At 39.0% G+C, this 72,089-nt stretch overlaps 2 protein-coding genes across 2 annotated transcripts in view; both read left to right on the top strand.

Moving 5' to 3' along the window:
• LOC104092617 (serpin-ZX-like) overlaps positions 1 to 14,133 on the top strand; it is a 15,715-nt gene extending 1,582 nt beyond the window's left edge. The window contains exons 2-3 of the mRNA XM_009598261.3: positions 6,417 to 6,477; positions 13,870 to 14,133. Coding sequence (XP_009596556.3) covers positions 6,417 to 6,477; positions 13,870 to 13,904 — 96 coding nt within the window. The 3' untranslated portion in view covers positions 13,905 to 14,133. The remainder of the gene's footprint in view (positions 1 to 6,416; positions 6,478 to 13,869) is intronic.
• A 35,338-nt stretch (positions 14,134 to 49,471) lies between these two features.
• LOC104108258 (glycine cleavage system H protein, mitochondrial-like) lies at positions 49,472 to 51,294 on the top strand. Its single transcript, XM_009617246.4, has 4 exons — positions 49,472 to 49,713; positions 49,823 to 49,911; positions 50,781 to 50,951; positions 51,062 to 51,294. Exons 1-4 carry the CDS (start codon positions 49,611 to 49,613, stop codon positions 51,185 to 51,187), a joined length of 489 nt encoding a protein of 162 aa, XP_009615541.1. The 5' UTR covers positions 49,472 to 49,610; the 3' UTR covers positions 51,188 to 51,294.
• Positions 51,295 to 72,089: the final 20,795 nt, after the last annotated feature.

Here is a 72,089-nt window from a genome sequence, read left to right as displayed (position 1 = left end):
GGCATATAATATAGAAGGTGTTGCATGAGTGGGAGGATTATAATGTTAAGGGCATAATAGATTTTTTAGGTGAAAGATTTATAAAATTTGTTCAAAGTGATTATTGTGATAACTAGAGCATAGTAAAATAATTTCTGTGTAGCAAAAGAAAGAAAAATGACTTTTGAGTAATGAAAATAAAATTGAATTATTTTACGTAACAAAAGAAGAAAAAATAACTTCTGGGTAATGAACACAAAATTAAATGACCACACATAAAATTTAATCAACTTTAATGTACAGGGAATACCAACTAGTAATTTTTAAAAAAAATTACAATAGGTACTATGTCTGGGCAGGGATCAATGTGATAATTTGAACACCTAAAAATCATATCTTTTTAGGATTGGAATGAACGTGCAATAAATGGATTAGGACCGAGGATTCTTGAATTTCGAACCCGACTAATTTGGGATTGGTTCCTAGTTGATTGATTTAATTATGAGGTTGTTTTATGGCATCATTCTCGTGTAAGGAAATCTACTGTCATAATTGAGCTCCTAATTCGTTACTAACAAAATTCGGATGCCATACAGTTCCAAAGTGTTTTTCCTTTTTGTTTCTTTGTCCTTCCTGGTTTCCTAGAATACTTAAATCTTAAATCATGGTTTTGTCATACTTTCTACCTACTATGCTTTATTTTGCAGCCAATAATCAGCTAGGAAGTGTATGCACCTTAAATTGAAATAATATAAAGTGCTAAGTTGGGTAGCAGTGCTGATTTTTTCATCTTTGTGAAATATTAAGTTAGCTGGGTCAGGTAATGTGGTGATTGGATTATGAAATAGGATACCAGAAGTATTAATTTCTTTATAAAACCCAACAAGCACCATGCGAATACGACTAAATATGCAAGAAGAAACACATAAGAGAACTATCAAATAAGCCTGTCAGGCACCACTCCCTATCAGTATCATACTACAAATCAATTTCAATGGGAGAATCAAAACATATGAACTATTCGCAAGGATCTCATCCTGATATAACTCCACCGTGGCACGCTGCCTGGTTCAAACACATCGAATCACATGAAACCGCGAGGGTCTCACCCTCAACTCTGAATCACAAGTAGAGTACACATCATACCAACCGAAACCTTCCTCTAATTCAATTCCACCAACAAAATCACAACACATACTGAACTCCCACACCGGTAGAGCATCTAATTCGCAAGTCGTAACCCATCACTCAGAAATCACATCAAAACTACCGAAATGAGTAACAAGAAGGCCACCTCTAGTCTCATAGCTCTCAATAATGAATAAAAACAAAATAATAAACACGGGCTACCACTATAGAATCTCTCAACATGGGCAAACACATAAGCAATGTACCAAATCACTAAACTCACCTGTATGTGAAGCAAACATTTTGTTATGGTGGAGAGTGGAGAGTGAAAAGACCAATGCAGTAGAGAACGACTACATGAATCTTCCTAAAGCTAAAGTAAGGGCAAGGCCCCGGTCGGTTCCCCCTTTCTTTCCTGGTTATCTGTGGATGCGCCTTGATTTCCTCCAACTCCTTACTTAATGTCGCAATGGAGTCCTCACCCCTGCCTTTAGAAGAGAAAGTCTTCATAACTCTTTCTGTGCTTCAGGGACGGAGGTTCTACGGTAGGTAACAGGAGGCATAAGCAAGTTGACCAATATGAGGACTCACCCCGATAAGCAGAACCGAAATAAAATACGAACGATGCTCCTCTATAACAATTCGAACCCATACCTGTACGATATCATCTGCTGCAGCGGCCTCAGCCCTACTGTAGAAAATAGAGCAACGGGTCAGGCCTCCCCCTCTTGGGCGCCCTCTACTCGCCTGACCTACACCCCAAGCTGGCGGTGTAGGGATATCAGTAACTGGAGCACAACTCATAGCTTGAATACCCCACTGCGACACACATATCTGGAGTCTAGGACAATCTCTCACCATATGGCTGGTATCTCCGCAGTCAAGCAACCTCTCTGCTAATGTGGTTGTGAAAGATGTTCGATACGGGTACCCTCAGACCCATGGGTACCTGAAACACCGTGCGAAGCCTGAAGTACAAACTGAACTGGCTGACCCACAAAACCTCTACAATGTCGTACCATGCCACCAAAATAGGGACCAGTAGATCTTTCCGGTCTACGAGGCCTCTTAGCCTCCCTGTCTTCTCTCTCCAGACCCCGCAAGACCTCTCCCTCTTGGTCCTGTATGCCCTCTAATCGGCGAGCGATCTCTACCACCTACTAAAACTGAACATCCGACTCCAACTCCCGAGCCATGTTGAACCGGATATCATGACTGAGACCCTCAATGAACCCGCGGTAGACCTGGAATAGCCAACGTCACCATCTTGGAGTGACAATCAATGAAGCGTGATAGCGCGACAACCAGCCAATGCACAAAATAACATCAAAATCCACTATACTGAGCAATAATAAATCGGCTCTGGTCTCAAAACCATTAAGAATAATCAAACACGACCAATACACATGGTCAACAACAATAGAATCACCCACGGGTGTAGACACATAGACAGGTGAACTTAGAGAATTACGGGATACACCCAAATACGAAGCAAAATAAAATGACACATAGGAATAAGTGGAGCCTAGATCAAATAAGACTGATGCATCTCTATGATAGACCGGAACAATACCTATGATGACAGAATCTGATGCAACTGCCTCCATCCTAGCAGGAAGGGCATAATATTTGGCCTTGCCTCCACCCCTAGGGAGACCTCTACCTGCTCGACCTCCACCTCTAGCAGGCGGTGCAGGTGGAGCGGTAGCTGGTGCTGTAATCATAGCCTGAGGACCCTGTGGAGCACGTGGTGCCTGAGAAATCTGTGGAGGTATACCCCTCCTAAATCTGAGGCAATCCTTCACCATATGGTGAGTGTCACCACACTCAAAACAAGCTCTCAGAAGACGTGGCTGCTGCGACTGGATCGGTCCTGATCGGCTGGACTGACCACTGAAAGCACCTCATACAGGAGGTACACTAGACACTGGCGGAGCATAATAGCGATCTTGGGACCTAGGAGTGGCCGGAGCACCACTAGTGGCTGGAAGTGCTGAATGAACAGGGCGACCCATATAACCCCTGCCCTGAAAAGTTGTAGTTAGGGCACGAGTATCACTATAAGTTCCAAACTCTCGAGATCTCTTCACTTCTCTCTCCTCTCTATCCCGAGTTAGCATACCCTCCAACCTCCTAGCAATCCCCACTACCCGCTGGTATGCAATATTCATCTCTAACTGTCGGGCCATGGTAAATCTGATACTGGGGTTGAGCCCCTCAATAAACTGATGCACCCGCTCTCGAACAGTAGCAACTAAGGCTGGTACATGCCTAGCCAAATCACTGAATCAGACCGTATACTTTGACACGGTCATAGGACCCTGGCGCAACTACTCAAACTCTGCGCGCCATGCATCTCTGAGACTCTGGGGAACATACTCCCTCAAGAACATGTCTGAGAATTGAGTCCAAGTGAGTGAAGCTGCCTCAGTCGGACTACCCAACTCGTATGCGCGCCACCACTGATAAGATGCTCCTCTAAGCTAGAACGTAGTGAAGGAAGCCCCACTAGACTTTGCAACACCCATAGTACAGAGGATATGCTGACACTCCTCAAGAAACCCCTGGGCATCCTCTGACGCTAAGCCACTGAAAGTAGGAGGATAGTACTTCTTGTACCTCTCGATCCTGAGTTGTTCCGCCTCGGAAACTGCTTCCCTAACCTCAAGTTAAACTAGAGCTACTGGCTGCATTGGTATGATCTCTGGAACCTGGTCGACTTGAACCCGCTACTCTAGGGTACAGGCGGCAGGAGTCTGTGCTCCTTCCCAGGCCTGAGATGCTAGAACTCACACTTCAAAAACTTTGCATACAACTTCTTTTCTCTCAAGGTTTGAAGCACAGTCCTTAGGTGTTGCTCATGATCCTCCCGACTCTGGGAGTACACCAGAATGTCGTCAATACACACAATGACGAAAGAGTCAAGATATGGCTGAAATACACTGTTCATCAAGTGCATGAATGTTGTTGGGGCATTGGTCAGACCAAATGACATCACAAGGAACTCGTAATGACCATACCGAGTTCTAAAAGCAATCTTCAGGATATCTGGCTCCCGAATCTTCAACTAATGATACACTAGCACGTTTAAGTCGTAGGATTTTATTGTAGTTTGAACTATGTGAAGACGACCGTGGAATGGCATTTTGACGGTTCCAAGAGCTCCGTAGGGTGATTTTGGTCTTAGAAGCATGTTCAGATGTTGAATTGGAGCTCCGTAGGACATTTTAGCGTCAATTGGCGAAAGTTGTAAAATTGGATGATTTTTGGAAAGCTTGACCGGGAGTGGACTTTTGATATCGTGGTCAGATTTTGATTCCGGAAGTTGGAATAGGTCTGTAATTCCAATTATGACTTGTGTGCAAAATGTGAGGTCAATCGGACTTGATTTGATAGGTTTCGGCATCGGATGTAGAAGTTTGAAGTTTTAAAGTTCATTAGGCTTGAATCGATGTGCAATTATTGTTGTTAGCTTTGTTTGATATGATTTAAAGACTCTACTAAGTCCATATTATGTTTTAGGACTGGGTGGTATATTTGGTTGAGGTCCCAGGGGCCTCGGGTTGATTCCGGATGGTTAACGGATCAAAAGTTGAAGTTGTAACATTGTTGAAGACTGAGCTCTGGTAGTGTAACCACAACTGCGGAGCTTTGATCGCAGGTGCAAACTCGCAGGTGTCGGATGTGTTGCGCAGATGCGGAGGAAGGGACTGGGAACTATGGAGCAGAGATGCGGCAGGAATTTTGCAGGTGCGGACTCGCACCTGCACTTAGATGGTCGCAGAAGTGAAAGTTGGGGTGATGAGGCTGGTCCGCAGAAGCGGGTTCATTTGCGCTAATGCGTGTCTGCAAAAGCGGGGACTTGACTGCAGAAGCAGTTGGGCAACTTAGTGGCCTCCGCAGATGCAAAGGGCGGACCGCAAATGCGATGCTGCAGAAGCGGCTAATGTGGCCGCAAAAGCGAAAATCCTGGGAAGGTTATATTCCAAAAATGTGGGTTTGAGTTCATAAAACAAAAATGATTTTGGGAGCTCGGTGGGAGGCGATTCATGGAGAGATTTTCACGCAGGTGATTGGGGTAAGTAATTCTTACCTAGTTTTGGTTAATTTCCACGACTATGCCTTTAATTTCATCATTTAATTAGTGATTTGGGTAGAGAAATTTGGGGGGAAATGGTGGAAGTTCTTAGACCAAAAGTTTGGGAATTTAAAGGCGACTTGAGGTCGGATTTGAGTAATTTTGGTATGGTTGGACTGGTGGCCGAATGGGTGTTCGTATTTTGTGAGTTTTACCCGATTCCTAGACGTGAGCCCGGGTCGACTTGTTGGGGTGATTTTTCAATTCTTTGCTAAAGTCGTAGTTTCATTATTTAAATTAGTTTCTTGTAATCGTATTTATAGTATGTAATTACTTTTGGCTAGATTTGGGCCATTCAGAGTCAAAAAGTCTAGGGAAAGGCATTCTTAATGATTGATTGAGCGAGATTTGAGGTAAGCAACTTGTCTAACCTTGTGTGTGGGAAATCCCCTTAGGATTTGGTACTGTTGTAACAATTTGTGATATGCGAGCACCGTGTACGTGAGGTGACGAGTGCGTACACAGGCTAATTGTGGAAATTTCAGTTCTCGCTGAGTAGACTTCTTTTAAATTCCTTAACTGAGTTTCCTTAGCATGTGTAGCTGTCATGTTTAGCCTAGTATCGCATGTCTACGTGTCTTAACCTTTACTTGAAATTTGTGTAACATGCTTAATTGAATTACATGTTTCCTTGATTATTGTATTCGGTCTTTAACTGTAGGATTCCTTGCAGTAAATTTGTTGTTCCATAATTTATGAGTTGCGTATTTATTTTTGGGACTGCGAGACGGTACCTCAAGAGATCCCCCTTACGTGTATTTACTTTTGGGACTACGAAGCGGTACCTCGGGAGATTCCTCTGTTACATATTTACTTTTGGGACTACAAGGCGGTACCTCGGGAGATCCCCCAACTATGTATTTACATTTGGGACTACGAGGCGGTACCTCGGGAGATCCCTATGTTGTGTATTTACATTTGGGACTACGAGGCGGTATCTCGGGAGCGCCCCTGTTGTTTACCTCTATTGTCGTGCTGTTATTTTTCTGAAATTTCTTGTTGTTCACTTCTTAGTCATTTCATTGTATTATTATATTTTCTGTCTCATTTTCTTATATTCCAATAGGGCCCTGGCCTGACCTCGTCACAAATCTACTGAGGTTAGGCTAGGCACTTACTGGGTACCGTTGTGGTATACTTATACTACGCTTCTACACATCGTGTTGTGCAGTTCCAGGTACTTCTTACCAGACCAGGTACCAGTGAGCCTGACCGTACGTGGAAACTTCAAGGTATATCTACCAGCGTCCGCAGACCTCAGAGTCCCCCTCTATCCTTATTTTGTTGTCTTCCTTATTCTCTTTAGACTCTGATGTATAAAGACACTTAGTATTTTCTTTTAGAAGCTTGTGACTTATTTCTATCAGATTTTGGGAGTTATAATTATCTGAATCTCAGTTTCTATTTACATATCATGTTTTGAGATTTGAGTTCAGTTTTATATTCAGGTTTTTCCACAATTTGTTAGGCTTACCTAGTATTAGAGATTAGGTGCAATCACGACATCCTACGGAGGGAAATTGGGGTCGTGACAAGTTGGTATCAGAGCACTAGGTTCATAGGTGTTATGTGTCACACGCAGGTTTAGTAGAGTCTCATAGATCAGTACAGAGACGTTTGTACTTATCTTTGGGAGGCTATGGGACTTTTTAGAAAAGCTACACTTCTTTGATTCCTTATCATGCGAGATTTTGACTTCAAATTCTAATTTTTTGTCTTTCTATTCTCTCACATATGGTGAGGACACATATATCCGGACAAGATGACCAGACACTTGCGGTCCCTGCTAGAGCTGCGAGAGGCTGGGGTAGAGGCTGAGGATGTCCACGTGGTGCAACCAGAGCACCCGCACGAGCTGCTACAAAGGAGCCACCAGTAGCTCCAGTTGGAGGGTAGGCACTTGAGATACTTGTTACTGTACCAGCCCTTCTGGAGACTCTAGCCCAGTTTCTGAGCATGTTCAGCACCTTGGCTCAGGCAGGATTGATACCACTTGCTCCTGCCACATCTCAGGTCGGGAGAGGAGCACAAACTCCCGCCGCCCGTAACCCAGAGCAGCGGTTTCAGGTCGACCAGGTTCCAGAGATCATACCGATGCAGCCGGTAGCTCCAGTTCAGCCCGAGGTTAGGGCAGCAGTTTCTGAGGCAGAACAGCTCAGGTTCGAGAGGTACAAGAAGTACCATCCTCCTACTTTCAGTGGCTTGGCATCAGAGGATGCCTAGGGGTTTCTTGAGGAGTGTCAGCATATCCTCTGTACTATGGGTATTGTAAATTCTAGTGGGGCTTCCTTCACTACGTTCCAGCTAAGAGGAGTAGCCTATCAGTGGTGGCGCGCATACGAGTTGGGTAGTCCGGCTGAGGCAGCTTCACTCAATTGGACTCAATTCTCAGACATGTTCTTGAGGGAGTATGTTCCCTAGAGTCTCAGAGATGCATGGCGCGCAGAGTTTGAGCAGTTGCGCCAGGGTCCTATGACCGTGTCAGAGTATACGGTCTGATTCAGTGATTTGGCTAGGCATGTACCAGCCTTAGTTGCTACTGTTCGAGAGCGGGTGCATCAGTTTATTGAGGGGCTCAACCCCAGTATCAGATTTACCATGGCCCGACAGCTAGAAATGAATATTGCATACCAGCGGGTAGTGGGGAATGCTAGGAGGTTGGAGGGTATGCTAACTCGGGATAGAGAGGAGAGAGAGGTGAAGAGATCTCGAGAGTCTGGAACTTATAGTGATACTCGTGCCCCAGCTACAGCTTTTCAGGGTAGGGGTTATATGGGTCGCCCTGTTCATTCAGCACTTCCAGCCACCAGTGGTGCTTCGGCCACTCCTAAGCCCCAAGATCCCTATTATGCACCGCTAGTGTCTAGTGTACCTCCTGTACGGGGTGCTTTCAGTGGTCAGTCCAGCCAATCAGGCCCGATCCAGTCGCAGCAGCTACGTCCTCCAAGAGCTTGTTTTGAGTATGGTGACACTCGCTATATGGTGAGGGATTGCCCCAGATTTAGGAGGGGTATACCTCCACAGATTTCTCGGGCACAACGTGCTCTACAGGGTCCTCAGGCTATGATTACAGCACCAGCTACCACTCCACCTGCATCGCCAGCTAGAGGTGGAGGTCGAGCAGGTAGAGGTTGCCTTAGGGGTGGAGGCAAGGCCAGATATTATGCCCTTCCTGCTAGGACGGAGGCAGTTGCATCAGATTTTATCATCATAAGTATTGTTCCGGTCTGTCATAGAGATGCATCAGTCTTATTTGATCCAGGCTCCACTTATTCCTATGTGTCATCTTATTTTGCTTCATATTTGGGTGTATCCCGTGATTCTCTGAGTTCACCTGTCTATGTGTCTACACCCGTGGGTGATTCTATTGTTGTTGACCGTGTGTATCGATCGTATCTGATTGTTCTTAGTGATTTTGAGACCAGAGCCAATTTATTATTGCTCAGTATAGTGGATTTTGATGTTATTTTGGGCATGGATTGGTTGTCGACCTATCACGCTTCCTTGATTGTCATGCCAAGACGGTGACGTTGGCTATGTCAGGTCTATCGCGGTTAGAGTGTAGAGGTACCTTAGATTATGTTCCTATCAGAGTTGTATCATTTCTTAAGGCTCAGCGAATGGTTGAAAAGGGGTGTGATGCATATTTAGCCTATGTGAGGGATGTTAGTGTTGCAACTCCTACCGTCGAGCCAGTTCCAGTAGTGAGGGATTTTCCAGATGTATTCCTGGCAGATCTTCCGTGCATGCCGCCCGACAGGGATATTAACTTTGGTATTGATTTGTTACCGGGCACTCAGCCCATTTCTATTCCACCTTATCACATGGCCCTAGCAGATTTGAAGGAGTTAAAGCAACAGTTGCAAGAGTTGCTCGATAAGGGCTTTATTCAGCCCAGTGTGTCGCTTTAGGGTGCTCCTATCTTTTCTGTAAAGAAGAAGGATGGTTCTTTGTAAATGTGTATTGATTATTGCTAGTTGAACATGGTTACAATGAATAACGGGTATCCATTGCCACGTATTGATGACTTATTTGATCAGCTTCAGGGTGCCAGAGTGATCTCTAAGATCGACTTACATTCAGGCTATCATTAGTTGAAGATTCGGGAGCTAGATATCCCAAAAACTGCTTTCAGAACTCGGTATGGTCCTTACGAGTTCATTGTGATATCTTTTGGGATGACCAACGCCCCAGCAGCATTCATGCACTTGATGAACAGTGTATTTCAGCCCTATTTTGACTCATTCATCATTGTGTTTATTGACGGCATTCTGGTGTACTCCCGGAGTCGGGAGGATAATGAGCAGCACCTGAGGACTGTGCTTCATACCTTGAGAGAAAAGAAGTTGTATGCAAAATTTCGAAATGTGAGTTCTTGCTAGATTCAGTGGTATTTTTTCGGTCATATGGTATCGAGTGAGGGGATCAAGGTAGACCCAAAGAAGATTGAATCAGTGTAGAGTTGGCCCAGACTATCCTCAGCTACGGAGATCTGGAGTTTTCTTAGCTTGGCGGGGTATTACCGTCGATTTGTATAGGGTTTCTCGTTGATTGCAGCAACTATGATCAGATTGACCCAGAAGGGCGCTACGTTCAGGTGGACTGAGGATTGTGAGAAGAGCTTTCAAAAGCTCAAGACTGCTTTGACTACAGCCACAATGTTAGTGTTGACTACTTGTTCGGGGTCCTATACATTATATTGTGATGCGTCGCGCATTGGTCTCGGCACGGTGTTGATGCAGGATGGTAGGGCGATTGCCTACACATATAGACAGCTGAAGGTGCATGAGAAGAACTATACTGTCCATGACCTTGAGTTAGCAGCTATTGTTTATGCCTTGAAGATCTGGCGGCATTATTTGTACGGTGTCCCTTGTGAGGTCTTCACCGATCACCGGAGTCTACAGCATCTGTTTAAACAGAAGGATCTTAACTTGCGGCAGCGGAGATAGTTGGAGCTGCTTAAGGATTATGACATCACCATTCTCTATCATCTCGGGAAGGCCAATGTGGTGGCCGATGCCTTGAGTCGTAAGGCGGAGAGTTTGGGCAGTTTAGCATATCTACCAGTAGTAGAGAGGCCTTTAGCCTTGAATGTTTAAGCCTTGGCCAACTATTTTATCAGATTGTATGTTTCCGAGCTGAGCATAGTTTTGACATGTATGGTTTCTTAGTCTTCTCTTTATGATCGTATCATAGAGCGTCGGTATGATGACGCCCATCTGTTTGTCCTTAAGGGCATGGTTCAACACGATGATGCCAAGGAGGTCACTATTGGAGATAACGATGTATTACGGATGTAGGGCAGGCTATGCGTGCCCAATGTAGATGGGTTGTGTGAGTTGATTCTCCAGGAGGCTCACAGTTTGCGGTATTCCATTCACCCAGGTGCCACGAAGATGTAGCAGGACCTGAGGCAGCATTATTGGTAGAGGAGGATGAAGAAGGACATAGTGGAATATGTAGCTCGGTGCTTAAATTATCAGCAGGTGAAGTATGAGCATCAGCGACCGGGTGGATTGCCACAAAAGTTGGAGATTCTGGAGTGGAAATATGAGCGGATCACTATGGATTTCGTTTTCGGGCTCCCACGGACTCAGAGGAAGTTCGATGAAGTTTGGGTGATTTTGGATAGATTGACAAAGTCAGCTCATTTCATTTATGTGGTTACTACCTACTCTTCAGAGCAGCTGGCTGAAGTTTACATTCGTGATATTGTTAGGCTTCATGGCGTACCAGTATCTATCATCTTTGACAGGGGTACATAATTTACATCACGGTTCTGGAGAGTCGTACAGCGTGAGTTGGGTACTCGGGTGGAGTTGAGTACAACATTTCACCCTCAGACGGACAGACAGTCCGAGTGCACTATTCAGATATTAAAGGATATGCTTCGTGCGTGTGTGATGGATATTGGGGGTGCTTGGGATCAGTTCTTGCCACTTTCAGAGTTTGCCTACAACAACAATTATCAGTCGAGCATTCAGATGGCCCCGTATGAGAATTTGTATGGTAGACGGTGCCGGTCTCCAGTGGGTTGGTTCGAGCCGGGCGAGGCTAGGCTATTGGGTACAGACTTGGTTCAGGATTCTTTGGAAAAGGTTATATTGATTCAGGATCAACTTCATACAGCCTAGTCCAGGCAGAAGCGTTATACGGATTGGAAGGTTAGCAACATTGAATTCATGGTTGGGGAGCGGGTCTTGCTCCGGGTTTCGCCCATGAAGGGTGTTATGAGGTTCGGGAGGAAGGGCAAGTTGATCCCTAGCTATATTGGGTCTTTTGAGATTCTTGAGAGGGTTGGAGAGGTGGCTTACAGACTTGCACTATCACCTAGTCTCTCTGAAGTTCATCCAGTATTCCATGTTTTCATGCTCCGAAAGTATCACGGCGATCCGTCTCATATGTTAGACCTCATCTCAGTCCAGTTGGACAAGGACCTATCTTATGTTGAGGAGCCGATGGCCATTTTGGACAGGCAGCTTCGAAAGTTGAGGTCAAAGAGCATCGTTTCAGTGAAGGTTCAGTGGAGGGGTCATTCGATTGAGGTGGCGACTTGGGAGACCGAGCATGATATGCGTAGCCATTATCCTCATCTTTTAACCACTTCAGGAATGTCTCTATACTTGTTCAAGGACAAACGTTTATTTTATAGGGGGAGGATGTAACGACCCGGCCGGTCGTTTTGAGAGTATTAGCCCTGAACCCCTAATTATTGCTCCCTTTATTTCATTTTTGGGTTTTGTGACTTACCGGGAGGATTTGTTTTTGGTTTCAGAGTGAAATGGGACACATAGTCCCTAAATTGGAAGTTTAAGTCGTAGGAATTTACCGTAGTTTAAATTGTGTGAAGATGACCGCGGAATAGAGTTTTGACGGTTTCAATAGCTCCGTAGGGTGATTTTGGTCTTAGAAACGTGTTCGGATGTTGAACTAGAGGTCCATAGGACATTTTAGCGTCAATTGGCGAAAGTTAGAAAATTGGATGATTTTTGGAAAGCTTGACCGAGAGTGGACTTTTGATATCGCGGTTGGATTCCGATTCCGGAAGTTGAAATAGGTCTGTAATGTCAATTATGACTTGTGTGCAAAATTTGAGGTCAATCGGACTTCATTTTATAGGTTTCGGCATCGGATGTAAAGGTTTGAAGTTTTAAAGTTCATTAGGCTTGAATCGATGTGCAATTCATGTTGGTAGCGTTATTTGATGTGATTTAAAGACTTGACTAAGTCTGTATGATATTTTAGGACTGGGTGGTATATTTGGTTGAAGTCTTGGTGGCCTCAGGTTTATTCCGGATGATTAACGGATCAAAAGTTGAAGTTGTGACATTGCTGAAAACTGGGCTCTGCTAGTGTAACCGCAACTGCGGAGCTTTGATCGCAGGTGTGAACTCGCAGGTGCCGGATGTGTTGCGCAGATGCAGAGGAAGGTACTGGGGACTATGGAGCGCAGATGCGGCAGGAATTTCGTAGGTGTGGACTCGCACCTGCGCTTAGATGGTCGCAGAAGCGAAAACAGGGGTGATGAGGCTGGTCCGCAGAAACGGGTTCATTTGCACTAATGCGCCCCCGCAAAAGCGGGGACTTGACCGCAGAAGCGGTTGGGCGGCTTAATGGCCTCCGCAGATGCGAAGGGCGGACCGCAAATGCGGTCTGCAGAAGCGGCTAATGTGACCGCAGAAGCGAAAATCCCGGGAAGGTTATATTCCAAAAACGAGGGTTTGAGTTCATAACACAAAATTGATTTTGGGAGCTCGGTGGGAGGCGATTCATGGAGAGATTTTCACGCGGGTGATTGGGGTAAGTGATTCTTACCTAGTTTTGGTTAATTTCCACGATTATGTCTTTAATACCATCATTAAAAATTTATGATATGCGATCGTCGTGTATGCAAGGTGACGAGTGCGTATACGGGCTAATTGTGGAAATTTCGGTTCTTGCTGAGTAGACTTCTTTTAAATTCCTTAACTGAGTTGTCTTTGCATGTGTAGCTGTCATGTTTAGCCTAGTATCGCATGTTTACGTGTCTTAACCTTTACTTGAAATTTGTGCAACATGCTTAGTTGAATTACATGTTTTCTTGATTATTGTATTCGGTCTTTAACTGTAGGATTCCTTGCCGTAAATTCGTTGTTCCATAATTTATGAGTTGCATATTTATTTTTGGGACTACGAGGCGGTACCTCGAGAGATCCCCCTGTTGTGTGTTAACTTTTGGGAATACGAGGCGGTACCTCGGAAGATCTCCATCTTGCATATTTACTTTTGGGTCTATAAGGCGGTACCTTGGGAGATCCCCATGCGGTGTATTTACATTTGGGATTACGAGGCGGTACCTTGGGAGATTCCCATGTTATGTATTTACATTTAGAACTACGAGGCGGTACCTCGGGAGCGCCCTTGTTGTTTACCTCTGTTTGTTGTGCTATTATTTTTCTGAAATTTCTCGTTGTTCACTTCTCACTCATTTCATTGTATTATTATATTTTCTGTCTCATTTCCTTATACTCCAGTAGGGCCCTGACCTGACCTCGTCACTACTCTACCGAGGCTAGGCTTGGAACATACTGGGTACCGTTAGGGTGTACTCATACTACATTTTTGTATATCTATTTGTGCAGATCCAGGTACTGCTTACCAGACTAGGTACCAGTGAATCAGACCGTACGTGGAGACTTCAAGGTATATCTACCAGCGTCCGCAAACCTCAGAGTCCCCCTCTGTCCTTATTATGTTGTCTTCCTTATTCTTTTTAGACTCTGATGTATAGAGACGCTTAGTATTTTCTTTTAGAAGCTTGTGACTTATTTCTACTTGGTTTTGGGAGTTATAATTATCTGAATCGCAGTTTCTATTTATATATCATTTGTTGAGATTTGAGTTCAGTTTTATATTCAGTTTTTTTTCGCAATTTGTTAGGCTTACCTAGTCTTAGAGAATAGGTGTCATCACGACATCTTACGGAGGGAAATTGGGGTCGTGACATAAACATTATAAACATAATTGATCGAGTTTAATTGAAATAGTCGTTATATCCAACATGCTATGATACAGTTAGTGTCGTAGTAAATAGATAATAAAATGTATCGTTGATAGATTTTTTATTTATATATATATATATATATATATATATATATATATATATATATATATATATATATATATATATATATATATAGTCCTTAATTAAAATTAATTTTGACTATTTCACTAAATACTACCGAATTCGGTCGGTAAGTTTAAGGTCAAACGGTCAATACTTCACTTAAATGTACCGACCGATATTTCCGACCGACGTCGGTTGAAAATCTGCAAATTAGAGCCCACCAGCGGGCTTTCTTCCCCATTTCTCAAATTTCTCTATCTCTTGTTCTCTCCTCCACCCTCTTCAACCCTAAGGCGATTTCGTCCAAATCCCACCCAAAATCTATACCTACTATCATTCTCCTCGAAAATCAAAGCCCAAAATTATCCCCATTATCTTCTTCTCCCAAATCCCCAATCCCATTGCCTCACCACCTCCGCCATCCTCCACCACTGCCTCACCGCCGCCGCTTCTTCTTCCATCACCTGCCTCCCTTCTCACCACTACTCAACCGCCGCTACTTCTATCACGTGAAGGTTAGTCACCTAGTTCTTTTTAAGTTACTTTAATTCTTAAAATTTAGGTTTTAATTTATTGTTCTATTTTTGTTTATTGATTTTAGAAATTTAGGGTTTATTAATTTAGGTTTTAATTTATTGTTCTATTTTTGTTTATTGCTTTTTGAAATAATTTATTAATTTAGGGTTTAATTTATTGTTCTATTTTTGTTTATTGCTTTTAGAAGTAATTTATTATTTTAGGGTTTAATTTATTGTTCTATTAGTGTTTATTGCTTTTAGAGATTTAGGGTTTATTAATTTAGGGGATAATATTATTTTATTAGTATTTATTGCTTTTAGAAAATTAGGCTTAACTAATTATGCTATATTAATTGGATGAGTTAGTCTAATTATTTAAATTAACTACTTTGTAACTAAAGTTTATTATGTAACTTAAAACTATAAATTAATTTAAATACTCATTCAATATAACATGCAATTTATTTGTTCTTTGTGTAAATGGAATATCGTAGTTGGATGTATAATAGGAATTATCCTAATCGTCGGTTTTTGAGGGAGAATTTATAGAAGGGGTTAACGAATTTATTAGGCATGCGATATCACTTGAACCATTTCATATCGGAGGGATAATTAGGTATCCTTGTGTGAAGTGAAAGTGTTTGTATTTTTTTGGATTGGGGGATGTTAAGACTCATCCTTATAAAAAAAAATGGGTTTATGGATAATTATTTTGTGTGGAATAGTCATGGAGAGGTTGATGGCAGTGATGGTGTATTTCATAACATAGTTGTTGGTGAAATTAGTAGGTCGGTGGGGAATAATGTTCAACATCCTAGATACCATAAAATGGTTGCGGATGCTTTAGGGATGCACTTCGAGTTTGAACCCCATGAAAGTGTTGAACAAGCTCCTAACGAAGAGGCAAAATATTTTTATGAACATTTAAAGGTTGCTAGTCGTCCACTAAGTGAAGGGAGTATGCACTCTCAGTTCTCTGTTGCGGTTAGATTATTAAGTATCAAATGAGATACCAATATTTCTCAAGCGGGAATGGATTCTTTCATTGGCCTTATGAATGAACTAGTTGACCCAACTTTCAACATACCTGAAGATTTCTATAAGGCTAAAAGATTGGTTTCTAAGTTAGGACTCTCGTCTATGAGAATCGATTGTTGTGAAGATGGTTGCACGTTGTATTATAAGGGTGATGCAGAATTAGAAAGTTGTAAATTTTGTGAAAACCCTCATTTTTAGTGGGTTTCCAACGGGAAGAAGGTTGATGTGAAGTCGATGCATTATTTACCTCTTATTCCTAGATTAAAGAGGTTGTACACATCGATGAATTTCTCTCCTCATATGAGATGGCACTATGAAAATAGAAGTCTGCCTGGTGTTATGTGTCATACTTCAGATGGGGAAGCTTAGAAGCATTTTGATAGGACATATCCAGATTATGCTAGTGAACCGAGGAATGTTCGGTTGTGTTTGTGTGCTGATGGTTTCATGCCATTTTCTGTTTCTGCAACACCATATTCATGTTAGCCAGTCTTTATTACGCCGTATAATCTTCTGTCTGAAATGTGTATGACTAGTCCATATATTTTCGTAAATTGTGTTATTCCCGGTCCCCGCAATCCAAAGAGTTTGATTGATGTTTATTTTCAATCTCTGATTGATGAGCTAAAACAGTTGTGGTATGATGGAGTTGAGATATATGACATATCAACTAAGCAAAGTTTCAACTTGTGTGCTAACTTAATGTGGACCATTAATGATTTTCCTGCGTATGGAATGTTCTCTGGGTGGATGACTGCTGGAAAATTAGCATGTCCTTACTGCATGGAAAATGGTAAAGTGTTCACATTAATACATGGCCGAAAGCATTCATGGTTTGATTGTCATCGCCAGTTCTTGCTAGTTGATCATGAGTTCAGAAGGATGAAGAACGCATTCAAAAAGAATACAGTTGAACATGATTTGTCACCTCCAATTTTGTCCGGTGAGAAAATTCGGGAGAGGGTTCAGAACTTCACTAATGTTACTGAGGCCCCACCTTCTAGATTTCCTAGATATGGTGTTACTCATAACTGGACAAAACAGAGCATATTTTGGGAGTTGCCATATTGGAAGGATAATCTTTTCGGACACAATCTTGATGTCATGCATATTGAGAAGAAATATTTTGACAATTTGTTCAACACAATGATGGATGATAAGAATAAGATAAAATATAACCCGAAGGCTAGACTGGACTTACAAGAATATTGCAGGCAACCTTTATTACATTTGCAGTCTACGAACAATGGTAAGGTGTTCAAGCCTAAGGCCAACTACATATTCACTTTGGAACAAAGACGACAGACTTGTGAGTGGGTTGCAAACCTAAATATACCCAAGGGCTATGCTTCAAACCTGGGAAAACGTACCGATATGGTTGAAGGAAAGTTGACTCATATGAAAAGTCATGACTGTCATATCTTCATGGAAACCTTAATCCCTGTTTCATTTTGTGGTTTGCCTGAAAATATCTGAAAATCCATCACAGAGATAAGTTTGTTCTTCAAATACTTATGTTCTACCACATTAAGGGAAGAAAACCTATTTCAAATGAATCAGAACATTCATGTAATCAGCAATAAGCTGGAAAGGATTTTTTTCATGTGGTTTCTTTGATGTGATGGAACACCTTCCAATTCACCTTGTACACGAGGCGCGACTTGGAGGGGTTCAATGCAGGTGGATATATCCATTAGAGAGGTAATGATCAAACCTTGATATTCTTGTAAGTTTCTTTAACGTTATCGTCTAATATGACAATGTGCAGGACTATCAGCAAGTTTAAACGATTTGTTAAACAGAGGAATTGGATTGAAGGATCCATATGTGAAGCCTATCTTGCAAAGAAAACTGCCCATTTTTGTTCTTACTACTTCGACAGTCATGTACCATGTGCTATAAATAGGCCCAGTAGGCACAATATCGTGATTGAGACTGATCCATTATATCCACCAATGTCCATATTAAATCAGCCAGGTCGAGGTTCTAAAGATCAAACAAAAAAGGGCCTAAGTAGTATGGAGTACAAATCAACCCTTTATCCGAAAGTTAAACCCTTTATTGTCCGAAAGTTAAACCCTTTATTAAGTAAGTATTGACGTAAGATTAATTTATATGGACTACTATTTAATTTGGTTGATGCAACTAACAAAATTTTCAATGTGTCGCTCAGTGACTTCGTGAGTCAATTTGGCCATGATGTTGTATATTCTACATTTGAGGCATGGTTTAAAGAGTGTGTAAGTTAATCTTACATACTTTCTCACATGTGAATATACATACTTGGACACGTGTGAATATACTTGCTCACTTGTGATTTATTTAGCACTATATGTAGGTCAATAATCCAAATAACGGTATTAATCAATTTTGAAATATATATCTTGAGGACCTGCACCTACGATTACAACTATGTCTAAGTATTTTGTGAATGGTTACAAATTTCACACCGAGGAATTCTCCAAGTATAAAAAAAAGCAATAACAGTGGGGTGTGTGTCAAAGGTGGTGAAGGCAACTAAGATGGGAAAAATGATTATTATTGTGTGATCAAAGAGATTCTAGAATTATCATATTCAGGTTGGCCAAATAAGAAGATCATACTTTTTCGATGCAAGTGGTTTGACCCAACACCTAGAAGAGATACAAATATACACTCAATGTACAACATAATTGAGGTTAATAAAAAGAGGGAGTATGATCGCTATGATCCTTTTCTAATTGCAGAAAAAGTTAGGCAAGTATATTATGCTTCATATCCATTGCAGAGGGATAAGGCTGATTGGTTGGTTGTAATCAAAACTAGGCCTGTTGATAGGGTTGAAGTTGAGAATGTGCTAGATGTTACTTACCAAAACGATACCTCAAGTCTTAACCAAATGGTGGATGATCAGTTAGAAAATGACTTGGAGCATCCTCAACGCATATTAGAAGAAGTTGATATGGAGGAAATAACAATCATAAAAAATAAGGACGAAGAATCACCTAATGAAAATGAAATAAGTGAAGAGGAAGAATTTTCGGACGAGAAAGGATACTTCGAAGACGACTAGCATGTTAGTTTTTTCAAGAGCTCTAAACTTATATAGATTTATAATCTCAATTCTAGCATTTTCTTTAATTTACACAGATGACCGGTAGGGGTCGAGGTAGGTCTAGGAAGGATAAAAGGCATATTGATCATGATGATGGTACTACACCCTCACTTCCTTCTACTCCACACTTGCATCCCTTCGCTGCTGATAGACGACACACATCTTTTCTACCACATCCATCTACTCATCAGACTACCTACCATTCTCCCCCAGCAGTATTCTTACCATTCTCCACCACAGGGTTATACCCCGCTTCCTCCACATGATCCTGCATATAGTTACATTGGTCCATCGAGTCAGAAGTCATATGGTCATATGGTGATACGCCCGTTACCTGCTCCATTTGCTTCATCACCAGCTGGATCACATCCATCTAGATTTCAGCCAGTTGGATCGCAGCAGGGGTGTGGATTATAGCTATCTTCATCAGCGACCCCGTCTCCCTCACCACGGATTTCGTCTCCTAGCATTTCTAGACTTCACCTTCGGGATAGTAGCGCTGAGCCAGATGCCTCCCCTTCTGCACATGCTTCAGATTCACCAGAGGAAGATGATCCAGAGGAAGTGCGGTATGATCGTTATCATAGGATGATCATCAGGCCTGAGGGCAATGGGTAAGATTTATTTATTACTTCTTTGTTATTGGTGTATGATAATAGTTAGTCTTGTTTATTTAATGTAATTTCTATGTTGCAGGTTCATACCTAATCACCGGACTACAAAGATAATCTGAAACTCTTGGCCGGTTGTATGATGCACCCTATGCAACTTGGAGTGACTTTCCACCGGAGCTTGTGGAGCATATTTTCAACCAATTTAAGGTTTTAATATAATTCTTAGCTATTTAATCATTATATTAACAATATTTCCATCTAACATTACACACTTCATTTGCAGACTAAGTGTGCCTGGGAGAACCGGCATAACAGTGTCATTCTTGAAAATTTTGAGTTCAAATGCCGTAAGAAACTATCTGATTCCTTCTATTCTGCTCGGAAGAAGAGCAAGAAGCCTTCATGGGTTCTACCGCACATATGAGAGGATCTGCTGAGGCAGTGGACCTCTGAGAAGTTCGAGAAGAAGAGTGGACAGTGAAAGAAGGCTCGAGCATCTGAGAAGGATGGCTTCTTGCACTGTGTGGGTGCAAGGAGCATAAGGACTGCGAGGAGACTACTGGCAATTCCTTAAAATATTTAATTCTATTTTTATCAAACTATATTTATATATTTTAATTTAGTTAACATATTTTATTATATTTGTAGGAAAAAAAATATAGGAGGCAGATGACTCATGATGAGTTCTTCATGGAGACTCACACCCGAAAAAAGAAGGCACTGGCAGATCCAACTAGATGGGTCGAGGACCGGACGGAGACTACATATGTAAGTTTCATAACTACTATAACTTGAAATTAATGTTTATAATATTATATAGTTAATAATTTTCTATCTTCTAAATAAAGGGTCGCTACAAGATTAATGCGGAAGAGTACACTTAGAACTTGCTACCGAATGAGCAAGGCGAGCGACCACCCATTTCAGACAAAGAAGCGCAGAAGATATGGTTGGATGTTGTCGATGGTCCTAAAAAGGGGATAGCATACAGCCTTCCAGAGAGATCATTTCGGCGCTACATGGCTGGATTGTAAGGTATAGGGACTTCCGCCCAACGCGAGGCAATTGATAGCTCGACTATCTCGTCTATTGAGAAGAAGATCGCAAAGCTAATAGCAGATCTTTAAGAGACAAAGGCTAAATAATAAAAGAGAGATAGACAATTTGATACCCTTCAAGTTCAGTTAGAAAAGATGGACCAAAAATTTAATCTTCTTCAAGGTCAGCTAGCCAATCTTCTTGCTAGTGATGCTTTTTCCATTCCCCGATCTCGTAAGCCTTCCCCAGATGCTAATCCTTCTCGTCGTGATCTTTCGAACCATGCCGACGATGAAGCATCTAGTAGTGAAGATGGAGGTTATGCAATACAAAACACTCATTGAATGGTGTGTATTGCTAAACAAAGTATTGAACTTGTGAATATTTAGTTGGAATAGTTTTGAATGATGATTGTATTGTTGATATTATTTTGTTATTAAACATTTGTATTATTGTGGTTATGATTGTCATTGCTGTTGTGGTTGTTATTAGCATTATTGTTGTGGTTACTGTTATTAGCGTTGTTGTTGTGGTTGTGGTTGTTATTAGCGTTGTTGTTGGTTAATTGTTATTGTTGTTGGTTAATTGTGCTTGAATGGCAGCAATGTAATGTTGCCATTATAGGATGGTTATTGGTTGTAATTGATGGGTGGTGTAGCTTAAAAGCATGCATATTCTGCCAGATTTTTACCCAGAAAATCGACCGATTTCGGTCGGAATTCTCATATTAAAACCCAGAAATTCATAATTTTCGACCAACTTCGGTCGGTAATTTCAATCTGAAATCTGCAGAAATTTAAAATTACCGACCGAGGTCGGTCGGAAATAACTTTTTTTTAATTTATTTTTTAATTATTCCGATCGATTTCGGCCGGTTTGTTAAAATTTACAAAAAAAGGCAAAATTATTATATATTTACAATACCAACCGGAGTCGGTCGCTATTGTGAAAAATAAATAAAAATTAATTTAAATAATACCGACCGATTTCGGTCGGTATATTTATTTTTCTAACAAAAGTTGTCAGTTAAAGCGGTCAACCAATGGTTGAATTAACCGACCGACTTCGGTCGAAAAATTGTGACCGTCTTCGGTCGCCACACCTTAGCGACCACTATTGTTACGTCGAATTAAAATAGGTCGGTTTTCCTATATTTTCGGCCGATTTCAATCGGTTTTCGTGGACGATTTTTGGTAGTTTTCTTATAGTGTTATACTATATTCTTTTATGTACACTTACTCAAAATATTATTTTATGATAATGTGTACTATATGATTTGGCATACATATACAATGCATGCAGAAACTAGTTAATCAAAATACTCCAAATAGCTAGTCTTAATAAAAATGATTATGACCAAAGGCTTAATTAAAAGGTTAACCTATTGGACATTAGCTTCCTCGTAAGTCGTAAGCTGTTGGCACACCAATGTTTGCATGTTGTCGGCAAGTTAAACTAATTATGAATACATTAATGCGTTCAGTCATAACCATATTTTGGAGATTGTCTTCGTCGAATTTCCAAAAAAATCAAGTAGAAACACGGAACGCTATTCAAATAGAGGAGATGTACTTGATAGCTTTTGTTTTGTGTTTTTATTTAATAGAACTTTGTTAAATAAAATAATTTTGAGAACAAAGATGCAGTAAGATATCAACCTAGCCTAGGGAAAACAAATATCCTCTTTACATAAATGTATGAAATATAAGAATAGTCTAAAGAAAAATGTAATATATTTCTTTAATTCTTTTTTGGGATTTTTACTTTTCTATACAATATTTGAAACATTATTACCTCCCTACTTAAGTTTCAATTTAATTATATAAGCATATACAATTTACCAATTATATACATTTTAGGAATTAAATGAGTATCATTTTATATTAGGAATTGAACAAGGAATCAATTATTTATCATCCTTACTCTATATCCCTCTTACGCTCTCTCTCTCTCTCTCTCTCTCTCTCTCTCTCTCTCTCTCTCTCTCTCTCTCTCTCTCCGTCTCTCTCTCCGTCTCTCTCTGTCTCTCGATCTCTCATTCTCTCTTCTTTCCACATTTTTCTTCCTCTGATGTTCTCTATTTTTTATCCTTTCATGTTGTATATATTTTTAATGGAATTCATCAATGGATTTCAATCGTTTTACGATAGAGTTTTAACTTAGCAATTTCCTTTCATGCTGCACAATTGGTGTTCAAATTAAAATTGTCAATCAATAAATTTTGAAGGTGTTTGACTCTCCACCATTGACAGCCATGAAAAAGCTTTGAATTCGAATTTGAGTTTTCAAAAACTATTATTTGTTTGGATTAGGTGTTGTTGCAAATAATTGGGAATATTGTTTGGAGTTTATATCTTAATTTTGAGGGTCTTTGGTGAAAATTAGACTTGATTTTGGCTGAATTTCATATTGAAACTCGAAGAAGAAGAAGAAGAAGAAGAAGAAGAAGAAGAAGAAGAAGAAGAAGAAGAAGAAGAAGAACACATGACATACAATATACTTACGAAATTGTAGTAAAGTTGTAGTATAATTGTATGTAAATTATATTCTATTGTAGTTATATTTTTTTTTTATTTGAATGTTGTATGAAAGTTGAAAAATAATTGTATAATGTATGAATAGTTGTATAAAATTTATATTTAAGTTATCAATACTATCTTTTTACATAAAGTAGTTGATACGTATCAAAACTGTATTAAGAGAGAAAGTTTTGATTGGAATTTTAGAGAGGAAGAAGTACACACCACATACAAAATATATACAAATTATATACAAAATACATACAAAAGACATATTGTATAAAATTTGTATCAAAATTGTATTTAAGTTGTATGATGTTGTAATTGTATTTAATTGGGTAGAAATAATGTATGAAAGTTGTAGGTAAATTATAAATCAGTTGTATACCATATAATTAGATGTATGAAATTTATTTTTACTATGTATGTTGTTGTAGATATTCAAATTTGCATTAAATTTATACGAATTTTATTTTTAATTTGTATGTTGATGTACCATACATTGTTCTTTTCTCAATTGATTTATTAAGGAAAGAAAAGTAGAGAATGAATTCCAAATCGACTCATGTGCACTGATTAATATTTGTTTGAACGGAAAAAACTTGAATACTGATGGGAACTGAATGATTTTGGTGGGAAAATTTCGAGTTTTACATTAAAAGCGCTATTGTCGCACTTCAGAGAAACTGAGTTATATGTGAGATTTGAATTTTGTATGAGAAATTAACTGGGTAGCATAGATTCTTGTTGGAAATACTAATACAAAGTTGAATCCGAAGTTTGGAGGCGATTGAATTTAATTTGAAATTTGCTAAAACTTTGAATCTGCTCAATTATGCTTTAAGTTGTATAATATTATATTTAAATTGTATGATGTTGTAATTGCAAGATCGGCAACCTAGGTCTACTTCTCCTAATAAAATTGGACCAAAGAAAAAAAAATTGGGCATAAATTACGGTGCAAATTCCAATTACAACAAGGAAGCTGCTTGGATTTTGAATTGTTACTAGGCCAGGTTGAATGGGAATGAATTGGGCAAAGCTATAAAGACAGATAGTAAGGAAGGCTTAACTGTTGTGTCATGTATTATTATTCCAAGTAGATATAGAGAGTAGAGTTATTATTTCTAAAGTTAGTACGTACCTCCTCATAATCATTTTATTTTTTAAATGAAAAATTAACCGGTTAATTCCTTCAGTTTTCAGCTGGGACTTCTTTTATCAGGAACGTGTCTAACTTGACTTCTATGAAACACAAAGTCTGTAGATTTACAGATGTCCAAATAGCCTTGGATGCTAGAGTGGGTTGTGAGTCGAGAGTTTTCCTTTGCATCTAAATGTTCATTTTAGTTTTCTATAGCTAATAACGGGTAGGAGAAGATTGGGTTTGCAAATGATAAGGAGATGTAACTGAGTAGGTGGCAGAGAATAGGGAAAGAAAAGAGGGGGAAAAAAAAAATGATGTAATTAAATTCCCTAATTTAAGGTACTAATAATGAATTGTATATAATTTGTAAGTAATCCTTGTTTAGGGTGGATAATATACAAAACTAGAATAATTTTGATAAATAAATTTTAAATATTGAATAGGAAGGAAAAAATCTTTTTTTTTTTTTTTTACGTTGGCTCATAAAAAAAATACAGGGACATCCACTCAAGAATCCAAGTTAAGTTGATTGTAATTTCATTAATTCATGTTTTCGAACAATAGTTTCGTCACTCGTTAAATTATCCACCAAAGAGTCCAAGTTAAATTGGTTACTAACCTCATTCAACATTTGTTGATGAGTCATTTCTAGTTCTTCTTCTGAACCGGTTATCTAATTATAGTTACATACAGAATTCTTAACTAACCTTCTTTGTCCTGGTTAAGTCATCAAATCATATGATTATACAATCCAAAATCTGGCAGATATTTAGGATTTCTAAGTAGTCCACCCATTTTATTAGATTAGCCACCTGTCACCTCAATTTCTTTTTCCCTTTCCTTGTTAATTACTCCTATAGTCCTATTTTTTGTGGTAATTATTTGATGACTGAACTTATCAAGATTTTTCTCCAAATAGACTTTTATGTTGTTCGACCTAAAATAATAATGGTCCCTACTAATCTACATAGCTGTACTTAGAGTCCAGAACCCATTTGTGATTTTTTTTTGGACAAGTGTGACGAAAATGTATGTTTAAAAAAAAGAGTGACATTTTTATATATAGAGCTCTTTTAAAGAGAGCTATACTTTAACGGAGTTTTGGCCGTTAAAGTATAGCGCTCTTTAAAAGAGCGCTATACATATATAACGTTCTTTTAAACCGCGCTATACAGGGCTGATAAGACAGCTATACATAGCGCGGTATATAACTGCGCTATATATGTATAGCACAGTTATATACCGCGCTATACATACATAAATAAACGGTCCTCCTCCTTCTTCCCCACATTCGAACCGGACGCCCCCCTCCCCCCAATTTCAAAATTCTTAACCGACCCCCCAAAATTTCCTTCTAAAAAAATTGTAGTGGACCCCACCCGTCACACAAAAAGATAAGATTGTAGGTCCCACATCCTAGTCAAGCCTTCTATTGTTGTGATTTTCTCGTTTCGGGATCAAATTTTCAATTCATCGACTTTTCGAAAACATAAATTGAGGTATTCCGATTTAGTTTATGTCGAAACTCGTATAATAATGCATATTAGTTGTTTTGAATGTGTTTTCATGTTGTTTTGTGTTTTTTTTACGATTAAACTAGTATGTTATTTTTATCCGGACTAAGATATTAGTGTTTTGTGTTTGTTTTGTGATTAAAATATATTTGTTGTTTTTATCTAGTTTAGATTATTTATTTGCTTAAAGACTAGTGCCATTTTAGCGTAGTAAAATGTAGAGCCTTTTAGCGTAGAATTCATGTAGTTTAAGTATCTTTTATACTGATAGATACAAAACAAACATACAAAATTATAAAAATATTAAAATTGACACACACAAGAATTCAGGATAGTTTGGTGTTACTGGGCCTCAAATATCGAGCCTCGAACTCATAAGTATATACTATGTCCAATTAAATGTGATAAAAATTAATTATTTAATTTACAAAACAAACATACAAAATTATGAAAATATTAAAATTTTTACACACAAGAACTCGGGATAGCTTGGTGCTACTGGGCCTCAAATATCGAGCCTGGAACCCATAGGTATATACTTTGTCCAATTAAATATGATAAAAATTAATTATTTAATTTACAAAACAAACATACAAAATTATAAAAATATTAAAATTGACACACACAAGAATTCAGGATAGCTTGGTGCTACTGGGCCTCAAATATCGAGCCCGAAACCCATAGGTATATACTCTGTCCAATTAAATATGATAAAAATTAATTATTTAATTTACAAAACAAACATACAAAATTACGAAAATAATAAAATTGACATACACAAAAACTCAGGATAGCTTGGTCCTACTGGGCATCAAATATCGAGCCTAGAACCCATAGATATATACTCTGTCCAATTAAATATTGTATAATTATAAAAAATAATTATTTAATTTACAGATCAAACATACAATTAATATTGTTTAATTTATAGTTGACGACATGGACGTGCCGCCTATGCATCCCAGACCTGTCTCCAATGAGCTATTAGTGTTACAGGGCGATCATAGGTCCGCCTACGTATGGGAGGGAGAGTTACTGGCCCAGACTCTCCGCGCCAGGAGAGTGGACGACATGTGAGATTTTATGAAGGACAGAGATCTCCATCCCCGTGTAGTTCAGCGCCTGCGGGATACGGGCTTCTACAAGATTTTGGAGATCGAGCGGCTGCAGCTCGACTGGTCTTTGATCACGGCCCTGATAGAGCGGTGGCGACCGGAGACGCACACTTTCCACCTGCCCATTAGCAAGGCCACCATCACGCTGCAGGACGTGGAGGTTTTATATGGGATGCCTGTTGATGGACTGCATGTTGCACTGCCTCAGGCCATGAGAGAGATAACGCGTGGACAGTATTTGGACATGCTGCAGCAGCTCACTGGTTTCAGGCCACAGGATGAGACTACACACTCAGGGGCCAGTCGCATGAGTTTGACAGCTATTCGACAGCATTTGGAGATATTGCACCTCGACATCACCGGGGAGACAGATGATCTGCATATTCACGGGTATACGAGGTTGCTGCTGCTCCTTCTGTTTGGGAGGGGGCCTTGTTCCCGAACACTTCGGGGAACCTAGTAAGCTTGCGATTTCTTCATCATTTTCAGCTGCTAGATGATTTACCCCAGTATAGCTGGGGTGCTGCTGTTCTCACCTACTTGTACAGGCATCTGTGTCGGACGAGCATGGGCACCCAACATGACGTATGTGGATTTTTGCCACTTTTACAGGTGATAACATATTCGAATACTTTGTTCATTCCTTCCAATTCTATCTAGTCAAAAAATTTCTTAAACTTTACGTCAACTTTGTATGTTAGGTTTGGGCCTGGGAGCGGTTCCTGCAGTTGTAGCCACCTCTACCACCATTACCTCCAGATGTACCACCTCTGTTTCTTACTCTAGTTGGAGGTGGGTTCTCCGGCGTGGATATGTACGAGATTACGGGGCTCGGCATAATCTCCCCCTTTGTAAGGATGTGTTGGATATGCTGGAGGGCGCACAGGTAAATTTGTACCTAAACTTACTTGGTATAGCTTCACATGTGTTGCGCATACTCACGTTTTCTGTTGTTATTTGATAGTTCATCTGGACGCCATACATCGACGACTTGATAGGTGGCCTGCCCAATTATTTCTCGGCCGGCCAACTGATTTGGAGCACTTCCGTCCCGCTCATGTGCCTCGATATTGTGGAGCATCATGCCACGGAGCGGGTACTTTGCCAGTTTGGCCGTCCGCAGTATATACCGAGGGGGCCTACATGGGAGGCCACACATTATCAGCGGGATGATCGTTCCAGGGCGGACGACGCATATGTAGCACGGCTAAAGGCGCAGGTCCATACTTGGGACGACCGAGCTGACCTAATTCCCCCCTTCACCCCCTCACAGATCCAGATGGAGACTATTCAGCTCTATATGCCCTGGTACCTCCGCGTTACCCGACTTTTTGTTGGGAATCCCATTCATCAAGCTGGTGGTCGGCACGTTCCATACGCCGGGCGGCACGAGGCCTTGGTATGTTTTCTGGTATTATTACTTATATAACTGTAACATAGTGTTCTGTAGTTTATATTTTATATGTTGTGCAGGCTATTGGCCTACATATAGTCTACCAGATGGGATTGCAGATGCAGTAGTATGCCGGATACAAAACACATAACGTAGTATTTAACCGCGATATATATATTCACATAACGTATATATTCATTAATTTACTCAACTGGAAAATGTTAAATATCAATAAGATTTAACAACAATGAAAATATAATTTTATTTGATACATCTTGCAACATAAACAAAACAGCTACTTATTACAACATAAACTCATTGATAGTTGGGCACATTAGAAGAACACCCACCACGAGCTTGATTACCACCGCCACCCAAACCAACTGAAGGACATTTTCGACGGTCGTGTCCTCTTTGCGAGCATATACCACATTTGCACGCATAAACGGTATTGCTAACATCCATTTGGTTCTGTATACGCGTTCTCTTCTGCACCTGTATTTGACGCAAATAGTCCTTGTTACACACCATTTTAAATGGTTCCGGTGCCCAATAATGCTCAGCACCCACTAGCTGCAACTGCCCACTATAGGTGTTTAAGTAAGCAGCAACACTATATTGTTTATCAACGTAGTTGATTGGCCCTAAACCTGTATGTTGAAATCACCTGATGGCATGTGAGCATGGAATGTGGTAGATGGACCATTTCTCACAAGAGCATAACATTCTAGATTCATTTATGGTATGTACATTATTCCCTCGGTTTTGATGGATAGCGGTGCGAACTTCAAAAATATTTATGTCGTGATCATACTGCAAAAATGAATGCCAATATACTCGCCGCCTGCATTTCTCAAATCTCTTCATCGGCAGTGGCATAAATACAACACCTCTTTCCATCAATGACGTTGTAGCTGCAGCCATTTCAACAAACCTCTCCGCCATCTGCTTGAACGACATCCGCACCATGGCAGTGACACGCAATCCTCTTGCCGACTGCAATAACCCGATGAAAGACTCTGACACGTTTGTAGTCAGAATTCCCCATCTTCTTCCAGCATCCGCATGCAAAGTCCACTTGTGAAGCTCATGTCGCATCAACCAATGATAGGCTCTCTCGTCTTCCTGCCTGATAGATTCCATGTGCCTCCGAAATTTATACTTTTGGTGGTCTGTTGCTGCCATCCACATCAAATCATGCAGATCCTTGTTGGGATGTGCCTTCTAGAAATTGGCCTTAAAGTACCTCACATAGTAACGGTGGTAGGCATAAGGTTCTTGCCATACAGGCAAGTTCTCTACAAAACTTAAGATATCACCATGCCGATCAGATATTAGACAAATGTCGGAACACTGTTTGACAACGTGCTCTTTCAAATGGTTCAAAAACAGCATCCACGTCTCTTGGCTTTCATTGGCACAAATAGCAAAAGCTAGAGGAAATATTTGTCCATTAGCATCTACTGCAATGGCCATCAACAGCTTGATATCATACTTTTCATAGACATGAGTGTCGTCTATAGATATTACCGACCAGCAATGCGAAAAACCATCAATTGCTGGTTTAAATGCCTAGAACACGTAATTGAATATATATTCTGATTTTTCCAGACTATGCTCAAGCTTCCATTCAACAACCGTCCCAGGGTTAAAGTGTTGCAGTGCGGCCATGTACTTGGGTAGAGCTGCAAATGACTTATCCCAGTTACCATAAACAATTTCAAACGCATGTTTGTGCCCGAGAAATGCCTTTCTTTTGGTAATGGTATGACCATATTCCTGGTGGACTAATGTAATGCACTCTTTGATTTTATACCTTATGGACGCTTCAAGGTGTGGAATAAGGACAAGAGAAATCAAGTCAATATCCAAGTTGTAGTGATTCCCATTGAATGTGTCAATTTCACATCTGTGGGTGGGAATATATTTACCCACTTTCCACAGACTTGTGTTCTTCTTGCTCGCACGCAACATCCAATGACAACCTGTAAACCATCTGCGACAAACAACCTTGTATACATCCGGACTTGACTCCCATACCGTCATCTCACGACACTCTTTTACGCTGTACATTTTTGCCGCCCTACTTAGGCGCACTTTATCAGGAAAAAACATGCCCTTTGCCAGCACCGTTGATCTAGAATCATCCCACACTGCTGTCCGAATTTCATCAAATTCCCTTGTGAGAGCATTTACATCCTACATACTTGGCAAGTTATCAAGGTAAGGAATATTCCTTGAATGAAACGACACTTGGGACTCATACACTCTTGGTCTAACGGAGAGGTGGAGCATACTCCCTCGTCAAATCAGGTCCTTCATTCTCTTCCTCCTCGTCACCATCCTCACGAGGGAAGGGTGTGTCGTCTTCGGAATCATCGGCATTGTTGTCATAATCATTGTTCTCTTCCTCACTCTGTGCATCTACCAGATCCCGATTTAATATGTCGTCTTCGGGCAATTAAGTGAGGTTAGGTGGTTCAACTTGCTCGTTTTCACTGCACAAACAACAAAATAATAAGCTACTGAAATTAATAAATACTTTCCATATAGCTGTATCACTTCACTTACAAGTCGTAATGTATTGACATTCCTTGATGGACATTATCCTGTTGGTGATGACTCTCGGATGGACCACCATAATCCAACACACCAGAACTACGCATATTCCAACTGGGAGTGGGTTCATAACTTGTAAAATTCATATCTGGCCGGTACCCCCTGTGGAATATATGAGTGTTAATATAAATTCAATACAACAAAAATATACATCGTAACACTAAGGAAAATTAAAGTTTACCGCTCGTCTTGTAGATTATGTAAAGCAGGAGAGAAATTATTTCTTCGCTCCTCATTCGCCCGTGGTGATAAGTTTAAATCAGGGCAAACTCTTTCATCCGGAACCTGTCCGGCAAAAACAGCTCCAGAATAACCACTCGATGACTGAGGGTTATCCCTACTATGAGCAACATCATTATTGCGAACGTCTTCGACCTTGACGTACATTTCCAATATTTTTATCACAAAAAATTCACGGTATTCATCCGGAGTCTTCAAAAAAATCCCTCAAAGTTTCATCATCGTCGATGTTAAACTCAGCGTAACAAGCAACCCCTTGCAGAGTGACGGAATACGGATATCTTCCGATTACTTTAAGGTTCACCGAACGTTTCCTCGTACTCATTTTATTGCATAACAACGATACCAATCTATCGTACTTCATTGTAAGTGGCAACTTAACATGACACTGTGGAGATAAACTATAGCTCACAGAGTTATTCGCCACCACAATCTCACCCCCTCACCCCCACCCCCCAAATATAATGAAACCCTTACTTTTCGCTTTTCAGACATTATGAAAAAATACTTGAGAATTTAACAAGAAGAAAATTTTGAACGAGAGTTAGGAATATTTTTGAATGGATTTTTGTAAAATCCTAACGCCTTTAAATAAGGCAATGCCTAGCTCGGTGGGCTGAATTATTTTAGGTATAACGCTCTTTAAAAGAGCGCTATATATAAAAATATCACTCTTTTTTTTAAACACACATTTTCGTCATACTTGTCAAAAAAACCACAAATGGGTTCTCGACTCATTGTACTTATACACCAGTACTATTATATTTAATTAATATCATTGAATTTGACACCATCCCATCATGAATAGTGGACTAATAAATGCCTAGAAATAATCATGATGGAATCTTTAGTGATGATCACTTAATGAATTTTTATTGTTAACTTGAATAAGTGAATTTGAACACAATTATTTTATTATTAGGTGGCTGAAAATCATTATTTTTAAAAATATTTATCATATTACATAGCAAAGTGAGCACCTTATAAACTAATCTAGGGATTTTTCCACAATATATATATATATATATATATATATATATATATATATATATATATATATATATATATATATATATATATATATATATACACAAATGTATAACTATAATTTTTATATATTTATTATAAATGTTTTTGGCCGATCTGACAAATATGCTATAATTCTTAAACTCTTGACATGCACATCAAGTGACCCGCCGCAAAGGTCAAAAGTAGAAAGACATGTGAACACCCTTCACAATTGCTTCCATTCAATTCAACCCATATGCTCCTCAAGCCACTCTTCTCTCAAAGAATGCTTAGAATTTTTCTGCCTGCTTGGCATTTGTTTCAGGAACATATAAATTTCTTTTTTTCTTCTTCTAGAAATTGGAAAGAATCTATAGAATAGATTTTCAACCAAATTAATCTCCATTAAAATTACTCCATTCGGTTCACTTTAATTGATTTTTTAGTTGTTTTCACACATATTAAAGAATTTATCTTTGAACATTAATTAACAATGAAATTGACTATATTAACTTTAATTTGTTCATTGGAAATACAACAAATATTCCTAGGCTCTTTACTCCAAGGGCAACTTTAGAAAAAAAGAAGTTATTCCTTCTTCAAATCTAAAAAAATCAAATATTGTGGATAAAAAAAAGGTCAAAAAATCAATTAAAGTGGACTCAGAGGTATTTTTCAGCTTTTGCAAAAACTGAAATAGTAACACAATGATAAAATATAATTAAAAAAATGAGTAATTTTCAGAAATGACTATTGTTTAGTGGCTATTAACTTCTTATAGCTACCATATACATAATTACTTTCCGTAGCTAGCTTTCAGTTGTTATGGTAATGTATTCGAGCTACTATATTCATGAATACAGTAGCAAAAATCAGCTAAAAAATAGGGCAGTCCAGCTGTCAGCCGATGTATTTACATGTATTCATACCATGTATTCATAAATACAACGTAATAATAGGTCTCTCAAGATGTTTAATAACAGAAAGCTGTTGTGATGACACAAAAATGTCATCTTTAATTTAAACGTTCATTTATGTATTCTATGAAGATGTTGAGAGCTTACCTACTATGAGTTACGTATCACCTGAATAGTTGATATTAATGGCGTTCCTTTTCTAGTAATATATTGCTTATGATGCCACTGTTAGTATTGCTTTCATGTTGTGTTACGTTGATTGGATTATATATGTGTTGTTAGGATTGATTTCTGTGATTCTCTGGCAGGTGGATAGGCCCAGTTACAGAAGAAACTCTAGCGAATTTTTTAAAAATTTTGGGAGTTAGTAAAAATTCGGAAAATTAAAATGGGTGAAAGAAGAGATAAGTTATGTTATGTGTTTGGGGGCGGACTCTACTTCTCATTTGAGGAGTATTAATATTATGGATACCAATTGAATATGATAACAAGTGTACGAGGCATATTATAAGTGATGTGGGGTCTAAGGAGAGGCCTAAGTCAAAGTTAAGTTGGAAACTTTTATAATAGACTAAAGTTCCAAATGGGTACGCATAAAATCAAATTTTGGACAAGTATATCTAAATATATATAAGGAGTTATGTAATGATAAACCTATCAAATGAAAGTTTTTCGAGTCTAGTTTCTAACGCTTCAAACCGTTCATCATTTGGACACTCCTACAAGACGTTATGACCAAATTACCAAAGGCTCACAGAATGCGAATTTCCGGTCAAATCTGCAATCGCAGAACCATTATGTGATCGCAGAAGTGGTTATGCGACCGAAAAACTAGTCGCAGACCTGTCCAGTGAAGCCCATTTTTGGGCACCGATTCTACGGTGCATTGTGCGACCCGCATACCCATTCTGTGGTCCATTATGCGACCTCAAACCTGATTTAGAAGGGTTAATTTTTCTATTTTTATAACCCGACCCTATTTTGATAAATAGCCCTTGGGGCTTATTTTGGGGTATTTTTCTGAGGGTCTTAGAAAGAGGTTAGAGCATTTTAGAGAGAGAAGGAGGAAACCTAACATTCTAATCATCCGATCTTGTACCAATCTTCAAGAATCAAGGAAGCTAATCACAAGATCTTCATCTAAAAGGTAAGGTTCTAACCCTTAGTCTTCAATTTTGAGTTTGGGTAAAGATGGGTAATTGTGAGTGTGATTCTTGGATGTGAGAGTATTAGTTATACATGCTTTTACCAATAAGGTTGTGGGAAGATTTTTGAGTTCAAATGGGTAAATATTGGATTGAAAATGGTAGAAATCTTCAAAGACTTTAATTGAGGATTTGAAAGAGAATCCGATATCGGAATTCGATAATTTTTATATGGTTGAACTCGTATCGGAATGGGTATTCGAATTTTGTGAGTTTTTTTAGGGATTCGAGACGTGTGTCTCACTATTGATGTTTAAAATAAATTTTGGATTTTAATTCGGAAAATTTATAATTTCATATTGAACTAGTTCCTACTATTCATGTTGAGTATGTTGAATTGTTTGTGATTAGATTTGAAGCTTTCGGACACGAATTCGCGAGGCAAAGGTGTATTGGAATCTTGAAATTTGTTTGCAAAGCGAGGTAAGTGTCGTGGTTAACCTTGACTTGAGGTAATAGAACCCTTAAATTATTTGTTATGTGAAATGCATGTGAACGACGTATAGACGAGGTGACGAGTGTCTATACGTCGTCAAATTAATTATTTGTTTAATTACTTGAAAAATCATAAATCATTTTAAATAATAAATTAATTATTATATTAATTGTTTCTCTCGTGTTTTTTGCTCAATATCATGCCTTGAATCCATGCTATAATTGCTACATGCTTATTTGATTTATGTGACTTAATTGTCACTTGACGTTTAACATACTAATTATTAAAATATCGATTACATCTTTAATATCCACAATTAATTACTACTTGTCATCACTTATTTCTAATAAATCATAATTATTGTATGCTTGCTGTCTTATAATTTCATATTAAGTATTGCATTTATTGGAATAATTTCTTTTATAAGAATTGGTAAATGAATATATTGGAGGAGCGGGTTGCACGCCGTAACGGAAATAAAAGTGAATATATTGGATGAGCGGGTTGCACGTCGTAACAGAATTAATTGAAATGAATATATTGGAGGAGCGGGTTGCACGCCGCAACAGAATTGATTGAAAAGATATATGAGGATCGGGTTGCACGCCGCAACAGATTTGAATATGAATATATTGTGGGATCGGGTTGCCCGCCGAAACGGAAACTGATTGAAATAATAATTGGTTATGACTGTCGAGTTGGATTCAACTGTTAAAAAGAGACACATGTTGCATTTCTATTATTGTTGTTATTATTGTTATTGCGTACAGGTTAATGTATGTGACCAGTCATTTCGCCGGCTGCAGTGACCTCGCCGGTGAAGGAGGCTTTCTTAGTTTTCTTTTCTTTCTTTCTTTCTTCTTTCTTTCTTTATTTCTTTCTTTTCTTTCTTTCTTTTCTTTTATATGTTTTATAAAAATATTAGTTCCATTATTTCTTATCTAACTTTTTGTAAATCTTATATATCAAAATTTTCGTATTCAACTTTGCTTTCCAGAATAACCAGAATCTTATAAAAGCTGTGGATTCGAAATAAAAGCTGTGAAATCCGTAAACGGCCTCAAGCTAAAACCTCGTAAGTTGTGGATTCGAAATTCCAAAAATCAGATCTGAAACCGTTTGGATTCGAAATTGTTTCTACTGTGGATTCGAAATAATTTCTGCTGCATTCGAAAGCTGTGGATTTGAAATAATTTATGCTGCATTGCTTGGATTTTCATTGTTTGATTAGCCTAGCGGCGGTGGCGGTGACGGCTAAGACAATTTTCCGGCGAACCTCGGGCAAAGCAGTTGGGAACTTCCAAAACAAAGCTGTTGTGGACAATACCTTTCTCGGCATTCGGGGTGACTTTAGGTTCTATTGTTCTTACTTTGAATTTACTATTTTGCTCGCGGGAGTTGGTACCTCCCGTTTTCTAGTTTCCCTTTGTTGTGTGAGTTAAATTGCTGGCATCTTACCTCGTACTAGTTTATTTACCGTATTAGTGTGCCTGTTATTGCAACTTGTATTCTTCTGGTTTGGTCTGTTGCCTTGTGTGATAGTGATTCCCCTTACTCTGTCGTAGGTATAGTGGTTGTGGTCTGGGATGGTCGAGTGAGGTCATTTCCTCGGGGGGAACGGGGGGTGGGGCGGGAAGTAGGGCAGGGTTTAGGGGGTAGGGCGGGAGGCAAGGGAGGTAAAGGGAACAAGGGTGTCTGTAGGTTGAGAATTGGGTCATGGAACGTAGGTACACTGACGGGTAAATCTATAGAGTTGGTGAAGATCCTCCAGAAGAGGAGGGTCAATATAGCGTGTGTCCAGGAGACAAGGTGGGTAGGGTCGAGGGCGAGGGACGTGGACGGGTTTACACTTTGGTACTCGGGAGTCCAGAAAGGTAAGAATGGAGTGGGCATCTTGGTGGATAGGGAACTTAGAGAGTCTGTAGTTGAGGTTAGACGAGTGAATGATAGATTGATGATTATTAAGTTGGTGGTTGGAGAGTGTACCCTAAACATCGTTAGCGCCTACGCTCCGCATGTGGGCCTAGATGAGGAGGTTAAACGACGCTTCTGGGAAGGGTTAGATGAGATTGTGCGCCAGGTTCTGCCTGCTGAGAAGCTATTCATATGAGGGGATTTCAATGGGCATATTGGGTCGACCGCAGGTGGTTATGGCGAGGTGCATGGAGGCTTCGGTTTTGGGGAGAGGAACGGAAGAGGTACATCGTTGTTGGACTTCGCTAAAGCTTTTGGGTTGGTGATTGCGAACTCTAGCTTTCGGAAGAGGGATGGGCATTTGGGTACTTTCCAAAATGCAGTGGCGAAGACCCAGATTGACTATCTCCTCCTCAGGAGGTGTGACAAAGGGTTGTGCAAGGATTGCAAGGTGATTCCGGGTGAGATACTCGTGACGCAGCATAGGCTCTTGGTGATGGACGTTGGTATTATGTTAAAGAGGAGGAAAATGTCTACTCGAGAAAGACCGAGAATCAGGTGGGGAGCCTTAACTAAGGATAAAGCCCAAGCGTTGGAAGGGCGGTTGTCAACTACGGGAGCTTGGAGGAGTAGTGGTGACGCGAGTACTATGTGGTCAGCGACAACAGACTGTATTAGGGAGGCTGCGAGAGAGGTGTTAGGGGTCTCGACGGGCATCTCTGGTGGGCACAAAGGAGACTGGTGGTGGAATGAAGTGGTCCAAGGTAAAGTGTAAGCAAAGAAGGCGACGTACCTGAAGTTAGTGGGAAGCATAGGTGAGGAGGAGAGGCGAGTGTGCATGGAGAGGTATAAGGCATCTAGGAAGGAGGCTAAGATGGCGGTCACAGAGGCTAAGACTGCAGCTTATGGTCGTATGTACGAGGAATTGGGGAAAAAAGGTGGGGAGAAGAAGTTATTCCGGCTGGCCAAGTTGAGAGAGAGGAAGGCTCGGGATTTGGACCAAGTGAGATGCATCAAGGACGAAAATGATAGAGTATTGATGGAAGATGTCCAAATTAAGAGGAGATGACAGACTTACTTTCATAAACTTCTTAATGAAGAAGGGGATCGGGATATTATGCTAGGCGAATTGGAGAATTCCGAGAGTCATCGTGACTTTGGGTACTGCAGGCGAATCGAGGTTAAGAAGGTCGTGGGAGCTATGCGTAAGATGAGCAGGGGCAGAGCGACCGGGCCAGACGAGATTCCGGTGGAATTTTGAAAGTGTGTGGGGAGAGCAGGTTTGGAGTGGTTGACTAGGTTGTTTAATATTATTTTTAAGGGGAAGAGGATGCCAGATGAGTGGAGGCGGAGTACGGTGGTACCATTGTATAAGAACAAAGGTGATATCCAGAGTTGTAACAATTATAGGGGTATCAAATTACTAAGTCATACCATGAAAGTGTGGGAGAGGTGGTTGAAGTGAGGGTGAGGATGACAGTGTCTGTATCCAACAACCAGTTCGGGTTCATACCGGGTCGTTCGACTACAGAAGCTATACACTTTGTTAGAAGGTTGGTGGAACTATACAGAGAGAGGAAGAAGAATCTGCACATGGTGTTTATTGACCTAGAGAAAGCATATGACAAGGTCCCTAGAGAAATTATCTGGAGATGCCTGGAGGCAAAAGGTGTGTCGGTTCTCTACATTATGGCGATAAGGACATGTATGATGGGGCTAAGACTCGGGTTAGGACAGTAGGAGGCGACTCTGAGCATTTTCCGGTTGTAATGTGGTTACACCAAGGTTCTGTGCTCAGTCCATTCTTATTCTCCCTGGTAATGGACGCGTTAACATACCATATTCAAAGGGATGTGCCATAGTGCATGCTATTCGCCGATGACATAGTTCTGATTGATGAGTCGCGAGCCAGTGTTAACGAGAGACTGGAGGTTTGGAGACAAGCTCTTGAGTCTAAGGGTTTCAAGCTGAGCAGGACAAAGACGCAATACCTGGAGTGTAAGTTTAGCGCTGAGCTAGGGGAAGTGGGCGTGGATGTGAGGCTTGATTCGCAGGTCATCCCGAGTAGAGGCAGTTTCAAGTACCTTGGTTCGGTTATCTAGGGGAGATGGGAGATCTACGAGGATGTCACACACCGTATTGGGGTAGGATGGATGAAGTGGAGGTTAGCATCTGGAATCCTATGTGACAAGAGAGTGCCACCGATACTCAAAGGTAAGTTTTATAAAGCGGTGGTTAGACCGACCATGATGTATGGGGCTGAGTGTTGGCCCGTTAAGAACTCATATATCCAGAAGATGAAAGTAGCAGAAATGAGGATGTTGCAGTGGATGTGCGGGCACACTAGGATGGATAAGATTAGGAATGATGATATTCGGGAGAAGGTGCATGTGGCTCCTATTGATGACAAGTTGTGGGAAGCGAGGCTTAGATGGTTCGTACATGTTCAGAGGAGAAGCCCAGATGCTCCGGTACGGAGATGTGAGCAGCTGGTTGTTGAGGGCATGAGAAGAGGTAGAGGGTGGCCTAAGAAGTATTGTGGAAAGGTGATCAGGCAGGATATGGCGAGGCTTCAGATTTCCGAGGACATGACACTTGATAGGAAGATGTGGAGGTCGAGTATTAGGGTTGTAGGCTAGGAGGCAGTTGAGTCGTGCCTTATTTCGTACCATTGTGGGACTAGCCATATAGGGTTTTTGGCTAAGATAGCTAGTGGCAATGTTGTGGCTTACTATTTCGCTTTTCAGTGCATGCCCTATTTACTAGCTATCGCTTTTGCTTTGCATCTTTCTTCTAGATTTCATGGTGTTCCTATTTTTCATATGATTGTTGTGGTGATACTAATATTTACTAATATTGTCTCCCTTTGCTTTGCATCTTTCTTCTGGATTTCATGGTGTTCCTATTTATCATATGATTGTTGTTGTGATACTAATATTGCCTCTTTTTGTCCTTTTGTCTTTTTGTCCTTTTTTTTTTGAGCCGAGGGTCTTTCGAAAACAGCCTCTCTACTCCTTCGGGGTAGGGGTAAGGTCTGCGTACACACTACCCTCCCCAGACCCCATTAGTGGGATTTTACTAGGTTGTTGTTGTTGTTGTTGTTGTTAATGTATGTGACCTGCCTTAGCCTCGTCACTACTTCGTCGAGGTTAGGCTCAGCACTAACTTGGTACATGGGGTCAGTTGTATTTATACTACACTCTGCACTTCTTGTGCAGATATCGGAGTTGGTCCCAGCAGCGTATAGTAGATTTGCTCGGATTCAGCTATTCGCGGGAGACTTGAGGTATAGCTGCATGGCGTTCGCAGTTCTGAATTCCCCTTCCACTTTATCATAGCTGTGTATTTCTTTCAAACATCTTTATTTTCATTTAGACCTTTATTTGTATTGTTCTAGTAGCTCGTGCACTTGTGAAACCAGTTCTGGGATGGTATTTAAATATCGCTATTATTATGAATTATTCACTTGATTTCAAACTTTATTTCTGTATTTGTTTCTTTGTTATTAATTCATTTAAAATAGTTTTAAAATAGCTAATTTTATTCTAACATTGGCTTGCCTAGCAAGTGAAATGTTAGGCGCCATCACGGTTCCGAAGGTGGGAATTTCGGGTCGTGACAAGTTGGTATCAGATCATTAGGTTACATAGGTCTCATGAGTTACGAGCAAGCTTAGTAGAGTCTGAAAGATCGGTACGGAGACGTCTGTACTTATCTTCCAGAGGCTTCAGAGTTTAGGAATAATTTCACTTCTTTCATTCTTTATCGTGCGGCATTGATTTAGCTTGAAACATATATCTCATATTCCTTTGTGTCCACTCGTATATGACATTGCGCACTCAGTATCAGTTGTGCGTTGATGGTACGTGATGCCGTATATAGACTACGAGGGAGCCAGAGATGCTCAAACATTGCCTCAACGTGTGGTTCCGACTGAAGATGCAGACGTATTGAAAGATCACCCAGTGAATCATGTGGGGGGTGCAACGGACCTTGGCATCTGGTTGATTTATACGAGATGTGAAGGTTAATATTGTGGATCATCGGACGTGGTGAACTATGACTTCGCGCCGAGTGGGGGAGTCCACTATCAATGGATAGATTGTGGGGTCATGTGTTATATCAGTTTTGGCCTGAAATGTATATATGTGGTACTGAAAGGTTCCCCAAAAATTTACACATGTTTAAGACCTGAGATTTTGTAGAGGATAAAGTTGGGACTTGTGGTATGTCCGCCTACTTAATAATCCTATACTTCAGTACCAAAGGAGTTAGAGAAATAACTTTAAATTTATAGAAGGTCTACTCAGCGTGAACGTCATGGTTGCGGCTTTTGGGGTGCTTCGGAGGAAGTATAGTAGTTGACAAGATTTTGGAATATGTGGTTCGTGCCAAGATTTGTCTGTATGGAGCTCTACGTTTGTGATCGTTGTGTATAAATAGGGGTAAGGGTTACCCCAAAGAAGAATCGAAGAGTATGTTAAGAAATGGGTCAGCTCAACATTGTTGAGTCAGCATAACAAAATAAGCAATTGGCCTTGGGAGAGATAATTCTCCATAGGTATTCGTGGCAAGCCTATGAAGAGGGCAGACCATCCAATGCAACACCGCCTACTTGGCTCGGTTCTCATAAACATTTTTGAAAGAGTTTATTTCCCGAACTCTCCGTAATGCGTGTCGCATAGGGTTTGAATAGTTGCGTCAAGTCACCATGACGATGTCAGAATATGCCATCAGGTTCAACAAGTTAGCTCGTCATATTCCTACTTTGCTTCCTACAACAAGAGAGCGAGTCCACTGACTCATTAAAAGAGTCAATTATGATCGTAAAATTTTGTACGACTCGGGTGATACTTCATTTCCCCTAGTGGCATAAATTGCCAAGATATTAAAACATGTTCGGGGTGAGGAAAAAGGAAACTAAGGAGACCAAGACATCTCGAGGTTCTGGGGGATTCAGTGGATTCTACTCTGCCAGTATAAATCATTATGGCGGGGGCTCGGGCAGTCGGCCAGCCCAATCCGCACATCGGATTAATCGGGTTGCTCCAATAAGTTCTTTTAATGCACCACTGACATAAGTTTCCTACAATGGTTATTCTAGTTATCTGGCACAGACTCTGCATGAGCAGCCAAACCCGCAAAGGGGTTGTTATGAATGCGGTGATACTAGGCACATCATGAGAAAATATTCCCAAACTTGGGAGAGACATATTTCATCAAAGCACTCAGGCTACGTGCCCCATTGCAGTTACTACACCACCCACACGACCAGTTAGGGGTGGAGGACAAACGGGTAGAAGGCGTCCTAGAGGTAGAGTCCCAGCCATTGATATATTTGTTTTATGGTATGGCGGAGGTCGCTACATCAGATGGTGTCGTTACAGGAACGACCTCGATTTAATATAAAGGAATAGTTTCCCTAACTTGATTTGGTTTCGAGTATCGAGACGAGTCCTCCTATTATACTCCACTTATGATGAGCTTCGTAATTCTATAATCTACTTATGTGTTTACTCCTATTGGGAGATTCTATGGAGATAACTACGCCTATCTTTCCATGTTGGTCACTAATAAGAGCTGAGAGGCTAAAAGTGGCTTTCTGTTACTCATTTCGGTAAGTTTTGATGTAATTTCCGGAAAATTAATTACAAATTGTGAATTATATGCCCTATCGGTGTGGGGTTCATTATGTGTTGTGATTTTGTGTAACCAAAATTATTTAAAGGGAGAAAATAGAAATTTGTGATTGGCACGATGTGCATATTACTTGTGATTCAGAACTGAGGACGAGATCCTCGCATTTTAATATAAATTGATATGTTTAAACCGGGCTACGAGCTGTGGTGGAAGTTATATAAGGACGAGATCCTTGTGAGGAAAATTTTTATGTTTAAGTTCTCCCATGTGAAATTAAATTTGTACTATAGTAATAATAGGGAGTCATGCCTGTTAGGCTTATTTGAAAATTATTGTATGAATTTCTCTATGCATACTTGCCAAATTTGTGTTGTAATTATTAAGTTTTAACCTACGAGGTAGGTGCCCGCCCAGGTGGCATTAAATGTGACTCGTTAATTCGGGTAAATAATTATGAGGTCTTCATGCCTCGCATCTCGTTATCAGTATTGTGAAGGTTTGAAACGAGATTTTTGTTAATATGAAGTTAATTGACGATTCTGTAATTGATTATGAACAACTATTAAGACCAGATTAACCCAGAAGGGTGCTCCATTCAGGTGGACCAAAGAGTGTGAGGAGAGCTTTCAAAAGCTCAAGGCATCTTTGACTACAGCCCCCGTATTGGTATTACTTATAGGTTCGGGGTCTTACACGGTGTATTGTGATGCATCTCGTATTGGACTTGGTGCAGTATTAATGCAAGATGGTAGAGTGATTGCTTATGCGTCGCGGCAGTTGAAAGTCCATGAGAAGAATTCCTGTTCATGACTTTGAATTGGCAGCCATTGTTTATGCGCTGAAGATTTGGAGACACTATCTCTACGGCGTGTCATGTGAAGTATTCACAAATCATCGTAGTTTACAGTATCTATTCAGACAAAAAGATCTTAATTTGAGGCAGAGAAGATGGTTGGAGCTGTTGATAGACTATGATATCACTATTTTGTATCACCTTGGAAAGGCCAATATGGTGGCCGATGCTTTGAGTACAAAGGTTGTGAGTATGGGCAGCCTTGTATATATTCCAGTTGGTGAGAGGCCACTAGCTGCAAATGCTCAGACTTTGGCCAGTAAGTTTGTGAGATTAGATGTTTCAGAGCCCAGTCGAGTTCTAGCTTGTACAGTCGCTCCGTCTTCTTTATATGAGCATATCAGAGAGCGACAGTATGATGATCCTCATTTGCTTGTCCTCAAGGACACGGTGCGGCTGCCAAGCAAGTTGCTGTGGGAGATGATGGAGTTTTGCGGATGCAAGGTCGTATATGTGTCCTAATGTGAATGGGCTTCATGAATTAATTCTTTAAGAGGCTCACAGTTCCTGGTATTCTATTCATTCGGATACCGCCAAAATGTATCAAGATTTTCGGCAACATTATTGGTGGAGGAGAATGAAAAAGGATATAGTTTCATATATAGCTCGGTGTCTGAATTGTCAATAGGTTAAGTACGAGCATCAGAGACCTAGTGGTTTGCTTCAGAAGTTATAAATTCCTAAGTGGAAGTGGGAGCGTATCACTATGGATTTTGTTGTTGGACTCCCACGAACTCAGAGAAAGTTTGACGCAGTATGGGTCATTGTGGACAGGTTGACCAAGTCAGCACATTTTATTCCAGTAGTAGTTACATATTCTTCAGAGCGGTTACTGGAGATTTATATCCGCAAGATTGTCCGCCTTCACGGTGTGCCTGTGTCTATCATTTCTGATCGAGGTACACACTTCACCTCACACTTTTGTAGGCTTGTACAGTGTGAGTTAGGCACGCGGGTTGAATTGAGTACAGCATTGCATCCACAGATAGACGGACAGTCAAAGCGCACTATTCAAATATTAGAAGATATGCTTTGCACTTGTGTTATAAACTTTGGAGGTTCTAGGGATCAGTTCTTTTCACTTGTGGAGTTTGCCTATAATAACAGCTACCAGTTGAGCATTCGGATGGCTCCATATGAAGCATTATATGGGAGGCAATGTCGTTCGCCAGTTGGCTGGTTTGAACCGGGAGAGGCTCGGTTGTTGGGTACCAATTTGGTACTAGGATGCCTTGGATAAGGTCAAGATTATTCAGAATCGACTTCGCACAGCTCAGTCTAGGAAAAAGAGTTATGTCGATTGCAAGGTTCGTGACGTTGCATTCATGGCATGAGAAAAAGTATTGCTCCAAGTTTCACCTATGAAAGGTGTAATGAGATTCGGAAAGAAGGGCAAGTTGAGCCCTAGGTATATCAGACCATATGAAATTCTTGAAAGGGTGGGTGAAGTAGCCTACATGCTTGCACTACCACCTAGTTTATCAGTAGTTCATCAGGTATTCCATGTATCCATGCTCCGGAAATATCATGGTGATCCGTCACATGTGTTAGACTTCAGCTCAGTTCAATTGGACAAAGATTTGACTTATGAGGAGGAGTCGGTAGCTATTCTAGCTCGGCAGGTCCGTAAGTTGAGGTCTAAGAGTTATCCTTTAGTTCGGGTACAATGAAGAGTTCAGTCGATTAAGGCAGCTACCTGGGAGTCCGAGTCGGACATACGGAGCAAATATCCATATCTTTTCATCAGCTCATGTACTTTTCTAATTCCGTTCGAGGACGAACGTTTGTTTTAGAGGTAGAGATTATGATGACCCAAAAATGTCATCTTTAATTTAAATGTTCATTTCTGTGTTCTATGAAGATGTTGAGAGCTTACCTGTTATGAGTTACGTATCACCTGAATAGTTGATGTTAATGGCGTTCCTTTTCTAGTAATATATTGCTTATGATGCCACTGTCAGTATTATTTTCATGTTATGTTACGTTGATTGGAATATGTATGTATTGTTAGGATTTGTTTCTAGAATTCTCTGGCAGGTGGATAGGCCCAGTTATAAAGGAAACTCTAGCGAAATTTTTGGAAATTTTGGGAGTTAGTAAAAAATCGGGAAATTTAAATGGGTGAAAGAAAAGATAAGTTATGTTATGTGTTTGGGGGTGGACTCTACTTCTCATTTGAGGACTATTAATATTATAGATACCAATAGGATATGATAACAAGTGTACGAGGCATATTATAAGTGATGTGGGGTCTAAGGAGAGGCCTAAGTCTAAGTTAAGTTGGAAAATTTCATAATAGACTAAAGTTCCAAATGAGTACGCATAAAACTAAACTTTGGATAAGCATATATATATATATATATATATATATATATATATATATATATATATATAAGGAGTTATATGATGATCAACATATCAAATGAAAGGACTTAGAGTCTAGTTTCTAACGATTCAAACCGTTCATCATTTGGACACTCTTACAAGAAGTTATGACCAGATTGCTAAAGGCTGGCAGAATGCGAGTCTCCGGCTAAATCTGCGATCGCAGAAGTGGTTATGCGACCGCAAAACTAGTTGCAGAATTGTTCGATGAAGTCCATTTCTAGTCACCGATTATGTGGTTCATTGTGCGACCCGCATACCCATTCTACAGTCCATTATGCGACCGCAGACTTGATTTCAGAGGGTTAATTTTCCTATTTTCATAACCCGGCCCCATTTTGATAAATATCCCTTGGGGCTTATTTTGGGATATTTTTCTGAGGGTTTTAGAGAGAGGTAAGAGCATTTTAGAAAGAGAAGGAGGAAACATAACATTCTAATCATCCAATCTTGTACCAATTTTCAAGAATCAAGGAAGCTAATCACAAGATCTTCATCTAAAAGGTAAGGTTCTAACCCTTAGTCTTCAATTTCGAGTTTGGGTAAAGATGGGTAATTGTGAGTGTGATTCTTGGATGTGAGAGTATTAGTTATACATGCTTGTACCAACAAGGTTGTGAAAAGATTGTTGAGTTTAAATGGGTAAAGATTGGATTGAAAATGGTATAAATCTTCAAAGACTTTAATTGAGGATTTGAAAGGCAATCTGATGTCGGAATTCGATAATTTTTGCATGGTTGAACTCGTATCGGAATAGGTGTTCGGATTTTGTGAGTTTTTCTGGTATTCGAGATGTGTGTCCCACTGTTGATTTTTAAAATAATTTTTGGATTTTAATCCGGAAAATTTATAATTTCATATGGAATTAGTTCCAACGATTCGTGTTGAGTATATTGAATTGTTTGTGATTAGATTTGAAGATTTCAGACGCGAATTCACGAGGCAAAGTGTGTATTGGAATCATGAAATTTATTTGCATAGCGAGGTAAGTATCGTGGTTAACCTTGACTTGAGGGAATAGAACCATTAAATTATTTATTATGTGAAATGCATGTGAACGACGTATAGGCGAGGTGACGAGTGTCTATACGTCGTCAAATTAATTATTTGCATAATTACTTGAAAAATTATAAATCGTTTTAAATCATGAATTAATTATTATATTAATTGTTTCTCTTGTGTTCTTTGCTCAATATCATGCCTTGAATCCATGCTATAATTGCTACATGCTTATTTGATTTATGTGACTTAATTGTCACTTGACATTTAACATACTGATTATTAAAATGCCTATTACATCCTTAATTTCCACAATTAATTGCTACTTGTCATCACTTATTTCTAATAAATTATAATTATTGTATGCTTGTTGTCTTATAATTTCATATTAATTATTGCATTAATTGGAATAATTTTTTTTTATAAGAATTGGTAAATGAATATATTGGAGGAGCGGGTTGCACGCCGTAACGGAAATGAAAGTGAAGATATTGGAGGTGCGGGTTACATGCCGCAATAGATTATTGATTGAAATGAATATATTGAAGGAGCGAGTTGCACGCCGCAACAGAATTGATTGAAATGAATATATTGGAGGAGCGGGTTGCACGCCGCAACAGAATTGATTGAAAAGATATATAAGGATAGGGTTGCACGCCGCAATGGAAATTGATTGAAATAATAATTGGTTGTGACTGCCGATTTGGCTTCAACTGTTGAAAAGAGACACCTGTTTTATTTTTATTTTTGTTGTTATTATTGTTATTGCGTATAGGTTAATCTATGTGACCTGTCTTAGCCTCGTCACTACTTCGTCGAGGTTAGGTTCGGCACTTACTGGGTACATGGGGTCGGTTGTACTCATACTACACTCTGAACTTCTTGTGCAGATACCGGAGTTGGTCTCAGCGGCGTATAGTAGATTTGCTCGGATTCAGTTATTCGCAGGAGACTTGAGGTATAGCTGCATGGCGTTCGCAGTTTTGAAGTCCCCTTCCACTTTATCATAGCTGTGTATTTATTTCAGATAGCTTTATTTTTATTTAGACCTTTATTTGTATTATTCTAGTAGTTTATGCACTTGTGACACCAGTTTTGGGATGGTATTTAAATATCGCTATTATTATGGATTATTCACTTGATTTCAGACTTTGTTTCTTTGTTATTAATTAATTTAAAATATTTTAAAATGGCTAATATTATTCTAACGTAGGTCTTCCTAGCAAGTGAAATATTAGGTACCATCACGGTCCCGAAGGTGGAAATTTCGGGTCGTGACAACTGCTAATTTAACAGGATACACTCCTAATATAACTCACCTAAATCAATTGAAACACACAACATTATCAATCCAATTAATGAGAAGATTTATCGGACACTAAATACCAAAAAACATAGCATTCTTCAGAGTTTCAGTCCCTCTTTTTTTCTGATACAGTTCGAGTTTTTTTTTCTTTTTTTCCTGATATTGTTCGAGGTTCTGCTCGGAATTGAGACAAGTATCTACAGAAATATTTTGAAATTCGATTTTCTGTATATGAATACATCATGTATTTATGCCGAATACAACCTGTAATAGTAACCTATTGCCTGCATATTTCATAATAAACCTAGTGCTTGTATTCTGTTGTATCTAACGGTTGTGTTCAATGTATTCAAGTTTATTTTTGTATTCACAATATTTTATTTATTCCTAACACATGGTATTACTGCTTTATTAAATATATTTCATTGGTTGTATTCATTGATTTTTTATTTGTATTGAGAGTATTTCACTGTATTATTGTGTTAAATACATATGGATACAGTTAGGTTTAAAATATAGATGAATACAGTTAGATTGAATGCATAACTAATTGATGAATAACATCAAAATGATAGAACTAACAATGTATTTTAAAATGTTGTTGTAAGAACTCAAATACATATAAATACATCTAAATACAACAGTCAAAAATTACAGTACAAAATAAAAAATCAGCGTATACCTTATCGAATACATATAAATACATCTAAATACAAGAAGAGAAAACCATTGTAGAAACTAAAAATCAATGTATGCAGACTCGAATACATATAAATACATCTACAATTAGGGTCATTGCGTATTTTTGTTCTCCTTTCGGCTTCAATGGTTGCTGATGAACCTGCAAATACAGATTCCTCTTGAGTAATTTACAAATCGAAAGATGGCCCTTCGAAATTGAATGCTTTAGTGGGTATTCTGCAGAAAACCTAACAATGGTGGATATTTAAAAAAAAATGTTGAAGAGAAAAAGAAGAAGCTTTAACCGGCCAAATACCCAAAAACTTTAGTGGTGAGTGGTAAAAATTTGTGTTGATGATTTACGACTTGCACAATTTCATAGTTCTTGATAGAAGCAAGAAATCACGAATCAGAAGGGAAAAAAATTGGTGTCACGCCTCCACGTCCTATGAAATTGGGAAAGAATAATTTTGAAAAGAATGTTAAGAATACTTGCAGGAAATCATGGAAAAGCTCACTGTTTTCATGGCTGAAGAGTAGTGATAACCATGGAAATCATGGAAAAGCTCACCGTCTGTCGGAGGAAACCAATTTTCTGGTTCATATAGGAAAGAACGAGAGAGATGGTGGAGAGAGAAATAACATACTATGCGTGATTTCGGGAGAGTATAAACTGAAAGAATAAAAGAGAAAAATATTAGATAGCGTATTTAATGGTTTAACAGTAGGAAGTAACTATAAATACATATTTTGCTATAAAAACTAAAAGGTAGCTATAGAAAATAATATTTTAAAAGTATTTTTATTTATAATAAATAGGGTGTAAAGCTTTACTATAGTAGCTAAAATTTCCTAAAATTAGGGTCACCCGTCCCAGTTATTTAGTAGGTATGCGTTGTAACTTTTGCTGGTTATTATACCGTTACTAGCACTTGGTCACAGAGTTCAGTTCATAGGATGAGGCTTCCATTTTCCACCGTTCATCCAAGATAATAAAAACTACAAGTATATAGCAAGCAGTATCGTTCTTCATCTTTTGTGAAACAAGAAATAATAGAAAAGTATGGCTCTGAGAATGTGGGCTTCTTCAACAGCCAACGCACTAAGAATCTCCCGAACCAATCTAATTGCCCCTGCCTTTTCTCTCTCCAGATGCTTTTCAACTGGTAATTACTCGTTCACAATTCATTGCACTTTTGTCTATATTCTTACTTTCAAACGTAGTATTATGTTTTTTTTTCCACTTCAAATTTCTTAGAAATGCTAGCTTTGCAGTTCTTGATGGGCTGAAGTATGCATCTTCACATGAATGGGTGAAACATGACGGTTCAGTGGCCACTATTGGCATCACTGATCATGCTCAGGTTCGTCTTCTGTCTTCTGCTTAATTAATGCTTGCATATATTCCTCATAGATTTAACTTATATACACTAATAACATAAATCTATTTGACGCTAGTAGTGTATTTAGGCGAGCTAACATTTTGAGGCGGATCCAAGATGTGAACTTTATGAGTTCAAATTTGTAATTGTACCACCTTAATCTAATTTACTGGATGCAACATCTATTATTTGTAGATATTTAGTTGATTTTTTTAACACATATACATGGTCTAAGCCGAAAGTTATGGGTTCAGATGCACTCATACCTTATTCATTGGATACGCCACTACTAACATTGTCAATATATGGTACTAGTTGAACTCATTTCTCCAATGAAATATTGTTATCAATGACTTTAGGCCTGTTTATTTCTATTGGTGATCTTCCAAGGGTAAAAGTTAGATTACCTGTTTGTCCATCTTATATTGATGTGTGTATTGAGTTTCTCATGTCACATTTTCTGGCCAAAGCTTGTATTAGAGGAGTTAAAGACACATTTCCTCTAGGCGATTGCAAATGCTAATCCGAATAAACCAATTAAATGAATAACATCTCTATAGCACAATGCTAACAAAAGCTAAAGTTTACTCATGCTTGTCCATGAATTTACACAGGAAAAAACATGATGAACTTATTGGTTTACTGGAAAAGAAAATAAGGAAAATTGAAGTAAAGGCATATTAGAATTATAGTGCACATGTCTATTTGTGATGCACTTCAACAGATACGCATGTTGGATCAAATACCAGAAACAAGTTCCTGAATGATGTGTGTACGAAATATATTTCAGTTAAGAGATGTTCATAATTTAGGAGTAGAAGTTAACTTTTCAAACAATTGGATGATATCAGGACCATCTTGGAGAAGTAGTGTTTGTTGATCTACCAGAAACTGGTGGTTCTGCTTCCCAAGGAAGCAGTTTCGGAGCTGTTGAAAGTGTCAAAGCCACTAGTGACATTAATTGTCCAATCTCGGGCGAGATTGTTGAGGTCAACACAAAGCTTACTGAAACGCCTGGCTTGGTAATTATCATGATTGATAAGAAATTTCACTAATTGATAGTTCAATTACCAGTTGGTTGAAATGTCATTTTTGTATTATCTTATTTCCATTGTTACTTTCTGCAATCAAGGTAAATTCAAGCCCATATGAAGATGGATGGATGATTAAAGTGAAGCCAAGTAGTCCATCAGAATTGGAATCTTTGATGGGTTCCAAAGAGTACACAAAATTCTGTGAAGAAGAGGATAGTCATTAACACCTGAATGTGCTTCTTGATCCAACTTGGACTAACTGGTGTGCTTAAGGTTGATATTGTTATACAAATTTCCAGTCAATAAATAAAACTGTTCAAGCATCAAACTATTTTCCACTTGTCTCATAACATCTTTGTCTATGCAGTTCTGTGATTCGATTTTTGTAATTAAGATCATATGGTCCTCTAAATTTCATCTTCCAATTCTTTTTAAACGAATTCCACCCTGTTAAATAGATGTATCAAGAACAACTACGCATATGTCCGAAACAAGTGGAAGTCGGCTATATGAATCATTACTGACCATGCTACACCATTTAAACTCATCTGTTACGTAGATGTATCTTTTCTGAAAATGCATGTGAAGCTTTCATGATCATATTCACGGGGGACAGCGCATATTGCTTTAAATTTACATATAAAGCAATCAGAATGGTGAAATCATTTATTCAGTTACATACATGATTGGCCCATAATCATTTTCAAACTGGAAGCAAGGCATCAGCTAAAGTGCAAAGAATCAGAAGTCTTTCATATATTTTCTGCAGACAGCTTCCTAATTCTTGCAAACCAATTGTCAGAAGGCCTGGTCCTCGGAAAATATTGCACCTTGCTCTCTGCATTAAGCCTCTCAAGCCTGCACATCAAAACTCTCTCACTACGTTTTGCATTTGTAATCACAGTCTTGTTTGATCTCAGTTTCAAATAATTAAACATAAGTTCATAACAACATACGCTCTTTTTCTTCATATCTTTAATCATCATTTATACTTTTCAATGAAGTAATGAGCACATAAGATTTACATGGATGGTTGAAGAATACAAATACATAATAACTGAACATTTGCCTGTAGTTGAGAATAAAATAATGTAGGAGAACTGAAATTTCAAGCCTGGCCAAGTCTGCACCAGGACAAAACCTGCTTCTGACTCCAAAGGCAAGATACTGACCAGGCTTAGTTTCATAATCCGACAAAAAATGAAGATAGTTGTCATGTAAGGATTTGTACTGTAATCACTTAAATAGATGAATGTCTTTTCTTAAGACATGTATTGCACTGCTGCAACTTACATCCTATCTTCAAGGATTGAATTCCTTAGTGTTCGGACAATTGTTAGGATCCATATGAACATTCCTTGTCCAAACCAAAAACCTTCCATCCTTGAGGTATAGTGTATCCTATGATATTAAGAGAACTTCAAAATATTTCGGACTAACTTAGTTATTGAATGAAGGAGAATGGTTGGAGAATGGAAAGAGCAAGCAGAAATGATGACAAGAGGTGCATATGGGCTAAGACCATTCATTTTAACAGCAGCTGTAGCTTCTCTAAAAAGTGGTGCAGCATTAACAAGGCATAGTGTTTCATCAATTACCTAGAGGGTCAAAAGTACACAACTTAAGAGTTTAATAATAAGTCGTCAAAAAGAATGACTCGATAAACATCTAGAGGTATAGTTAGCAGATTGCTCCAGTGGGGATTATAACTTACTTTTGAAAATATTTCATTTATTTATACCCAAAATCTCACCACAGGCGTCGTGATGACACTTAGTCTCTAAAACTAGGTAAGCCAAGTACAATTACATTTCAAGCCATTTTTTTTAATTTTGAATATGAATTAAATAGGTAATCAAAACCAACAGCGGAAACAAATATGAAAACCTCCCAAAACTGGTAATACTGAGTCACGCACTCTAACTGAATACTCAATACTGTTTGAATAATAATTTACATTACAATAAAATGGAAAGATTCCAAGGAACTGCGACGACCAAGCAGTTCTACCTTGAATCCTTACGATCCCACCCTAAGTTTGTCCGAGTCCGATATCTTCAATACCTGGCTCTGCACAAAATAATGTGCAGAAGTGTAGTATGAGTATACCACGGTCGGTACCCAGTAAGTATCAAGACTAACCTCAGTGGAGTAGTGACGAGGTACAGTCAAGACACTCACTAATCTAATAACTCGTGCAATATAGTATACAAAATAATAGGAAACAATAACAATAATGGCAACACTAATCAACCAGTGATATGCACAGCAGGGCAACAAGAACACCATTAATATCGCTCAACAATTAATAAATACTAGTACACCCAATTAAATCAAGTCATTCAAATAAATATCTTTCACATATAATTCTTCCGAATAAATCTCTTTCAAATATAATTCCCTCAAATAAATATCTTTCAAATATAATTCTTTCAAATAAATCTCTCTCAAATAAATATCTTTCAAATATAATTCCTTCAAATAAATCACTTTCATATATAATTTTCTCAAATAAGTATCTTTCAAATATAATTCTTTCAATAAATCTCTTTTAAATATAATTTTCTCAAATAAATATCTTTCAAATATAATTCTTTCAATAAATCTCTTTCAAATATAATTTCCTCAAATAAATATCTTTCAAATATAATTCTTTCAATAAATCTCTTTCAAATATAATTTTCTCAAATAAATATCTTTCGAATAAAAGTCACCCTCTAACACCTCATTTCAAAATCATAAAGTATAGGTCTCAGCCCAATTTCATATTTTCACGGCACTTCGTGCCAATTTCTCTATCACAACCGCACGAACAACTCATGTGCCAAATATCATTATCATTTAACCACAACACATCGTGCCCACATTTCATATCACAACTGCACGGACAACTCACGTGCCAAATATCATGATCATATTTTTTCCGGCACCTCGTGCCCACATTTCATATTTGTTGCGGCGTGCAATCCGATCCCATATAACATTAATCATACATGTTTGCGGCGTGCAACCCGGTCCCATATAACATAATCTGCCTGGCAATAGCCACAAGCTCCCAATTTTAACATAAATCAGACTGTTATCAATTTACCCATAACAAGACAAATTGCACAAGGTATAAAAATAAACATAAGAAAAATCACAACATCACACAAAAGTTACCAACGCAACAACTCCACATCATCACATATCATCCCTGACAATAGCCACCATTATCTATCATATAGTCACCTTTATCACTCCTATAATAGCCTTCCTTATCCCTTCGCCCTAACAATATTAATAGCCACCCTTATCGCTCTTATTGTCACTTTTGTCTTTCATATAGCCACCCTTATCGCTCCACCCATACAATATCCTAACACACATAACAATAGTGAAATGCCACCCTTATACCCACATAATATCAACAGTGAAATGCCACCCTTATATCCTCAAAATAATAACTCAAATAACACAATAATTTACATAGAATATTATCACGGCAACATAACAAAATCAATTCATATCACGATTTGCCCAATGGCCACAATCAATTTCCAAAGATATAACAAAATCAATTAATTTCACAACAAATAACCCAAGGCTCCACACAATGTGTATAAAATCTCAACGACAATCAATATAGATAGAAAATAATCAGCATAGGGCAACGACTTCATTAATCCAAACTTTGGTAATTATAGTAACACTTCTTCTTAAGTTTTGTTAATTAATTATTTGTAGATGGAAAATTCATAATGAAATTAAATTTCAGGAAATATCAAATCATCAAATTCACAGAATCCACATAATATACAAGTAATAATCACATCAAATTGTCATACAAAAATAAATTCAATAAATGTGATTTGAGGCATGGCAAATAGATGATTAAATAAATGTCAATAATTATCCAATTTACTACACAATATGGCCAAGATTTTAACTCAATAAACTTTTGCACATATAAGCCCGAGTACGTACTCATCACCTCGCGTACACGACTTTTCACATTTCACAAATGGCACATAAGACTCGATGCCTAAGGGGTAATTCCCCCACTCAAGGTTAGGCAAGATACTTATCTTTTTGAAGTTATGTCGATATTCCAAAATCGCCTTATTACTTGAATTGACCTCCACACTGCTCAAATCTATCCAAATTAATTGTATAACTTCATTAAAGTTCATCAGAAACAATTCCGGATAATAAAACGTCGACTTAAAAATTTATCCTAAAACGTCAACGCGGCGCCCGCCTCTCGGCACCCGACATAATATTTACAAAATTCGAATACCCATTTTGATACGAGTTCAACCATACCAATTTTATCGAATTCCAATAACAACTCGACCTCCAATACTTTAGGATATAGAACACTTACTCAAGTCAAAGTCGTGAAGAACCCCTCCAAAATCGCCCCAAAACCGAGCTCCAAAACTCCCAATCGAAAATGGCAAAATGACCAATTTTGGTCCTTAATGATTCTGTCCATTTTCGCTTTTACGGATAAATTGGTCGCATTTGCGGGCTCGCCTCTGCGAGAAAAATTCCGCTTCTGCGAAGGTGCACAGTCCAGCCCAAGATCGCACCTGCGGACAGATTGCCGCTTTTGTGCATTCGCAGAAGCGATGGCCAAACGCGCACCTGCGAAGCTCGTCGCTTCTGCGACGAGGCTTCCGCAGAATCGAAAACAGCAGCAAAAGATTTCAAGCAGTTCCTTCAAGTCCAAAAATCAGTTCGTTAACCATCCGAAATTCACCCGAGACCCTCGGGACCTTAACCAAATATACTAACATGTCCCAAAATACAATACGAACCTAGTCAAGGCTTCAAACCACGTCAAACAACGCCGAAATTATGAATCGCGCATCGAATCAATTATGAATTTTTTAAATCTTCCAACTTTTATATTTTGCGCCGAAACGTATCAAGTCAATCCGGAATGACTTCAAATTTTGCGCACAAGTCATAAATGACGCAATTGAGCTATTCCAATTTCCGGAATCAAAATCCTACCTCGTTATCAAAAATTCTACCTTCAGTCGAACTTTTTAAAATTTTTTATTTTCCAACTTTCGCCAAAATGCGTCGAATTGTCCTACAGACTTCCGAGTCCAAATTCGTATACACGCCTAAGTCCGAAATCACCATACGAAACTATTGACATCATCAAAGTTCCATTCCGAGGTCGTTTGCTCAAAAGTCAACTCTCCGGTCAATTCTTTTCATCTAAGCTTTTAAATAAGAATTGTTCTTCCAATTTAATTCCGAATCTTCCGTAAATCAAACTCAACCACACCCGCGGGTCATAATACATATTACGAAACTTTTCGAGACCTTAATTCACTAAATGGAGTGTTAATTATTAAAACGATAAGTCGGGTCGTTATATTATCTGATCTCATTGAGGGTTAGCACTGTTTGAGGAGAAGATCTCCTCTTTACAATATCCTCTTGTTCCTCCTGTAAGGTGTAACCTTTCTAGTCAAATTTGCTGAAATAATAAATAATGCACAAGCTGTTTGAATTTATAGTGTAACCTTTAAACACACTAAACTCTTATCGGAAACCTTTAACAGTAAACTTAATGGTGATAATCAAATTAAAAAGCAAGTAAAAAGGTAACACTTGTCCATTATTTTGATCTTAGCTTTTTGCAAGTATTCTGAATGTTCTTGCAGGTAGAGAAGCGCCCACGTAGCTTTTTAGGGGCAGTGGATATTGTTTACCCGAAAAATCGAATAACGTTAAATTTAGATATGGTTCTAAGGGTATGCAAATTTCTTTGATATAAAATGACGATACATGTATTTTTGCTGTGAAAATAGAAAATGATGGAAGGGAAGACTGAAAAATATTAGAAGAATAAGCACAATGAAATCTTAATGTTTTTTCCCTATTGCAGTCTATCTTCTGTTTTATAGTAGAGGGTTACTACTTTATTTGTAACAACATAAAATAATACATATAGTGGAGAACCCATGATGGTTTGTCTCTCCCTTGATTCTCGCCAAGATTCTCTCCCTTGGTGCGGTTGTAACGGCTCTTGTCTGCGAGCTTGACACTGACTCGAGCTTGGTGCTAGATCAAATCCCCAATCTTAGTTCGAGCTCGGTTCTGACTTGGAGCATCGATATTCGGGGCATGTGTCGGTCGTCGTTACCCCGTAGTCCAATTCGGACGCGGGCTCGATAATGATATCGAGTTTTGCGATTGATTGGTCTTATAGCTCGAAGCTCGACGTCTCTACTTCAGAATTCGTCTGAGCTCGCCATGCGGATACCCTTCGATAGAAATGTCATTGTCTCGACCGGTCTTTATGGCTGAGAATCGGTTTTGACCGTACACAGATAGTCCCCTCGTTTCTCGGAAAGGATATGGCGAGGAACGATATGATTTCCTTGCGGCTCGATCAAATTTATGCCGTCGTTTCTATCGAACTCGATCTCGACGTATGTGATGGTTGTCCCATCGGCTCGGTTTTACCGAGGCATTTAATGTATGTCAGACGGTGGTCGGCCACCGCTGATACCGAACCGTCAGGCCTTAGTCTATAAATAATCTTTCCACACAACTTTTACCATTTTTGCGCCTTCTCTTCTTCCAGACTTTCCTATTTATCCTCTCTACTTTGCTGCTACGGGGCCGTTCATACCAGAATTTTGGTGTTGTCTATTTCTTCCTTTGCACTCTTTCCTTTCAAATCAATGGAGAAAACTTCCAAAACTGTACCTCAGAAGGAAAAAGCCTCTTCCTCACGGCCGTCTGATGATAAGGCGCCGGTGTGATTGCCACAAGTGTCGTCGTGTACTTCCCGGAGGATATAATTGGTATCTCCCAGACCCACACATATCGCCATCGGTCCATCGAATGTTCTTCGATATAGTGTTCCGTCCGCAGCCAACGTAAATCGAGCAGCTTTCCGTTTTTAAGTACTCAATATACTTATTTCTCCAATCCCACGTTAATCTAGTAGAATTTATTTCGGCGTGCCCTTCTTCGATTACCGATCTTGAAAGTTGGACGACAGTCCCCGAGCTCAAATCACCTACCTCGACCGACGATCCCAAATTTGCTAGAGCATCGGCCTCATTATTCCGTTCTCGTGGGACATGCCATAGGGTCCATTGTTTGAAATGGTGTAAGGTGATAAGCAGTTTGTCCAGATACCTTTGCATCCTACCTTCTCGAACTTCGACGGTTTTGTTTACTTGACTCACCACCAGCAAAGAGTCACAGTGTGCCTCAATGACTTCTGCTCCCAAGTTTTTAGCTAGTTCGAGACCTGCAATCATGGCTTCATACTCGGCCTCGTTGTTAGTTAACCTGATAGTTTTAATAGCTTGCCTAATAATGTTACCCGTGGGGGGTTTTAAAACTATGCCTAACCCGGACCCCTTTATATTCGAAGCACCGTTCGTAAAAAGGATCCATACCCCGGACGATATATCTGATTTCAAAAGGAGTTCCCTTTCGACTTCGGGTATGAGGGTTGGCGTGAAGTCGGCCATGAAGTCTGCCAAAATTTGAGACTTGATGGCCGTGCGGGATTGATATTCGATATCATACCCACTGAGTTCGATGGCCCATTTGGCCAATCGGCCTGATAGTTCGGGCCTATGTAAGATATTTCGGAGTGGGTAGGTGGTTAATACACTTATGGGGTGACATTGAAAATACGGCCTTAACTTTCTAGATGTGCTTACCAGGGCAAGTGCCAATTTTTCTAAGTACGGATATCTAGTTTCCGCTTCTCCTAAGGTCCGACTCACGTAATAAATGGGAAATTGTGTACCTTGCTCTTCTCGAACTAGGATCCTGCTTACGGCGACTTCCGATACCGCCAAGTACAGGTAGAGCTGCTCGTCCGCTTTCGGAGTATGAAGCAGTGGCAGGCTCGAGAGGTATCGTTTTAATTCCTGTAACGCTTGTTGGCATTCCGGCGTCAAGGCGAAATCGTTCTTCTTTTTGAGTAGGGAGGAAAATTTGTGACTTCATTCCGATGATCTTGAAATGAACCGGCCTAAGGCTGCAATTCTTCCCGTTAACCTTTGTACAGCTTTCACGCCGTCCACGATGGTGATATTTTCGATGGCCTTGATTTTATCGGGGTTGATCTCAATTCCCCGATTTGAGACCATGAAGCCGAGAAACTTGCCCGAACCGACCCCGAAAGCACATTTTTCGGGGTTGAGCTTCATGTTGAATTTCCTCAGAATCTTGAACGTTTCCTGCAAATGGGCCAAATGGTCCTCTGCGCGCAGGGACTTAACTAGCATGTCATCAATATAAACTTCCATCGTTTTACCTATTTGTTCTTCGAACATTCTATTTACTAGGCGTTGATAAGTAGCTCCTGCATTTTTTAGCCCGAAAGGCATTACGTTATAACAATATGTTCCATATCGGGTCACAAATGATGTCTTTTCCCGGTCGTCCGCATTTATCTGAATTTGATTATACCCGGAATAGGCGTCGAGAAAGGTGAGAATCTCATGGCCGGTCGTGGCATCGATCATACGATCGATGTTGGGCAGTGGAAAGGAATCTTTGGGGCATGCTTTGTTCAAATCCTTATAGTTCACACACATTCTAAGTTTGTTTCCTTTTGTAGGTACAACAAACACATTGGCTAACCATTCGGGGTATTTTACTTCCCGAATGGATCCTATCTTGAGAAGTTTGGTTACCTCGTCCTTTATGAATGCGTGCTTTTCCTCGGACTGGGGCCTTCTTTTTTGCTTCACCGGTCTGAACATAGGGTTCAAGCTTAACTGGTGCGCCGTTATGTCCGGCGGGATCCCTGTTATATCTAGATGGGACCAGGCAAAATAATCGATGTTATTGATAAGAAATTGAATGAGTTTCTCCCTGAGTTCGGGGTTCAAACCCATTCCCAGGTATACTTTTTGTTCGGGCCAGTGTTCGATCAGTACGATTTGCTCTAGTTCCTCAATTGTTGATTTGGTGGCATCGAAATCATCAGGGTTTACGAAGGATCGAGGGATCCATCGATCATCATCGTCCTCTTCAATGTTTCGCTTACCTGGCCGGGTCGAAGCCGATGTCTGTGATTGCTATTTGGCGCTTTGCTTTGAACCTGATCCTTGCATTGGTGAAGGTGAGGATATTGGTTTTGCTTCTTCGACGGAGAGCATTTACTTTGTGGCCGGTTGTTCCCCGTACACTATTTTGATACCTTCCGATGTTGGGAATTTGAGGACCTGGTGTAGGGTCGAGGGTACGGCTCTCATGTTGTGGATCCACGGCCTTCCGAAGAGGGCGTTATATCTCATATCACCTTCGATCACGTGAAACTTTATTTGCTGGATGGTTCCGGCTATGTTTATCGGTAGGGTAATCTCGCCTTTAGTGGTTTCACATGCCATATTAAATCCGTTTAGAACCAGAGTTGCGGGTACGACCTGATCCTGCAGGCCGAGCTGTTCTATGACCCTCGATCTGATGATATTGGCCGAGCTACCTGGATCAATTAACACACGCTTAATCTTAGTTTTATTCATGAGTACAGATATTACCAGTGCATCGTTATGGGGTTGGATGATTCCCTTTGTATCTTCATCACAGAAGGATAAAGTCCTTGTGGGTGCATGATCTTGGGTTCGAGATCGCTTCACAATCGACGTTTTAGCGTGTTTAAGCATCGGTCCCTGGGGGGCATCGATGCCACCGATGATCATGTGAATGGCGTGTTGCGGTTCTTCTGGCTCGTTTCGCTTACCGAATTTCTTGTCTCTAAAATGGTTCTTCGCCCTATCGCTCAGAAATTCCCGAAGGTGCCCTCTATTAAATAAGCGGGCCACTTCCTCTCTTAGTTGCCTGCAATCTTCCGTTTTGTGACCATGGGTGCCATGATATTCGCACATTTGATTGGGATTCCTTTGGGCAGGATCGGTTTGCATGGGTCGAGGCCATCTAGTGTCTTTGATGCGTCCGATGGCCGATACGATAGCGGATGTACCAATGTTGAAATTATACTCCGATAGTCGAGGGATTTCTATAGGATCTGTATATTTATCAAAGCCGCTCTTGCTCATAAGTCCCCGAGAATTTTGCCCCCGATCAATCCTTCGGTTATTCCGAACCGTGTCACGTGCTGAACCGTTGTTCGTCCGATCTGTGTCGTACGGTTGGTATCGATCTCTGTTCGACCTTTGTTCTCTGTTGGTTTCCCTTTGATTTTTAGTGGTTGTGTGGTTCTGACGTACGGGCCCATACGGAGCTCCCAATTGATCATCTTCGACCCTGATTTTTGATTGGTACCGGTTGTGTACATCTCCCCAAGTTATTGCAGGGTACTCGATCAAATTTTGTTTCAGCCGACGTGACGCTGTCGAGCTTAGCCCGTTCAGTCCTTGGGTGAAAGCTTGTACGGCCCAATCATCTGTGACCGGTGGCAAGTCCATACGCTCTATTTGAAATCGGGATACGAATTCCCTCAGCATCTCGTTACCCCTTTGCTTTACTTTGAGGAGGTCTGATTTTCTTGTTGCAACCTTTATGGCACCAGCATGTGCTTTTACGAACGAGTCCACTAACATGGCGAAAGAATCAATGGAATTCGGTGGTAAGTTGTGATACCAGATCATCGCTCCTTTTGCGAGGGTCTCTCCGAACTTTTTCAACAACGCGGATTCGATTTCGTCATCCTCCAAATCGTTGCCTTTGATGGCGCATGTGTAGGAGGTGACGTGTTCGTTAGGATCGGTCGTACCATTATATTTGGTAATTTCGGGCATACGGAATTTTTTGGGGATTGGTTTTGGGGCCGCGCTCGAGGGAAAAGGCTTTTGTATGAATTTTTTCAAATCGAGCCCTTTTATCATTGGCGGAGCCCCCGGAATTTGATCGACCCTAGCGTTATACGTTTCTATTTTTTTGTTGTTGGCTTCGACTCGCTTCGTGAGTTCCTCGAGCAATTTAGCAATTTCAGGAGCAATCCCCGATTCCTGCTCGTTTGATTTCACTACGGCGGGTTCCGTTCTGGGTGTGACTTCTCGAAGAAGTGGATTGGAGTTCGGCCCGCTTTGCGTATGGGTTCGGCTCTGCAACTGAGCTATCGCTGCTTGTTGGGCTTGCAACATTTCGAAAATCATACGCAAGCTGACCCCAATTTCCCCCGTGTTGTAGGTGTCTCGGGCTATGGATCGAGCATCGCCCCGAATGCTCCTCTCTGGTTCAGAACGCTGATTCGCTTCTAGAGCTATTTGCGAATTGATATCCAATGGTACTTCGGCTCGAATTTCGGGCTCTTCGATTCGAGCCTCGTTGCCGTTGTTAGGTAGCCTCCTGGCCCCGGGCACCAAGTTGTTGGTTTCATCTTGAAGGCCGGCTTCGAGGTCGATAGGTAGAGTCATGGCTGATTCGAAGTTGTAAGCTGGTGTGTACTGTAGATTTATATCAAACAATCACCGTTACCCTTAGCCCCACGATGGGCGCCAAACTGTTTACCCAAAAAATCGGATAACGTTAAATTTAGATATAGTTCTAAGGGTATGTAAATTTCTTTGATATAAAATGACGATACAGGTATTTTTGCTGTGAAAATGGAAAATGATGGAAGGGAAGACTGAAAAATATTAGAAGAACAAGCACAATGAAATCTTAATGTTTTTTCCCTATTGCAGTCTATCTTCCATTTTATAGTAGAGGGTTACTACTTTATTTGTAACAATATAAAATAATACATATAGTGGAGAACCCATGATGGTTTGTCTCTCCCTTGATTCTCGCCAAGATTCTCTCCTTTGGTGCGGGTGTAACGGCTCTTGTCTGCGAGCTTGGCACTGACTCGAGCTTGGTGCTAGATCGAATCCCCAGTCTTAGTTCGAGCTCGGTTCTGCCTTGGAGCATCGATATTCGGGGCCTGTGTCGGTCGTCGTTACCCCGTAGTCCGACTCGGACGCAGGCTCGATAATCATATCGAGTTTTGCGGTTGATTGGTCTTATAGCTCGAAGCTCGACGTCTCTACTTCGAAATTCGTCCGAGCTCGCCATGCGGATACCCTTCGATAAAAATGTCATTGTCTCGACCGGTCTTTATGACTGAGAATCGGTTTTGACCGTACGCAGATATCTGGCAGCCAAAGGCATACAGAATTAGTAGGTTCACAATTTTCTCATCACTGAATACCCTGCCCTCCTCTTCTTTGCTCTCCACCAATAAATCCAAAACACTCCTTTTTGATTTAGATTTATTGCTAGTATTCTTGACCCTTCTTTCATCTATTGTTACTTGAAATATCTTGGTTAAGTTCTCCTGACAACCATGCAAGGAAACAATTTTCTTGTTGTGGTCTGGAAGTTTGGTACCTTTTAGAAATGATTCTAGATTAACTATCGATTAAGAAGCAAAGCTGTATTATTTTCGGGGGGAGGGGGGGTTCTTTTCTAAAATAATCTGATGGAAAAACTAACCTTGAGTGTCATGTGGTAAGAGATTCTGGATCTAGTGGCAGGGCAAAAACTCCATCAACGAAAACAGCAAACTCATTTTCAACTACATCAAACCATTTCTGATCAACTTGTGTAGTTATAGTGACAGTCATGATCACTTGAGATGTAAACTTCATTATTTCAGTTAGCAACTCAACGGGCAACCGCACTTATGGAATGCAGCAACATCCATAAGTTGGCAGCGGAGCTAGAAGCCGACCTACTGGTACGGCCAAACTCAGTAACGTTAGTCCAAACTCTATTTGTATTAAGAAATTCATTAATTATGGACAAAAATTAAATTCAGAACCTAACACTTTATTTCACTATCCTAGAATTTAGAATCCATATTGTCACACCTCCTTTTTATCCCCCACAAAGATAAATATGTGCGTTATTGGATTGTTGTGGGTTAAAGAGTTTTTCCAATTAAAGTGACAATTTGAAATAGGGATTATCTTATTGTTCAGAGTCGCCACTTGGAATTGATTTTCGGGTGTTCCAAGTCGCCTTTTATTTGAATCCCTAGTCAAATGAAGGTTTGACTCTATTATTATTGGTCTGCGAAAACAAAGTCCGAATAAAAAATTCTATTGACCGGGGAGAAGGTGTAAGGCATTCCCCGAGTCCCGTGGTTCTAGCACGGTCGCTTTATTGACTAAAATTGGCTTGAATTAATTTTGGACAAACTGTGATTTATTAGTTTTCATGTTTTATCTATGTCCGCTTTTATTATTAAAATATAAAATTATCTTTGAAACAAATTGCGTGTGTGAATTCGTTTTGTTTATAGTGCCAAAATCATGTCACGAGTACGTGTACACAACTAATAACACTTTATTATTGTTAAGATTATTTCGTCCGAAGTTGCGCGAACACATACCTTGATTTATTTTGGGAATAATAATTATGTCATGCGAACGTGTACATAATCACGATAATAAATTTAAAATGCACCTAAAGCACTCTAACAATGTTCATTATTCTTCATAAACTTGAGATTATTGTAAGGCCAAGAGTTATGGAATTATTGTGACCAAAGTGATGTACTCTAGTTTTATGAATAACACTTAAAATTTTAAAGTCAGTTGATCAAAATTGCAACTCAAAAATTATGCGTACAAACTGGCAAATCTAAATTGTTAATCTTAAACGACCTTTAACTACTAAATCCCCTCTTGATATGGAATCCCGTTCTTGGCTATGTCAAATCATCACAATTACGGCCTACATTATTTTCATTTGGAGTCAAACTCAAATTAACAAAATGGCCACTGATTTTAACAGAGTTTGCCGAAATAAAGAACTTTAAACCAAATACCTTTGAAAACATCTAGAATGCTAGCAAATGTTCCCTTTTAGCCTAATAGCTTTAAGACGACAACACAATCAATAATACTCATTTTTGCATACTGATTAACAAACACGTAGAAATATTGCACCGAGAACTCCCAATTGAACGGGAAAAAGAGACACCAAAAATACAAAGATATCATAAATATACTTAATTTACGATATACTAAACTTAAAACATAAAACGAGATCTGAAGATAAGCAACATTGAAATTCAACATTAATTTTTATAATAAAAACTTTTCTTCAATAGAGGTGTATTTTCATCTAATATGTAACCCAGAATTCATAGAAGAGTACCTGGTTGTCAAAACTTAGAAGAAAAAATCGAAAATAAATCTCTGGACCAGCAAGGATGTCAACAGAATAACATCCTAAAAAATCAACATCAAAATCCCAGCAACTTGACAATGTTTAGTGATATAATAGGGTGACCAAGATCTATCGTTTCAGAAAGTGATTGACATAAAGGTTCAGAGCCCCTGAGAATGAGAGGGAAAAATATATTGAATAGATTTTTCAGATAAAGAGAGACTGTGTGTGATTTATAGCTGAAAATGGAGTATGGGGTTTGTGATAGGAGACAAGCATGGGGGACAAGGAGTGGGGAACAATGGAGAGTGGAGTAGGGAGCAAAGTGTGGGGGGACAAGTATGGGGAACAAATAGAAGTGGAGTGGGGACACATCTGAGAAGATGAGAGCGAAAAATATTCAAACACAATAAAAAATTAGGTGTTCACACATATAGTTCAAATCTGCTCTGCCTCTGTATTTACTACTTCTTAACAAGAGAGAATACATGCACCTCAAGGTCAACATGCCTGCCTGTCATAAATAAGAGTAGTTTTGTAATTTTGACAAAACAGAGCAATACGATTGGCTAGAAACGAATCTCGTTGTAGCTGCTATATTAAATCTTTAACACTTTGACGAAATTGTCCCTCTCATCAACCAGTAATACATTCTTCTGACAAGTGTCAACTCTCCATCTACATGTCATGCTAATTGATGTCGGCTTATCCATGTTCCTTTTTACAAAAGGAGTATTGCTGACCGCTAATTATAGTTTTTCTTTTTCTTCCTTCTAAAAGTTAAATATAGTTTATTATATTAACAGTATAATTTTGTTTTGCCGCATTACTACATTGATCTTATTTAATTCTTGTAGTTATTTCTATGCCTAACTTTAGTTTTAATTTTAATTACATAACATTAAAAAAAAACTTATTGTTGGCATTTGGATCTAAAAGTTAAATATAGTGTAATATGTTAGCATTATAATTTATTTATACGTTGTTTTGCCGCATTACTACATCGATAATCTTATTTAATTTTGTAGCTATTTCTATGCCAACTTTAGATTTTAATTTTAATTACATAACATAAAAAACGTAACTTACGGCTAGCATTTGGATAATATTTGATTAAAGTTGAAAAATTAGATCAATTGAAGTTAAAAAAATAAATATTTAAAAGCTAAAGTTATGTTTGGATATGAATTTTACTTGTAAAGAAGAAGTTACATTATGAGTGAAATTTTTTATTTTAGTAGAAATACTCTTCAAAAAAGGTTTAACATAGTGCTTCGCTACTATCTCCATCGTATTCACCGAGCTAAACATTGCTTGTTCAAACTTTATGTAATTCTCTGAGATATTAATGTTTTTATATTATTTTCTGTAGAAAAAGTATTAAACAATTGTACTTATTGTTGGCATTTGGACAAAATTTATATCACAATATTAGATAAATATAGAGTTTAAAATTTAATTTGCCTGCAATTTAAAATAATTACATAGTTTGACCTTTTTCTTCGCACGTGTAATTGCTTAGTTAATATAAAATTAAGCGTAATTAAATTTAAGGAAGGAGCTTATAATTCAAACAGGAGTTCATCTCCATTGAGGGAAAATCATTTTTGTTCAATTTGAATAGTGATATTTCAACTCATGTGATCTAAGGGAATAGTTTTAAAGAGACGAACACTTTATATATAAGTAACAGTTCAAAGATTAAACAACGACCAAATCAATCATGTATGAAAATGTATTCCAAATATTTTAAAATAAAATTTTTGGTAATGAAAAATAGAAAGGGGTATAGCTTGTTAGTTTTGTTAATGAAGACCTATGAAGAGATTTAAACATTGAAGTGCTTAATTTCGTTAATGCCATTGCCATTGTTAAATACTTAGGGTCTTTGATTGAATATATAGATGCAAAGTCGCAAACCACTATTAATAACATAAGCGTGTTCGAATTATAGATTGAAGTAGACATATGTATAAAGAAAAAGGTGCTTCACAAATGAAAATCCAATGTAATTACTTTTTCAAAAATATCTGGGGAAAAAAAATGATAACAAAGGCCATTTTAATGATATTGAATTTTTCTACCAATAAAAAATTTACTTTTCGATCAGACACTTTGAGGATCAACATAAAGTTTACACTTTTAAAAATGAATTTCTAATCACAAAAAGACACAAAGGGTGAAAAATAACTAGAAGAATCTCATGATCAAATGTTGAAAAGAAGAATTCTCAACGAATTTATAAAGGACTCAAAACAAAAGTGATAAAATAAAAAGGATAACTTTGTAGTAATTCTTGGGTTGTCACCCCAATCTAGCTATTTTTTTTATTTGAACTATGCATTTTCCTTTGAACAATTATATCTTTTATTTGAATTATTATATGAAAATTGAAGCTTTCTATGATGTTAAAATTTGTATTGTAAAAATATGTAAGTTTGACAGAAATTAGTCATGCTATTTAACGTAACCTGATCATGAAATAAGTTCCTTTTAAATTTTATTTTCTAGATAATAATTTGGGACTAGCAATAACATTATATATATACTGTTTAGCCGATGTTATTGAGCCTGTGCCCAGCACGGAGTATCCTACTACTAGTATAGTCATATATGTAGTGATAATGCATCGTGACCTGTGAATGAATCTGTCGCAGAAGTTTGTGCTTTTGCCTTGTAACTCCATGAAATGTTCTCTTTGCTGTTAGATCTGTCACAGATTTTGGGAAACTCAACACAAAATGGTCATCATCCATCACTACTTGCCTGCATGTTTTTGGTGTTGTAACAATGATGCATGGCTTCCCATTAATAAATGTTACTTCCTCTAGTCCACAATAATTGATTTGTTTTGCTTTTGGCAGACCTCTTAATAAAATACTAATTCCTTGAAAACAAATAAGTATTTTAACTAAATTACCCTTAATTAAAACTTGCATGTTGTTAACTTAACACATTGGGATATGTACACAAGGGTAAATTTGAAAAATTATAGTTAATTCATTCTTGATTATGTAAAAAGAATATTTATTTTGAACCAAAATAAAAAGGTAAAATAGTGTAGACCGGAGGGAATATGTAACTCCATCAATTGTAATTCCTATTTTTGAGTAAAATTATTAGAAAATAGTGCACAATAATAATATAATAACTAAAAAGTAAAGAAAGAATGAGTAAGGGACCTGGTAACAAAGGAAGAGATGGACTCAGGGTCACCATAATTGTAACTTTTGACAAAGGACAGCATATTCCCAATAAAATGCTAGCCTAGAAAACATTGGTTTATACTTTATATTCAATTTCTTCACACAAAACCATTTATTTTCCTTCTTTAAAAAACCATAAAGGGCAACTATCCCAACCATCCCATGCCCTACTCCATTTTCAGCTTTCTCAAGAAGCTAGACAAACTTGATTCTGTTATTGGTTTTGTAAACTGTTTCCTTATTTCACCATCTTGAAGTTGCCAGAAACTCTATGAGCTATCTGTCTGCTATTTTTTTCGTTTGCTTGTTAAAACGTGGATATCGTGATTCGTGGTTTCCATGTTACTACTTATTCTACTTAGTAGCAAGATAACATATTAAAAGGACAGTCCGGTGTACTAAGCTCCCGCTATACGCGGGGTCCGGAGAAGGGTCGGACTACAAGGTTATATTGTACGCAACCTTATATTTCTGTAAGAGACTATTTTCACGGTTCAAATTCGTGACCAGTCCGGTCACATGGCAGCAACTTTACCGGTTACTCCCAGGCTCCCTTCAAAGATTATTGCCTAAAAATAGAAAAGATCGCTGTGATAATAATGGAGGAGACACACAATATATGTTTCTTTATATTCATTGCGTGTCTGTATGAATGACACATATTAGTGTGCGTAGCCTTAAAAAAATTGTTCAATCAATTTGCCCTTTAATTTATATATCATAATGATAAACTTCCAAACAATTCTGGACGTTGTTTCTGGTTTACATTAACCCAAAAAAGAAAAGAAGGCAAAGAGAGTTTAATTTGGCAGTAGTTGAAGACACCTATTTACTTAAACAGTGTGCTTACTGACGTAGGAAGCTATTGTTAGTCCCGCCAATATTGTTGTATTTATAAATAATAATTCTGTAAAATATAAATTATCGTAATGAAACAGTAATTAATTCGAGCCCACTGAATTCACAGTGTTTCCTTAAGGAATTTAATCCCCTCCTAGTACCCAAGGTTATGAATTATTTCCTCCCACGATAGAACGAATCACACACTAGTGTAGCGGTACTTCAAACCCCAGTGTTTCAGCGAACACAAAGTTCGATAGCAAATCACACTTACAGTTGCTTTGTTTGAAGTTAAAACAATGCAGAATAAAGGAGTAAAAACTCAGAAAATCGCATGGAAATGCTGAGAGGAAGGAGTGCAATGTATAGCCAAAGTTGAGCATAAGTAGCAAAAGCCTCTCTAACTGCACAAACATGGCGAGTGGCTCCTGAATCAAACCACCACAGTTTAGGATTTCCCACCAAGTTACATTCAGAGAGCATGGCACACAAGTTATCAACATCATCATGGTTTACTACCATGTTTGCTTGACCCCTTTTCTTGTCTTTCTTCGGAGCACGACACTCCGTAGATTTGTGTCCGGATTTCCCACAGTTGTAGCAGTTTCCACTGAACCGCTTCTTGCTTGGGTTGTATTTCGGACCAGAAGCCTTCTTCCTCTTTTTGTTAGCTTCAACAATATTTGCTCCCATTATTGTTGAATTTCCACGGCCTCTCCTTTCAGCAGCTTTATTGTCCTCTTCGATTCTCAACCGAACAATGAGATCTTCAAGGGACATTTCCTTTCGTTTGTGTTTCAAATAATTTTTGAAGTCCTTCCACAACGGAGGCAACTTCTCAATCATTGCTGCTACTTGGAATGCTTCATTGATGACAAGACCTTCAGCAAGTAGATCATGAATAATCATTTGCAATTCCTGAACTTGGGTAATAACAGACTTGCTATCTATCATTTTGTAGTCCAAAAATTTTGCGTCAACGAATTTCTTCATCCCGGCATCTTCAGTTTTATATTTCTTTTCAAGCGCATTCCATAATTCTTTTGACGTCTCCACGCCACTATATACATTCTACAGATTATCATCCAGTCCGCTAAGAATGTAATTCTTGCATAAAAAATCAGAATGCTTCCACGCTTCAATCACGATAAAGCGTTCATTCTCTGGAGTTTTATCTAGCAGATCATGAACATCTTCCTTGATGAACTTCTGTAGACATAACATAGTTAAGTAGAAGAACATCTTCTACTGCCAGCGCTTGAAATCAATCCCGGAAAATTTTTCGGGTTTTTCTGCCGATGCCAACGCCGGTGTTCGGCTTGTCGATGCGTTGGCAGTCACCATCGGAACAGCTTGGTTTTCGCTTTCAGTCGTCATTTTTTTTTACTGAAAAAAAAAATGACACAAAAAAAATGTTTAATACACGTTTTCAAACTGGAGTAAAAATCACGTAGATTTGAATCTCCAACAAAACGCCACGAAGGCTTTACTCTCCAATACTGGAGTACACAAAACCACAAAGGTTTTAGTTTGCAGAATAATAAGAATAACACAAATACAGAAATAAATATTAAATTCCTTAAGATTGTTAGTCCCGCCAATATTGCTGTATTTATAAATAATAATTCTGTAAAATATAAATTAGCGTAATGAAACAGTAATTAATTCGAGCCCACTGAATTCACAGTATTTCCTTAAGAAATTTAATCCCCTCCTAGTACCCAAGGTTATGAATTATTTCCTCCCAGGATAGAACGAATCACACACTAGTGTAGCGGTACTTCAAACCCCAGTGTTTCAGCGAACACAAAGTTCGATAGCAAATCACACTTACAGTTGCTTTGTTTGAAGTTAAAACAATGCAGAATAAAGGAGTAAAAACTCAGAAAATCGCATGGAAATGCTGAGAGGAAGGAGTGCAATGTATAGCCAAAGTTGAGCGTTTTCAGTTTTGTGTTGTTTTCGTTTTTCGTTCATTTTTTTTTTTCTTCAACAGTTGCTGCACATATATATATAGCAGCCAGCTTTGAAGATGAACGACCATCCACCCTCCATGGTGGAGCATGCACTAGCTTGTTTGTGGAGCAAGCACTTGGTCATGGTGGGAAGAGCATTAGGCGGCTGCTATTGCAGCTGGTGGTCAATACACGGATTGGAACATATCCGTTACAAATGCGGATAATCTTACGTTAATATGTACTATTAATAAATAAATTTAGTCCAAAAAATTAATCAGTCAATCATTTGACCAAATCCAAATCCATATCCGAATCCGAAGCCGAAGCCTAAGCCGTAGCCGTAGCCGTAGCCGAAACCGAGCCGAGCGAGCGAGCGACGACGACGGCGCGAGGCTTGCTTTCTTCTTAACTCTTTAAGAGCTATAAGAAGAGCAATTATATATATACCCACCAAAAATCTTTTCCTCTTCCAATATGGGACAATGTCTCATTGTCAAGAGGGGGAAACTTAAAATTTTACTCAAAAATTTTATTTTCCCTCCATTTCTCATTCACCCTCATTTTAAGACTATTTCATCTTTAAATAACAAAAAACCTCAACAATCCCCCACATGAATGGGGAATGGTTATATCACGGAAGTATGCATGAAAAAACTATGTGATTTGCAAGCAAGGATTAATCGCATCTGGATAAGTAGATTTTCCTTTGAACTTTCCGTAGTAAACTTATGTAGGATATACTCGGTCAATAGGTAGATTTGATATCTTTGAACCGTCGATCTTTGGTGTATACCTAGACAAGCATAAGTCACACAATCAATCCTTAACCGTCTTTGGTTCTCATTGTTGTGTTCGTTTCAGCCATGAACACCGCCTGGTTTCAGAAGTGCATAGAGAACTGGCGTTACAAAGTTCTCCTTGAAATGGCTAACACTTCACACTTACATAGGTGATTCCTAAACGTGTTATCATGTAGATACACTATTTGATATACCTCTCTAGTTAGGCCTTTTGTA

This window comes from Nicotiana tomentosiformis, chromosome 6 (genome assembly GCF_000390325.3).
Source record: "Nicotiana tomentosiformis chromosome 6, ASM39032v3, whole genome shotgun sequence".
Taxonomy (NCBI): Eukaryota; Viridiplantae; Streptophyta; class Magnoliopsida; order Solanales; family Solanaceae; genus Nicotiana; species Nicotiana tomentosiformis.
Note: the sequence above shows the minus strand (reverse complement) of the source record. Positions and strands in the feature narration are given on the sequence as shown.

What these genes read in the sequence shown, in the direction of transcription:
- LOC104108258 (XM_009617246.4), top strand. Translation starts at nt 49,611, where the DNA reads ATGGCTCTGAGAATGTGGGCTTCTTCAACAGCCAACGCACTAAGAATC. An exon ending in CTCCAGATGCTTTTCAACTG is followed by an intron (nt 49,714 to 49,822) that starts GTAATTACTCGT and finishes CTAGCTTTGCAG; the next exon opens with TTCTTGATGGGCTGAAGTAT. An exon ending in TTACTGAAACGCCTGGCTTG is followed by an intron (nt 50,952 to 51,061) that starts GTAATTATCATG and finishes TCTGCAATCAAG; the next exon opens with GTAAATTCAAGCCCATATGA.